We start from the raw sequence: 72,089 nt of genomic DNA, 5'->3' as shown, positions 1-72,089 counted from the left end.
ATGAAGTTCTGTTGTTGTGTTGTTGTTAATTAAATATGGATAATTTATTTTGATATATTGGTTTTGGTATGCTCTTAAGGGCTTAACCTTTAAATTTTTAGATGATGGATGAATCTACTCAAGCTTGGGGTAGTAATTTTGATGAATTTATCATGATATCTATTCTACTCATGTTAGATATTCCTTTTATGATTATCTTTTCTATCTAACATATGATTTAACTGCTTATGATGATATATTTCATTGTTTGGATGATGGTCTTTATGCTTATATAATTATATCTGTCCTATTCTCTTACCATCTGGATTATCATCTTTATATTATTGGATTACTTCTTGGTAAATCATTTGCCAATAACTAATAAAAAGCGGGAGAAGAAACATACCCACCAAAACAATGTTTGTTTTATGTAGAGATTGCTTTTTCCCATGTTACAGGTTATCCTTGGAAGACACTAAAGGGGAGCAGCATGATGTTATGTTACATGTCAAGTCTTGAGTTGTAAATTTCACTTTTGATAAATCTTTTATTGTTTTGGTATGTCATTGGTATGGATCATGACACGGTCGTAGGATTGTCACGTAATTGACAAAGAGGGAGATTGTTAGTGCACTTATTTGCATACATGTTTGTCAATCATGTAACTAGTTGTGTCAAGTAGTCGGATGAGTTCTTGACAAATGAAGACCGGCAGTGCAACTGGATCAGAAGCATCGAAGCCACATTAAAGACAAATAACTACTTCTATGATCTTGTCCTTGCAAATAGATGATCCCAACCCAAATAGGAAAACCTACTTAGGTCATTTATTCAAAGCCAATTCCGAGTTCATATTTTCTATCCTTTAGTCTTAGCTTTAGTAAGTCCCAAGTTAATGAATGATTAAATGGACAAACAAGAAAATCTATCCACTTTCGGTAGGAAAAAGGTGCCATCGAATAGCACCTTCAATATCACCGAAGATACCTTTGATGTTACTTATGGGGCTCAAAACAATCAAGCAAGATTACAGCGAAAATTTAGTATCATCGACTGGATATTTCAGTGACACCAACTGCCACCAACGAATAAACTTCGGTGCCACTGAAATGGACATTTTTCATTCAGCAATTTGAGGAATTAATTCGGTACTACCGAATGATATTTTGGTACCACCGAAGCAAGTTCGGTGATACTGAAGATAGCTTCGGTAAGCACCGTAAACTAGCCATTTTCTATCCATTGGAACTTTTTATCGATAAAATTGGCTTGTAGAAACTTACAAAATTAGTCAAAATATGCATCATAGAGTCTCTAGTGTATCACAAGCTTATCATAGCCTATTTAGACTCTATCCATATGAGTTTCAAGTTCTCTTCATTGTGATCTCTCACTTCTATAAGCATTTGAAGCTCCTATTAATGAAGAACATGAACTCATGCCTTCTCTAGAGTACAAAGACCAAACCAATAAGAAAACCCTTTGTCTTTTTAATACTCTAGAACATCCATAGGTTGAATCCCTTAGGAAATCCACCATTATCCTATATAGGAGATTCAACCAACTCCCATTACCTTAGTCACCTTTATAGGTACATGTTATATAAGGTTCTTGATCGTGAAGTTGAACCAACAAGAAAATCTAAGCTACGTGATCGGAGAAAAACCAGAAAGCTGATTCAAGCACGAGAGCACGAAGATCAAGCAACCTAAGAAGAGCTACAAAAGAGAACTCAATTCAACAAGTAAGTGTTATTATAAAGATTTTAAAGTTTAGTCTTTATCCCCGTGTAGGATTGAGGCGAAGAGTTTGCTATCAACAAACTCATGTAGGTGCCTTGTGTGGGACCTTGGCCGGTGGGCCTAAACGTAGGTCCCTTATGTGGGACCTTGGCCAGTGGGCCTAAACGGAGGTGCCTTGTGTGGGACCATGGCCGGTGGGCCTAAACGTGAGTTCTTAGTATAGGACTGTTGCTCTTGAGGAGAACATACATTTATGTCCTTAGTGTAGGACTGTAAAGGTTATTGGTGAACCTATTTTAAAACCATTAATAGTGAAATCCGTTGCACTTTAGGATTGATTGTGGATGCCAGCAGTGGAGTTAGTACATAGTCGAACCACTATACATGCTTGTATTTGGAATGATCATTTGCGCATTTATCATGATTATTTAAGTTTAAATACTTGATTGTTTATGCATGATTAGATGAATGCTTAATATTGATAGGAAGCACATTCCACACACAAGCTCATATCACTATGCTAGTTGTTTTATTTGTGTATCTTGAATAGCCTTTGTGATTGGATCCTCTATTGTCTTGGAAGCCTTTAGAGTTATATTGTCTTACTTGCTTTAAATTGAATGATTGTTTAATTTAGGCAATTAGGATTTTTAAATAGGAAAAATATTTGAAAAGTCCTATTCACCCCCCTCTAGAACATTGTCTCATATTCATTCATCAGTATCAGCGGTATAAACCGCAATTTCAAGGTTAGGGTCACTAAGACACCTCATTTACCCATTTTTTACTCATTGATACTCTGCATCCTCTTGTTTCTTCGGTCTTTAGCTTCCAAGGGCTCAACTGACTACAAGACACATGGACTCATGTGATTAACAAACAAGGTTCACAAATCAGTACATTAACAAAACGTGGGGCCCTTGTTGTATGAGGGTCATTTAGTCGTTTCCTTCTTCCTTGGTTTTTTCATGAGAGGGAAGGAGGATGTAAGAAGGTGGATGATGTTTTTTAGTTCCCTTCCTTCTTCCTTCATTCTTCATTTCTTAGTTTTTTTTATAGTTATTTTTTTATCTTTTTTATTGGGTATGAATGGTAGCAGATTGTGAAAGGGAGAAGGTTATGGAAGAATAATGCTCTAATGGATGAATTTTTATAATTGAAGGATGTTGTAATTGATGAATTTTGTAAGGGAGGAATGTTATAATGGATGAATGTGATGAATGTTGGAATAGATGAATGTTGTAATTGATGACTTTTATAATGGATGAATTCTTGTAATTGATGAATGTTGTAATTGATGAATGATGAGATAGAAGTATGTTATAATGGATGAATGTTGTATGGTAAATTTTTTATATTTATTGTGGATCATCCATATTCACTGTGAATCACCGATATTTTCACTACGAATTTAAATATTCAGTGTAGATCATTGATATTCACTGTAGACTGCTAATATTAATTGTGGACCACTAATATTCACTGTGGACTGTAGATATTAAGAGCAAACTGTTGATATTCACTGTAGATCGCTGATATTGCCACCATAATCGAAAATATTCATCGTGGAAATATCAGCGATCCACTCTAAATATTTGCGGTCCGCAGTGAATATCACTAGTCCACTATTAATATTAGTGGTCCATAGAGAATATCAAAGATATACATTGAATATTAGCGATTCATCGTGAAAATATCAGTGATCAACAATGAAAATATCAGTGATACACAGTGAAAAAATTGAAGAAGGAAATGACCCAATGGCCCTCATGTGAAAGGGCCCCCACGTTTTGAACCCACCACATTTAATGTGGGGCCCACCGGGTTATCTTAAAGAAAATCCAACCCGTCCATAAGTAAGGGGATTTAATTTCATCTCATCAACCCAAGATTGAGGTCAAATCTCATCACAAATGAACCACACTAAAGGGAAGAGTTAAATATGAACACACAAAGTTAGTTTAGTTGTGGGCCACGGACATGATAAAAAAACACTAAGAAGACTCTTCCATGGGTTTACGACAGTCCAATTAAAATGAACGAATTAATCAGCGATATAGTAGATCCAATTTCAATTTTAGGTGGGGCCTACATCCATTTTGAAAAGGACATTTCACTTCTCGAGATGAGAACCTATCATATTAGGGGCAACTATGGCAGATGGGCATTTTCATCATCCAAAAAATTAAAAAGTGGATTCATGGCTAGAATTCCTTATTCTCACCCATATAAAGTTCCTGCCACAACCAAGTAACCTTAATGGCCCACATAAACCAAAAACATGACAAAAAGGGATGTGGATTGCTGCTCACACAATATCGAGGTGGCTATTCGATAGTGTTGTGCGGACCCATAATTGTGTATGTGTTTTATCCATGCAATTTATCTATATTTTCATATCATCTTAGGGCACGAGCCCAAAAAATGAGATAGATCTAAATCACGAGTGGACCCCACTGCAAGAAAAAACATGTGATTGATCACCACTTCCTATTGTGTGGTCCACATGAGATTTGGATCAATCTCATTTTTTGGACCATTCTCTAAAATGCTACGAAAAAAATGGATGGACGGGATAAATAAATCACACACATCATGATAGGGCCCACAACACCGTCCAGTAGGTACTTGCTACCCTATTGGTATCATACTTTGCAATATGATTTATTGCAATGGACATGGTAGAATTGGGTTATTTGAAATGACCCAATGTGATAGTGCTTCTCATGAATGGAAATACCTCGCAAATCTCTCAGTTGAATATTGGAAAATTGACCGTACTGACCTCGAAGTTTGGGCAAATTACCTAGAAAGCTATGACATTCCATATATCCCAAGAGTGGCCTTTTGACAAGCTTCCAAAAATTACTTGGACCAAAATGCCCTTGTCCTTATTTCAGTAGTTGAACGGTTTTCTAGGGAATAAGAAGTTACGTCGCATTTAATGCCAAGAAAGTGATATGTACGGAACCCTTTTTTGTGCGTGGGCAAGGACCAAACTCGTGAGGCCCACATTGATGTATGTGTATAATCCATGCCGCCCATCCTTTTTTACCGTGTCATTTTAGGGCTAGGACCCAAATATCAGTCTGATCCAGAGCTCGTGTGGGTCACATAATAGAAAATAATGGTGACAATGGAACCCACTATTGAAACTTTATAAGCTCACTATGATGTTTGTTAAAAGGGGACATTGCCCAAGTCAGGACTTTTTGGGCCCACGATGAGCCGGCTGACAAGGTGGATGGAACGGATCTCCCTATTGTGGGCCTTAGGATATTATACCAATGGTTATCCTGTCATTTGGTAGTAAAGGAAGTGAACATAAAACAACCGTGACCCATATCACATGAGAACCACGACCCATATGGGCCCACATTGAAGTATGTGTATAATTCATGTCGCCCATCCTTTTGTCGTGTGATTTTAGTGCTACGACTCATATAACATAACAACCACGACCCATGTTAATAACTATGATCCATGACAACCACGACCCATTTAACATGACAACCACGACCCATATTACATGATAACCACGACCCATATTACATAAGAACCACGACTCATGACCACCATGACCATAATTAAAATACAATATGAATACAATTTTCTTCAACGGGCACCCAGGGAACTGAAAAACTCTGTTAAAAATGTTTTGTTTTAGCCTGACCAAAAACTATGTTGAGAATATCTTATTTTAGCCTGACCAAAAACTCTGTTGAGAAGGTCAGGCTTAAACAAGACATTCTCAATAGATTTTTTCAGCTCGCTGGGTGCCTGTTGAGGAGAACTGTTATTTATATTGTATTGTAATTATGGTCGTGGTTGTCATGTTATATGGGTCATGGTTGTTACGTTATATAGGTCATGGTTGTCATGGGTCGTGGTAAAGATGCAACAACCGCGACCCATATAACATGACAACCACGACCCATATAACATGACAACCACGATCCATGACAACTATAAGTCATAAGAGAAGTTAAAACTGCACTCTCACTTCTCTGTTCAGAATACCGTTCATATATTTTTACAAATCATTTTAGCGCTAACAACCACGACCTAATACAATATGAAGAACAGTTCTCTTCAACGGGGACACAGCGATCTAAAAAACTCTATTGAGAAGGTCCATATAACATGGGTCGTTGATCTTCAACAGGCACCCAACAGTCTTCAAAATTTCTCATGAAGACCGTTGATCTTCAAGAAGATCGTCAACATCTCTAAGGAAAGGGAAGGGATCACCCATAAAGGAAGAACGCGAGAAGGACTTCTGATTTGGATTGGCTTGTGAAAGTAATTTGAAAACCAAGTACCACTTTTATAGGATAGTCAACCAATGGTTAAGGCGCAGATTCCGAAGGGTCGCTTTGATTTCGAAGAGATTATGGAGAAGTAGTAACATTAATGCGATTTTCTGAAAAAGATGTGGCGCTGATTCCGAAAGGTCGCGTTGATTCTGAAGGGAATGATCGTGGATATGATGAATAATGGGTCATAGTCATCATGTTATATGGATTGTAGTTGTCATGGATCATGGTTGTCATGGATCATAGTTATCATGTTATATGGGTTGTGGTTGTCATGTTATATGGGTTGTGGTTGTCACGGATCGTGGTTGTCACGTTATAAGAGTCGGGGTTTTCTTGTAAATGGGTCATGGTTTACATGGGTCGCAGCTTCCATGTTGCAAGGGTCGTTGTTGTCATGAGGTATAGGTTGTGGTTGTCATGTTATATGGGTTGTGGATGTCATAGATCGTAGTTATCATGTTATATGGGTCGTGGTTGTCATGTTATATGGGTTGCGGTTGTCATAGATCGTAGTTATCATGTTATATGGGTCGTGGTTGTCATGTTATATGGGTCGTGGTTCTCGTGTTATATGGGTCGTGGTTGTCGTGATATATGGGCATGGTTCTCATCTTATATGGTGTGTGGTTCTCGTGTTATATGGGTCGTGGTTGTCATGTTATATGAGTCGTGGTTGTCATGTTATATGGGTCGTGGTTATCACGTTAAATGGGTCGTGGTTGTCATGTTATAGGGGTCAGAGTTTTCCTGTAAATGGGTCGTGGTTTGCATGGGTCGTAGTTTCCATGTTGCAAGGGTCATGGTTGTCATGAGGTATGGGTCATGGTTGTCATGTTATATGGGTCATGGTTGTCATAGATTGTAGTTATCATGTTATATAGGTCATGGTTGTCATGTTATATGGGTCGCGGTTGTCATGGAACGTAGTTATCATGTTATATGGGTCGTGGTTGTCATGTTATATGAGTCGTGGTTCTCGTGTTATATGGGTCGTGGTTGTCATGAGGTATGAATCATGGTTCTCATGTTAAATGGGTCATGGTTCTCGTGTTCTATGGGTTGTGGTTGTCATATTATATGGGTCGTGGTTGTCATGGATCATAGTTATCATGTTATATGGATTGTAGTTGTCATGGATTGCGGTTGTCATGTTATAGGGGTTGGGGTTTTCCTGTAAATGAGTCGTGGTTTGCATGGGTCGTAGTTTCTATGTTGCAAGGGTCGTGGTTGTCATGGATCGTAGTTATTATGTTATATGGGACGTGGTTGTCATGTTATATGAGTCGCGGTTCTCATGGATCGTAGTTATCATGTTATATGGGTCGTGGTTGTCATGTCATATGGGTTGTGGTTCTCGTGTTATATTGGTCATGGTTGTCATGAGGTATGGGTCGTGGTTGTCACAGATTGTATTTATCATATTATATGGGTCGTAGTTGTCATGTTATATGGGTCGCGGTTGTCATGGATCGTAGTTATCATGTTATATGGGTCGTGGTTGTCATGTTATATGGGTCGTGGTTCTCGTGTTATATGGGTCGTGGTTGTCATGAATCATGGTTGTCATGTTATAGGGGTCGTGGTTTTCTTGTAAATGGGTCGTGGTTTGCAGCGTCGTAATTTCTATATTGTAAGGGTCATGGTTGTCATGAGGTATATGTCATGGTTGTCATGTTATATGGGTCGTGATTGTCATGGATTGTAGTTATCATGTTATATGGGTCGTGGTTGTTATGTTATATGGGTCGCGGTTGTTGCATGTTCACCACGACCCATATAACATGATAACTATGACCCATGACAACCACCACCCATACCTCATGACAACTATGACCCTTACTGCATTATAACCACTTGATGCAACCTATGCTTCTATACAGATATTGTTTGCACGATATCTACATATGTCATGTACTGACTTTGATGGATGGTAAGGATCCCACAACCCTTACCGCATTACAACCACCTAATGCGACCTATGCTACTATACAAATATCGTGCAGAGCTAGCTTGACCTTTTTCGAATATGAGATGACTATTGATAGACTGCAGGAGCAAGAAATGCAGCCTATATGGGTCATGATTGTCATGAGGTATGAGTCGTGGTTGTCATGTTATATGGGTCGTGGTTGTCATGTTATATGGGTCGTAGTTGCAATGTTATATGGGTCATGGTTGTCATGTTACCTAGATCGTGGTTGTGGTTTTCAACGTGTTCACTTCATTTTCTACCAAACCATTGGTACCATAACTTAAGGCCTACAATGGGGTGATTCGCTTCATCCACCCTGTCGGCTAGCTCGCTGTGGGCCCAAAAAGTCCTGCCTTAGGCACTATCCACATCTATCCACCTTGTTGGACTTACTACTAAAATGACACGGCAATAAGGATGGGCAACATGAATTATGGACAGCGTAGATTGTGGATGGTATGAATTATGGATGGCGTGGATGCTTTACTCCTGAAATGACACGACATGGATTATGGACGGCATAAATGCTTTACCCCTGAAATGATATGTCAAAAAGGATGGGCGGCATGGATGAAACACATAAGCACTGAGCACCAGCCATTGCCTGGTGGCGGGGGTAGTAGCCAATCCGTCACATTCTCGAGGGTTGAAACAGAATGTAAATTCTTTTTCACTCCAGGACTGCACGACTTCTGAACCAAGGACATAGGCATTTTCGTCCAAAACAATATCTAAAGCTTGTCAGAAGGCCACTCTTGGAATATATGGAATGTCGTAGCTTTTTAAGTAATTTGCCCAAACTTCGAGGTTAGTACGGCAAAATTCCCTTGAATATTTCAACCCTTTAATTATACAAAGGCTACGGCGAGACACATCCTCGATTATTTGGAGACAATTCAAAAGCTCAAAGTCCAAAGCAGTTGCACTGCAATGCATCAGGATTTGTTTAAGCATATCTCATACTTTTACATGTAAATGCACACTCACATTGGGTTCCAAAAACCCTACACGCCCTTTAATCTCGAGTGGCCCGTAAGTGAGACACTTTTGGATGCACAGCAATCTAATCGAAATAGACATGAGTTTAGGATTGACACACGTAAAGAGCTACCAGGAAATGGATCTTTCAAGATTGCCCGTAACTTGGTTTTGCTAAATGTACACATCACTCTACCCCCACCTCAAAAACAATGGGATCAGGTTTCCTGCGAAAGCCTTTCCCAGCAAGTTCCTGCGCTGGAATGCTAGGTACGGCCAACCATGGCATTTGAGAGAAATCCACCCCATCCATCCGTTTTACAAGATCACTTTAGGACATGCCATAAAAAAATGGAGTGATCCAAAACTCGATTACACCACATGAGAGGAAAAAGTGGGGATTTAGTAACCACCATTGAAATATTCATGCAGTGTCAGGTTAAAATTTTTTGTGATTTCTCTTCATCTCAGTTGGAATGACCTTATAAACGGTTTGGATGGGATATAAACATCAAGGTGGATTCCACAAAGGTTTCAATGGTAGAAAATTGTTTCCCCATTTTTCCCTCTTGTATGACCCACTTGAGTTTTAAATGGGCCTCATTTTTGTAGAATGTCCCAAAATGATCTCTTAAAATGGATGGATAGGGTGAATTTCTCCCAAACATCACAGTGGGCCCCACCTAGCATCCTTACGCAGGAACTTCCAGTGAAAACCCACATCCAAAACAATAGGTCCTAAAAGATCGCTAGCTGACCACTACAACAAAAGGCGGTATAAGCGGCATTTGCGCTGCAGGTTTATCGGCGATATGTAAGACCCAGCGACGGATATCGTACCATATTTAAAAAAAACTCTCACATTTCCTACCCGTCTCTCTCTCTCTCTCTCTCTCTCTCTCTCTCTCTCTCTCTTTGCAACTCCACGACTCTCCTATTTCCTACCCGTCTCTCTCTCTCTCTCTCTCTCTCTCTCTGCAACTCCACGACTCTCTCCTTCGCTCTCTCCTCTTTCTCTCTCACGGCTGCTTTGGGATCTCTCCAGCTGCAGCAACCTGCTTTGGGATCTCACCGTAGTATCTAGATCTGCTACTTTCTTGTTTCCTAGGGTTTTGGATCTATTTTCTGCACTCTGCTGCAGTTCAGTCTTCCGCTGCTGGTGAATCTCAGATTCTCAGGTATGATCTATTTTAGAATACTTGATTAGAAATATGCTTTGTTGAATACAAATCCCTAATTAGGGATTTGCGTTGTCGAATCCATTTTTAGGGATTTGCATTTTCGAATCCATTTTTAGGGATTTGTATGGTCAAATCCCTAATTTAGAAGTGCTTATTACATCTGCAGATTCTCGAATCAGGGTTGTCGATGGTGTTGATCTGATTCACAAGAGGTTATAGAGATGAGCCAGTGTAGCAAGAGGTTATAGAGAATCCCTCCCTCCCTCTCAGCTAGTTGCAATATTTTCGTTTATCCTTGCTATAATAGAGGTATGCTATTGAATATTCCATTTTCGCATACAGCCCTAGGGCTTCATGTCTCTTCATCTCCTTCCCCATTCACTATGTTTTGATGAAGCCTCGATCTATGGTTGGGATTCCTAAAACCCAAATGCAAGGACTGATTTGAATGTGTGCAGATCTATTCTCTGAATTTTGCAACGATTTTGGGTAATATAGTTGGGTTTTTTTTTTAAATAACCATTTATTCTCTTTTTCTTTGAATTTTTAGTTTTTGTTTTCTTTTATTCTCTCTGTTTTTTTTTTAAATAAAAAATAAAAAATCTTATTTGGTTACGAAATTTGGGGCTTCTAATTCCCAATTGGAGGTTTGAATTGTTCTTTTCAGTTTTGCTGAATTTTTTGTGTGTTTTTCATGTCTCTTATCTGGTTTGAAATATGCATGTTAACCATTTGAAGAAATGCTTCAACCAAGACCCTTTTCAGTTATTTTGAATGTTTTAGCTAAGTTGTATATCAATCTTTTGCAGGATGCATGCCATTAGATACTATATTGGTAAATTTTACAAGTGTATGTATGTCTTCATTGGCTCGATCAGGAAATATCCTCTGTCCAATGTGACATATGGATGCGATATTTGGTCATTCGTCTACTGCACCCCAACATTATATACCATGGGCTAATCCAACCATCAGGTGGACCATTTTACATATGAAAGAAGAAATGGACAACTAAAAAATAAAAATTAAAAAAGGATTTATGCTCCCCATTCAACATCCATATGCAGCCCAATCAATGCTTGTTTTGCAGGAGACATATTAGGGGCAACCGAGTTGCGTGGCCCAGTAAATTTTTATTACAAAGATCTGAAAATTGCAACCAAAAATTTCAGCCAAGAAAATAAATTGGGAGGAGGAGGCTTTGGAAACGTACGTATATAAGGTAATATTTCCCAGTTGATGTTTTTTCTGGTGTTATTTACTGCTACTTGTAATATTTCATCTTCATCTGCAATCAGGACAATACTATGGCCCCTGATACAGTGGAATGGCATAATAGGATTCATGTAGCTGACCCCGATTAGTTGGGACAAGGCTTAGATGATGATGATGTTGATGATGATATTCAATCAGGGTATTTTTGGATGTTCCATCAAGTAGAATTTCTGTGTTTACTCTAATATAGTGACCAAATTGCAATTTCCTTAGCATTCACATCAAGAGTTTGGGTTTCAACATGCAATTACGTTTCTTTCAAGTTGGAGTTGAAAGAAACTAATTGCAATTTGAGCGCTACTTCCTCATTGTTAAATGATAGAAAAACATCATTAATTTTAATCATTTTCTTAACATTGAACTGAATGTAACAATTCAATTCCCTTGTACATACAAAACAACCTTCAACCTTTCAGATACTTCCAAGATAATATATTATTTTGTATATGTCAGGGTGTTCTGAGAAATGGGAAAATAGTGGCAGTGAAGAAACTTGCATTAAGCCAATCCACTACTGCCAAGGAAGATTTCGAGAGTGAAGCTAAGCTTATAAGCTTTGTTCATCACCGAAATGTCATCCGCCTACTGGGATGTTGTAGCAGAGGAACATAACTGCTTCTCATTTATGAATTCATGGTGAATAGCAGCCTTGATAAACTCTTATTCGGTATCGTCATCTTTCCACTGCTGCTACAAACATTAATTGATCAATTTGCAATTCCTAATGATTTTGGGTCATTTATTTCTATATTGCTGTGAATTAGTGGTAGCTTGGTCAACTCTGCTAATCTCTCTCTTAAATCGTAATAAAAACATCCTAGTTTCTTTAAAAATAAAAATCATTATTAGGTAATGGCAACCCATTAAATCAGAGAATGCCTAAATAGGTTGCAACATTAGGTTTTTAACCTCTGGAAACAGTGTTGAGACTTTGACTAGTCCCTTCTGTACAAGACTTTCACCAGTGCAATCTTTCACAAAAATCACAAAACATGTTGAAGGAGAATATCATCTAATTTCATTTCGTTGAAACATCAAAGCCACAAAAAAGGCTTCTTTATATTCTAAGAATTTCAATTCTTTTCTTCTCTCTTTCATTCTTCTATGATTCGATGTAGGCCACAAGTAGAACATGGCGAGTTGGGAAAGTTTCTTTTCTAGGCTACTTGAATTTTCAGAAGAATGTTGGAATGTATCAGGCCATTTTGCATTCTATCATATTTGCATTCCTTATCAATAGTCTACTACTCGATTTACATGCATAGCTCAAGTTGACCTACTTAGCTGTTTCTGCTAGGCATGCATATAATAGGGCATGACATTTTCGGATACTTTTACATCTGATTCTCCATTGACTGTGTAATATGCACATAGTTTTTTGTTTTTTCCAAAAGGAATGTAGACATGATCAAGACTACTTCCTCAATTTGAATTCTTGGACATGTTTATTTCTTCATGTTAAACTGAATGTTCCTCATCCAAATCACTTGTGCATCCATGTGCATTCTAAATGAAGATTTCTGGCACATAAATATAGTCTTATGCTGCATCTTAAATTTCAAGCTTTATGGAACCATTGCAAGTCGTACCAATAGCATACCAGGTATTCATTTTGATGAGATAATGAATATTTATCCTTATTCCTACTTTTTCCCCACCATCCGAATTGTATGTTACTTCATCTTTTGGAGTGTTGTAATCCTTTCACCCTCATGGTGTACTTTCTAGATACTTACCATTCACATGCTTTTATCAACCTTCTGAAATAATACATGCCTTCTATTTACCAAAACAAAGTATTATATTAGTCGTATTGTTTTTTGTATGCCACCTATTATTTCACAAATGTAAATGATAATTTGTACAAGAATAGCAAGCATGGCTGTGTTAATATGCTCTCCCTCCTGGGGTAGATATATATGGATGTGTTCAATGTGGTTAATCCATACTGAGTTACATGAGCCTCGAGGGGAAGGATATGTATAGTATACCTCGGTTTTGAGTTTGTTCAAGGCCCATGGTTCCATGATCCAGACATTCCTTTATGGGGACCACCATGGATTGGACAATGTCCTAAAATCTCCTCTCTCAATTTGTCACTGGAAAATAATAAATGTTTAAGAAGAGAAATGCTGCAATGGTCCACATTGAACTGAAAGGAAAGCCCAAGACTTGTGGCTAGGATCTTACAACAGATAGTTTCAGTGAGGACCAATGGACCAAGGGTCTAGATCACTGAATGATGGGCCCCACTTGTACTAACTAAAAAACCACACATACTAGTTTCTATGAGTATCGGACTCAGATATGTATGGGTGGAATGTGGTTCCAAAATTTATGAATAAAACATGTGAATATAAAGATAAGGGCAAGCAAAATGAAATTAAAATAAAAAGATAGTATAGCATCTGTGAGTGATCCAGGGTTCAATCCCTGTTAGTGTTACCTTTAAAAAAAAATAAAGATAAGGGCAAACAAAATGAAATTAAAAAAGAGTAATTTATGCATTCTTTTAATTTAATTTAGTGAATATCGAATTGAATCTAAATTAATCAATATTTAAAGAAATACCCACGATTCACTGCTGTCTATGACATTTTCTTTGACAAATTTGGTAGCTGTATATGTGAAGGAACAAGGATTACTTTTTGGATCCAGTGAAGAAGCAGATAGTAGACCCATGCAAGCAGCATCTTTGAAGGCATATTTATGAACTTGTTAGGTATGCCCACATTTCCTTACCTTTATGCAAATGATCTGGTAGACGTGTTGAATGGACCCTCATGGTTGCCAACAACATTCTAGAAGTTTTGGATACAAATACTTCATGGTGATCAACAACATAATGGCCTTGGTGCATTTGTGCATGCATGCTTGCGTGAGTACAGCTCACCTCCTGTTAAAGAGGCATTTGTAGGATGACCTATCTAGGAATGCTTTCTATCCTTTAGGTTGTCATAGACTCATAGTAATGATTATCAGTTGTGCTGTTGGCATATTTTATTAGTTTTGTATTTTATATCTCATCCAACTTTATGCTTTGTGCAGTTTTATTGTGCCAAAGATAAGGATGAATACAATCATTTGGCAACTATTTTTTTCAATACTCAGGTTTTCATGAATCTTGTCGCAACCCAGTCTTTCACTCTTTTTTATTAAATGATTTATATTTATTTTGTGATTTTCTTTTAAATGTTCTATGTTCTTGATTGCAGGATGATGCTATTTACAATTTATTTAGTGCAAAAACATTTCATGAGTATAGTGCTCAAAGCCTTCTCACCTATCTGGTATGCCATTTCTATATTCATTTATTTTTCTTGTAGACGAGTCAATTATTTGTTTTCTCTGATATAATTTAAAAGTGCTTGGGGAAAATTCAGCATTGTTCTCTTTTGGTATTGTAGATGTAATTTTCTTTTAAAAAAAGATTATTCTTTGCCTTGTTATCCTTGTCAGGCTGATGTCTTTTAGTTGTCTAACTCTAGAATAAAGATGCCTTTTATTATCTTAGTCGGACCTGAAATTCATCTTGATTTGAACTTCCATCGAGTTGAGTTTATATGAAGATTTACCAGACTGTAGAAGGCATGCTTTGTCTTTACATTAAATATTTATTTCCACATTCACCCTTCATTTTTCTCAGTGAAATGAAATGGCTGCTGCAATTCTCTATGTTCACCTCCATACAAGAGGGAATTTGGGTAAAATATTTGAGAGCAACCTTCTCTCATCCACATCTAATGATCATATTTGCCTGGTCTTAGATGCATGGAGTCTACACGGTGATGATTGTCTAAGAAGCTGATTGGATCTTACACATGTATCACTTGTTTCCATGTCTGAGGTGCATATAGTTTCAAAGTGCACTGGGGTAGGTGCTGTGAACATTTCTCAGTGAAATGAAATGGCTGTGAGAGTAGGCATCCAAATTCTATTCCAAAGGTGCCAACATGGATGTTTGTGAGAGATCTGATTGTCATCTGATGTGACCCATCGTATGTTGTGGTGAAAAAGGAAGAAGCCGGCATGCGTCACAATCCCTGTGGGCCCTTATAGTTCACTTCACCGTGGATTCAGTGCTTGACATCCACCCTGGTCAAAAACCTTGATTTGCTCTTTGCCAGTTTCACTTGGCGAAAGAAGCAAGCCAACTTATAGTAGTCACAACAAGGACAACAATTGTGCACGGCGATGAACTCATTGTCACCACAACAAGCCCCTATGAGCAAGCAGCATTTGGTTCTAAAACTGATTGGCGTGTGAGAGCAATCTCAACGACGAATCTATATCTTAGAGTCAATCATATTTATGTGAACACTGAGGACATTAAGGTAAATAATTATGGTTATTTTCCATTGTATGCACTTTTTAACTTTCAAGGTTCTGGAAACTAAACTTATGTGAGTAATTCCTGATTACAAGAGATAGGCTACATATACATCATGCCCAAGAACATTTTAAAGAAGTTTATTTGAATAGCAGATCTTTGGACTCAAAATATTGCAAGATATTTGTGTGGCATAAGGCCCCCAGATAACCCTCAAGTGAAGGAAATCTGTTGTATTAGTTATCAATTAATATTAATATTTTTTAGCCAACTCATCAAATTGAAGATTTGTATTGTAATAAATACTATATTTTTTTTATTGTCTAGTAATATAAAATTTGTTTAATATCCAGTTTTATTTGTATGGCATCATTTTTTATGTTTCCAATATTTTAAAAATACAGGATTTGATTGAATTATATATAATAAAAAAAAAAATTACTGGCATGCTAGGGCCTCTCAAATCTATAGAAAAGCTTTTAGCGGCGCTTGTGTAGAAATTTTACGGCGCTTTTCAGAAACCATTTATAGCGGCGCTCGGATTGACTTTTAGCAGCGCTTATTAGCGTCGGGAAAAACTACAATTAATGGGCCTCCGTAAAGCGCTGGTAAAACTCATCTAGCGCCGCCAATACTTTTCCCGACATACCCATTTATCGGTGCTTGGTTAGCGCGACTAATATAATTAGCGGCGCTTTTTGGGTCTTTTATCGGCGCTTTTGAGCGCCGGTAAAAGTCCCAGCTGTTGTAGTGGGCTCGATCCCGAGCCAGGTGATCTACATAGGTGGGCTCAGCTAAGATGTTCTGGACATGTGCTAGGGCTACATCTAGATATTTGCTTAGGCTTAGCAAATCTCTTTTATAATGATCAATAATTTAGTGGGCTCATTGCATTTGGATTAATTGATATTCACATCACCTATATGGACCATCCATTGGTCCAGTACTCTCTTCTTATATGCTGTGGATAAACACAGCAATAAGGGAAGCAGATAGCGCACCCAGTGACTTTTACTGAGTAAACTCTGTTAGCCTACTGTGGATGTATGCGTCTTATTTGCGCTCATTGTCCAAAATTGAAGGATATCCAAAGCTAAAAGTAACCCATACCCATACCACATGAAACAATGTGAATTGAACACCTACTGTTGAAAAGTTCTCAAGGAGCCATAGAAGTTTTAGATCAAGCTGATACTTGTGTTCTTCGTTCATCCATGTTTATATGGCCTCGTAAACAAGTTGGATGACAAATAGGAATCACTGTAAGCTGTAGGAAGGTTTCAATTGTGGACTTCATTATCCCCACTTTTTTCTGTGGTGCAGTTAACTTGAGCCGTGGATATGCTTCCATTTTAGGCCCACGGCCTGAAATGAATTGAAAAAATAGATGGACGGCATGGATAAGACACATACATCTACGGTGGCCCCTGTGTTTGGACTTATTTTCCAGAAACGATCTTGTCCATCCAATTTTGCATGACACTGACCCGAAGGTTTAGATAATCTTAATCAGTGTGATTTTTTTAAAGGCAACTTATGAATTGTAGGCTGCAGCTAGTGGATGGTCCACATTAGTCAAGCCAATTCTAACTGCTCCAAATGCAACTACGTGTATGGGGAAGTTTCCCGTACACTTACCCACTAGATCATTACTTACTGTAATTCGTTTTTGTGCATTTCTCGATCTCCTTTCCAGCGTGTGTGCACAACTTTCCAGCGTGTTCTACACATCTCGTAGTTACTCGGAAGTTTCTCTGACGACCTTAACCCGCTACGCAAATGACTCTCCTTCTATATATCAGTGCCCCTTACTTTCTTGCTAAAATATACTCCCAAATCACTCCAAATAACATTTCACAATTTCAGACCGTGTTTTAGCCTATATCACTTTCCAATCACCATGTCTACTTCTAGTCATTGTTCTTCTTTCTTCCATACTTCTGAATCTTCCCACAAGAGAAGATGGCGGATTGCTTATGCATCCATCTACTCATGCAGAGCTATTGCAGGCAGCATATTAGCAAAGAAGAAAAACCCTAACGAGCATCTCTCTGTAGTCTCACGCATCCAGTCTTTTACTGCTATCGATATGCAAGAAACCTGCGAAGATGGTATCAACCTCTCGGCCATCGATCAAGAGAGCCTGACCAAGATTGTAACGGAGAAGGATGTGGAAGCACTTTCTCGATTTGGAGGAGTCGATGGGATTTCGGTAGCTCTTAATACTGATAGAGAGAGAGGTATCAGCGGCGACACTGATGATCTCTATCGTCGACGTGTTTCATTTGGTTTAAACACATATAAGAAGAAGCCCACAAAAGGTTTCTTCTTCTTCGTGCTGGAAGCCATTAACGATCGGACACTGCTCGTCCTTTTAGGATGCGCACTGCTTTCACTTGCGTTTGGGATTAAAGAAGATGGACCGAAAGAAGGATGGTATGATGGGGGGAGCATATTCATCGCTATCCTTTTAGTTGTGTTCGTCACTGCTGTTAGTAACTTCCGTCAAGCGAAACAGTTCGAGAAGCTGTCTAGCAACAGAGGCGACATCAAGGTTGATGTGGTGAGAGATGGGCGGCGACAGGAAATCTCCATCCTTGATCTTGTAGCAGGTGATGTTGTTTTCTTGAAGATTGGTGATCAAATCCCTGCTGATGGTTTGTTCTTAAATGGCCATTCCTTGCAAGTGGATGAATCATCCATGACTGGTGAAAGCGACCATATTGATATCGACTGCGATAGGAATCCATTTCTATCATCTGGCACTATGGTGGTGGATGGTTTTGGGTGCATGATCATCACATCAGTCGGCCGAAACACGACATGGGGCCAAATGATGAGTTCGATAAGCTGCACTTCTGCAGAGAACACACCATTGCAAGCTCGGCTCAATGAATTGACTGCCTGCATAGGCAAGATCGGACTAACTATTGCATTTTTGGTTCTTTCTGTGTTGTTGGTGCGTTATTTCACCAGCAGCACCTTTGATGAGAACAGAAAGACGGGTTTTGATGGCAAGAAGAAGATAGACAAAGTGATTTACTCTCTCACGAATATTTTCGCAGCTGCCATTGCTATATTGGTGGTGGCAATTCCTGAAGGCTTACCATTGGCTGTTACTCTTACTCTAGCTTATTCAATGAAGAGAATGATAGCTGATCAGGCCATGGTTCGTAGCTTATCAGCATGCGAAACCATGGGCTCTGCCACCACCATCTGCACAGACAAAACTGGGACACTTACACAAAACCAGATGAAGGTCACACGGTTTTGGCTCGATGAAGAAATCATGGAGGAAAGTAAACCCATCATATCCTCTAAAGTTCTTGAATTGTTGCACCAAGGAATTGGTTTGAATACCACTGGCAGTGTTTATACACCCAAATCTCTCCTGGCACCTGAGTTTTCTGGTAGCCCCACAGAGCGAGCAATCCTTTCATGGGCTGTGTTGGAACTCAGAATGAATATGGTGGACTTGAAGCAAAATTTCAATGTTCTCCATATAGAAGCCTTCAATTCTGATAAGAAAATGAGTGGGGCTTCCTTGCAAAAGAACGGTGAGAAGTCAGTCCATGTGCATTGGAAAGGAGCTGCTGAGATGATACTAGCCATGTGTTCAAGTTACTATGATAGTAACGGGATTGTAAAATCCATGCAGGAGGAGAAAATAAAATTCACTCAAATCATTGAAGGTATGACAGCCAATAGTCTTCGATGCATTGCCTTTGCTCACAAACAAATTGTAGAAGATGATGCAGGTGTTGCAAAAAAGCTCCCAGAAGAAAGCTTGACATTGTTGGGGATTGTGGGTTTGCAAGACCCATGTCGTCCAGGGGTGCGATTGGCCGTGCAAGCTTGTATAGATGCTGGCGTTAACATCAAGATGATAACTGGAGACAACGTATCCACAGCAAGAGCTATAGCCATCGAATGCGGGATACTTAGTCCGGATCAAGAACTAAACGAAGAAGCAGTTATTTTAGGAGAAGAATTCCGGAACTACTCGATGGAAGAGAGGACAAGGAAGATCGATAAGATTTGTGTGATGGCAAGATCCTCTCCGCTCGACAAGCTTCTCATGGTGAAATGCCTGAAACAAAAAGGCCATGTAGTCGCTGTAACTGGGGATGGAGCTAACGATGCTCCAGCTTTAAAAGAAGCTGACATTGGCCTTTCTATGGGGATTCAAGGGACTGACGTTGCTAAAGAGAGCTCCGACATTGTTATCATCGATGATAATTTTGCTACCGTTACTACGGTCTTAAAATGGGGGAGATGCGTTTATAAAAACATTCAAAAATTCATCCAATTCCAACTCACTGTCAACGTTGCTGCTTTGGTAATAAATATCATTGCTGCAGTTTCTTCAGGTAAAGTTCCACTAACAACTGTACAATTACTGTGGGTGAATCTGATAATGGATACACTCGGCGCTCTGGCTCTTGCAACCGAACGACCCACTGCAGACTTGATGGAAAAACGGCCCATTGGTCGATCTGAACCACTTATAACAAACGTTATGTGGAGAAACCTCATCGTGCAGGCTCTTTATCAGATTATGATTTTACTGATCTTGCAGTTCGAGGGAGAGTCCATCTTCAAGGTGAATGAAAAGGTTAAGAGAACTTTAATTTTTAACACGTTTGTTCTTTGCCAGGTTTTCAATGAGTTTAATGCCAGGAATATGGAGAAGAAGAATGTGTTCAGAGGGATTCATAAGAATCATTTGTTTCTGGTGATTGTGACAATTACAATTGTTTTGCAAGTGGTGATGGTGGAGCTCCTAGGTAGGTTTGCTGATACGGAGAGGTTGAATCAAGATCAGTGGTGTGCTTGTGTTGGAATAGCAGCTCTTTCTTGGCCAATAGGTTGGATTGCGAAGTGCATTCCGTTTGAGAAACCCTTTCCCAACCTTTCAAGTATAAAATCTTCAAAGTCCCCAAAAATTTAATTTCCATCAATTATATTTCTCCTTTTCTTTTATATAGTTTGGGTATATATTAAGAGTTATTATTCTGGAATTTAATTGGTTCATGTCATCTCCGCTACATCAATACAGCAGTTTAATAAGAAACCAAATGTTTACGACTTCTTGATTAACAGGAAAGTTACATTAAGTACTTCGTCCGATGATGGAGAACGGATTGGCTACTCCCCCTGCCGTCAGCCCTGTGGCTATGGTCGGTGCTCTGTGGGCTCCACCATGATGTATGTGTTTCTTCCATTTTTACAGATCATCTTAGGGTTTTATAACAAAAAAAAAGTAAAAATGAGAGGAATAAAAATCTCAAGTGGACCACACCACAGGATAACAATGGTAATTGGATATCCACTATTAAAATCCTCCTAAGGCCCAATGTATTGTTTATTTGACATCCAATCAGTTGATTAGGTCGTACATACCCATATGAAGAAAAAACAAAGATAAGCTTGATCCAAAACTTCTATAGCCCCCAAATTGTTTTCCACGGTTGACGGTCATTCAACATTGTTTCTTGTAATGTGGTCCAATTGAGATTGGGATATACCTCATTTTTGGTCACATAACATAAAATGGTAAAAAATAAAATAAAATAATAATAATAAATAAAATAAAATAGATGGACAGCATGGATGAAACACATACATCATGGTGGGGCCCTTATAGCACCGACCACCTGCCATTGGTGGATGGCAGGGGGAGTGGCCAGTCCGCTTCCCCGATTATGCGTCTTTGCTGGATGCGGATTTCCTGCTCAAGCCTTTATAAGCAGGAAGTTCCTACATGTTTGTGAGAAATATCCGCCCAGTCCATCCGTTTTTTGAGCTCAATTTTTGGATTCATCGCAGAAAAATGAGCCGGATTCAATACTCAAGTGAGTTGAAAATTTAAGGATCAAAGGCCCACTGTTAAAATATTGGTGGGGCTACATAAGTTTTGAATCAGGATAATATTTGTATTTTCAGTTAATCCCAGTGGCAATGATGTTATGAACCGGGTGGATGGAATGTAAAAATTCATTAACAACCCCAGGGAGGTTTCAATCGTAGGAATTTCCCTTCTCAACTTTTCCGTGCGGCCCATTTGAGTCTTTTATCCTGCTTGATTTTGAGCTTCAAGTCCTAAATGAGCTCAAAAAATGGATGAACTGGTGGATATCTCACAAACATCCCGATGGGCCCCACCTAAGTTTCCAGCACAGAAACTTACTTGGAAAGGCTTTGGCAGGAAATCCGCCTGTCTTGGCTGCGACCAGGATGCATTGATGTCGGTGGTATCCTGACCGTGGGCCCACCGTCCATCCGTTGTTCCAGATTATTTTAACGCAAAAACTTCCCAGTGTCCCCCGTAATATTTATTTGCATCCACCTATTGTTAATAAGCACACAGACCCTGATGAAAGGAAAACATAAATATTAGTTTGATCAAGAACCTTCGTCACTGACTGCTGTTTCTTGTGATGTGTGGTCAACTGGAGATTCGTACCTGTTTCATATTTTGGGCCATTGCCTGAAATGAGCTGGCAAAAGGATATACTGGGTAGAGATATAATGTATGAGAACGGATTGGCTACTCCCTTGCCACCAGCCCGGTGGCTAGTGGTCGGTTCTCTGTGGCCCCACCATAATGTATGTGCTTCATCCATTTTTTCAGATCATTTTAGAGATTGATCCCAAAAATGAGAGGGATATAAATCTCAGGTGGGCCACACCATATGAAAACAATAGTAATTGGATATCCACTATTAAAATCCTCCTAAGGCTTACCGTACTGTTTATTTGACATCCAATATGTTTATTAATTAGGTCATACAGACCCGGATGAAGGGAAAACAATAAAGAACAGCTTGATCCAAAACTTTTATGGCTCCCAAAAAGTTTTTAATGGTCGACATTCATTCAACATTGTTTGCTATAATGTGGTCCACTTGAGATGGGATATACCTAATTTTGAGTCTCATGCCATAAAATGATCTAGAAAAATATGTGAACGGCATGGATGAAACAAATACATCATGGTGGGGCCTACATGGCACCGAACACCAGCCACTGGCTGGTGGCAGGGGGAGTAGCCAATCCGTTTCCATAATGTATACTTTGAGGTGGGCCCATGGTCAGGTCCCACCCACATCGCAGTATCCGAGGTTGCAACAAAGTGCCGTTGTATTTCAAGACCCAGGGTGTAGTAATGTAGCACACATCACTGTTTTTGCTAAAAACTCTCTGTGGGGCCCACCTTGATGGATGAATTTAATTACGTTGTGTATCCATTTTGCCGGCTCATATTAGGGCATGACCCCAAAAATGAGGCTGATCCAAATCTCAGGTAGACCACACCACACAAAACAGTGGTGATGGAAGGCCCACCGTTAAAAATGCATAAGGCTCACTGTATTGTCTATCTGCCATCCAACCTGTAGATAAGATGAAAGGGACATGTATGAAGAGAAAATACAAATATCAGCTTTATATAAAACTTTTGTAAACCCCATGAAGTCATTAATGGTGAGCGTCCAATCACTCTCGTTTCCTGTGTGGTCTACCTAAGATTTAGATCCTCCTCAATTTTGTACTCATGTACCAAAACCATTCATAAAAATGGATGGACAGCATGGATAAAATACTGCTGTCTGTGATGTGTGTTATCCTGCACAATCTGAGTCCCCTAACAGCTGCATGTATGAGCAAGTGAATTGGTGGCTCGGGTGGGCCCCACTGTAATGCTTATGTAAAATCCTGATCAATAGGAGTGCCTCCCCATGTTATGCCATGGGCCCAAAAATCAGTAACGTCTATGATTCAGGTTGACCACATGATATAAAAGAATGTACAGGTCCATGATAGCTTCTGAACTTTTTCTATTAGTGTGGCCCAAGTGATTAATAAATAGGTACCATTTTTGAGCCACTTTCCTAAATTTATTTGTGCAATCTACTGGTTGGAGTTGATTTCATATAAATACTATGGAAGGCCCCTTCAAAAGCAAGGGTAGATGGCTCTCCCAACTGTTTTCTTTGACATGGCCCACCAGAATCATAGGTCAGCTGATTTTTTGTCTATGGCCCTGATATGACTCAATAGACAATGGTTGTAGTGGATCTTACATAAACATCTTGGTGGGCCTGACAAAATCAATAGCCACATCCCATACATATAATTTTTTTTTCCAAAATAAAGTCCCTGGACAGTTGGAGAGGAATGCCGGACTGATTTTTTTTGGCACGACGCGCCATGATGCGTATGCAAAATCCGCCGTGACCATTAGAATTACTACACCAACATCCTAAAACTGGAACGGTTAGGATTTTGGTTCAAAAACGGCTTAGAGCTGTTTCTGATTTGAAACGGTAATCAACCGTACTCAAATTCCTTGTTGTTTTAATGGGTTATTTTCACTGTTTTGTTGGTGTGTCCCAATTGAGTGTCGGATCTTATTATTTTTTTATTTGGAAACAAATGGACGGAATGGATTCTATTAGAACCCTCTAAGTGGACCCCACATGGCCCGAGAGTCACATTACTGTAAATCTGCTGCAAACTACCGGTTCATTTTCAGCCTTTTCTTACGCGAAGAGCTCCCAAACGCTACTTCGCATCCATTTCCGTCTCCCTCTCCCTCTCTCCCTCTCCCTATCACTCTCCCGCCCTCTCTCTTGATCTACCTCTCCCTCAATCTCCCTCTCTCTCGATCTCCCTCTCCCGATCTCAGCCCTCTCTCTCGATCTCCCTCTCACTCTCCCTCCCTCTCTCGATCTCCCTCTCCCTGCAACATCCACCATCCCACGACAGTCCCCACACATGTGGTATCTGATATTATAGAAGCAGCAGCAGCAGCAGCTCCATATGGGGTGTGTGATCTGTCGTCCATGGTTGAATGGGGAAGACTGAAGGGAGGGAGTGAGTGCTGCAGCAGCAGCAGGGTGCAGACAGGTACATCAGCGTTTTTTTTTTTTTTTTTTTCCAAAATGTGCTATAGAGTGCTTATAATTGCGTAAAAGATAAATCTCTCTCTCTCTCTCTCTCTCTCTCTCACATTAGTCTTCAAGATCTCCACTTTCAGTATGTTTCGAAATTTCTTCCACATCTTCTCAATCAAAATTCTTTGTAGTTTGTTAATCAATGAAATAAACAAATCCTCTGCTTGCATGTTTGGATTGTTTATGCAGTGGAATTTCTATTAATTTCCTTGTTTCGGATCTTCTCAGTCTTTTGGTCTTGAATTTCTTCTTTGACTTTAAAATTACAGTATCCAGATCTCAATTGGACTATGCCATCTAAAATCATGGGAAATCATGCTTAAAACATCTGAAAGCACTTGGTGGGGCCCACCTGAGTTTTGAAATGGCCTAAAATTTGGTGTGACCCCTCATCCAAGTGGGACACATTCAATGGATGGGCTGGATGTCTAAAACATCTCACTGGCCCCTATATACAATCAGGAAGTTTTCAATGGGTGGGCATACACTCTCAACTGTTGTCTGTGGTGTGGCCCACCTAAGTCATGGATTGGCCTGATTTTTAGGCCCATGGCTCACCATGGAATGATGCATCTGATTAATGGGATGGTTGTCCATCACACATCACGGTGGGGCTCACAGAGCTCGACCTCATAGTACCATTTACCTATATACATACATATACATTTGTGCGTATGGATGTATTTGTACACACATATACATACATACACATGCATATGTATGTAGTGTATGTATGTGTACACACGCGTGTATGTATGATTTGGTGACAGTTGTATGATCAAGCCTTCGATCATCTTCTTCATGATGTAATCGCGAAATTGGCTTCTACTGACCGGAAAATTCAGTATTGACCCTGAACTTGTAGGTAGAAATTGGAATCTAAAGGTGTGTTTGGACACACCATTGAATTGGCTTTTTATGATTAGTTCTGTACAAAGGAAATATTTGAATTGTGGTTACATTCCTTACTTTCTATAATGATAAAGCGGCCTTGAAAGTCCAATATGAAAGGAGCATAATTGTGATGTTAGGAGCCTAATCTTGATATGAATTTGGGCCTGTTTGGTAGAAAATGAGTTCTTCTAATTTTAACTAATCTTAATTATGTATTGACCAAATGAAGTAGAGTTTTTTTTTTCAAAATTTTAAACTATGATCAAAATATCAGAGTCATTCTTGAAGTCACTGGCTTCATTTTCACTGAATACTACTGAGCTTATCCCATGGATTTGACCTTGACTTCTCTTGGGCAGAATTGCCCCATAGGAGAAATATGACTCCAGTTTTCTTCTGTGAAATTGTTCTCATAACAGAATCCATAAACAGCTCCCACCCCTTTTTTGCATGGGAATTAGCTTGATGATTTCTCACTGAAAAAATAAAAAAGGAGAATGTTGTAGAGAAAATATGATTTATTTTTTGGAAAAGAGAAAGGTATCGACAAGCTGAAACTTTAGTACAAAAATATCCTGGAATAAAGTCATTAGAATGTCTTTCCTAAACACACTTTATTTATCAGATACAAATGAAAAACAAGTGTTTCTTCATTTACATTACTAGATAATGCCAGCTAATCCCAGTGGCTGTTAACAATACTGATCATGGATCCAAGTGTCACAACCATCGAGACTAGCAACTGCTGCACAGACATGAGTAGTTAACATGGAAAACATGTTCTAGGACCTGGATAGGAACTTTAATTAACCTTCCTTGGAGGCATTCTCGAATCTCGACCCACACCATCAACTAATGACTTGATTTATTAGGTGAGGGTACAGAAAAAAGCAGTGATGATTTTTCGCCAAAAATATCCATCTACTTAGCAATCCAAATGGCACAGTCATCCCATTGAAGTACATACATCAACTAGTGACTTGATTTATTAGGTTACATCATATTAGTGTGAGGGTACAGAAAAAAAAGTGATGATTTTTTCGCCCCAACTAAAAAGAAAAATCCAGCTACCTAGCAATCCGAATGGAACAATCATCCCATTCATGTGCATGCATCTATGCAAAGAAAATGCCACCTTTCGTGTCATATATTCCATTCCTGCTTGTTTCATGCTTACCACCATGAGAGCATGTTGATGGCCAAAAACAAAAATCGGAAATGAAAAGCAAAAAAAAAACATGATCCAAACAACCGAACTGGTGGAACTTCAAACTGGAAGGTGCAATGCAAAAATAGTTAAGACTTGGCATTCAAGAGGGAATGAGTGAACCAGGGATGGCTTGGATTGTTCTATTTTAGTGTTTTTTTTTTTTTTTTAAACACCAGGCCATCCTATAAAGACCCACTAGTTGTAGGGTCTTGATCCAGTGTCTTGGCTTCTCTTGTAGCTTTGGCTGTTGTCCTGATTGTTTGTTTGTTTGTTTGTTTTTTTTTTTTTTTTTTTTTTGGATTTTATCTCTATATTTGTACATATGTTTCTGTAGAATAAGTTGTTTTATGCTCCAGTTCGACATGCATTTTTTTTTTCACTTGTTTTTCTTCTTCTTTTTTTTGTCCTTCCTGGTTTTGCATTAAGGGAGGATAGGATTTTCTTTTTTCTAGTTGTATGCATTGTTGGGTTTAATCACTAGTTTCATATATCAGAATGTCATTTGAGTTTTGCTTGTTGTATATGCTGCAATACTAAGATTTTCAAGATTTCTTCTGTAACTTTTCTTTTATTAGATTTTTCTTGGGGATGGTATACATGAGTTTTCATTGTTTGTTCAATGGGTTTTCTTCCTATTTGTCTATAAGTGCTTGACTGGGCTTCTTCTTCTTCAACATCTAAATTTGGTTCTTTGTGTGAAAACTTGTTCATAGAAAAATGATTGTTGAGTGTCATTTGAATCTGCCTGCTTGAGTTTTATCTAGCAAAAAGTTGTGTTTGGACAAACAATCGAATTGAATTTCCTTTGTAAGTCTAATGAAGCGAATGGTTTCAGTCAGAATTCATATGGAAATAGTTCATAGACAATCAATTGTCAGTTTCATTTGAGTCTCTCTATTTCAATCTCATGTAAAAGAAAAGGTGCGTTTGCATGCGAACAAAAGTGCAAGTATTAGTGTAATAAAGCGGAAATAACAATTTCCTTAGCATTCATATGGACAGTCAAGACTCCAAACTGCAATTGCGTTTCTTCCAAGTTGGTCATGGAACTTGTGTAACTGAATTTATTTATTTTTTTGTCATTTCCTCCTGATTAAACTGGCGCAATTCACTTCTCCCACACATCCAAATGCAGCCAAAACATATAAATAAAACTGAGTTTTCAATAGAGTTTGATCAGCCTGCTAATCCAGAGAAAGAAGAAAATAATAAATTCCTCCATTTGGTCAGAATCTTAACACTCCTAGTTGAAAGCTTCTTGAGGTCCATTTTGATATTTATTTTCTATACAACATATTCATTGTAATGTTTATTTTCCATCCAACTTATTCATAAGGTCACATAAACTCCGATGAAAGTAAATCACAAATATAAGTTTGATTCAAAGCTTCTGCATTCCCTAAAAATGTACCCTGTTTATTGCATGTATCACTTGTACCCTGTTTATTTTCAACTACCACACATGTTAACTTAGAAGTGTGCAAATGTTAAACATTAAGAGTTTTTTTTTTTTTTTTTCAAGTAGCACACATGTTAACCCTATTTATTCCCCAAAAAGTTCAAAATGATAAGAGCTTAATCACCAATGTGGTGCCTTTAGTTGGCCTTTTAGCCTAGGTATTTTTTTTTTTTTTTTTCCAGTTCTTTTGGTTTTCTGTTCCTGTTATGTTCTTTGATTTTATTCCCTTTGTTAAACAGTTCCTAATGCATGAATCCAAATCCAGGATTTCCTAGAAGAGGGATTTTCAGGTATCTGTATAGGAGAGATTTGCTTCTCTTGTGGTTCTCTTAGTTCAGGCTTGACTTGTGTTTATGGTGCAAGTTCAAGCATATATTCAGCTGAACTGCAGCAGGTGCAGCCCCAGAACTGCAGCAGGTGGAATCCTCTATTGTAGTGAAGGTTAGGAAAAACCTTATTTGAACCATATTGAGTTTTTAATTCTTCTTCTTAGAATTTGAATTTTTGATGGTTTCATGATCTGGGTTTTTGATCGTTTGGCCTGAAACATCAGATTGCATGATGGGTTTTGATTTTTAAGCTTTTTCTCCCATTTAGGTCCTTGATAAGATCATGGGTTTCTTGAATTGCAGATTTATTAAATGAGGACTTTATTTTTGTTCTCTTGTTTCTTTCTTTCTTTCTTTCTTTATTCTTTTTTTTTTTTTTTTCTTTTTTTTTGGGGGGGTTAGAATGACAGTTTAAGATAATTGTGTACAAAACTCGCTTGAGTTCTCCTTGAAAACTGCTTTATGGTCTAATGCTGAGAAAGGTCCTTGAAATGGTAATTTGAACTTAATTACTTCAGTATGTTACAAAACTTCTGATAAATGAGAGCTGAAATAATGATTCCTGTCACTCCCATTTCAATTCTATCATGAGAACATCTGTCAGCATCTTTGGTCTAATTCACATTTTTCCATTAAGAAAAATGACGAGTTGAATTGTGCTGAACTTTCTTTGATTAGAAAAATTGGCTAGAGTCCCAAAGCATGACATCTATGAGCAGTATAAGAAACGGATGATGCTTGGTTACCGGTACAGGCTAAACCCTCTGGTTAGTATCCTGTTCTTACTTCTTTCATCTTTCTCCATACTATTATGTATAATGATTAATGACAGACATTGTGTATGCATTTTTCACCACTCTGACCACAGTTATACATGTGTTAGACTGTTGAGTGAGGCCCACCCAAACAGATCCATGCCTGAAGCATTTGGTGCCCCACTAATCTCCAATGTCTGATTGTAAATGGTGGTCTGATTATTTAGTTTAAACTATAGTGTTTTTTTTTTCTTCTTCTTCTTCTTTCAACCTATTGATTTTCCATGAATGAAATTGTTTCACTTACAAGGTATGGTGTTGGGGGTTCATGCCTGTATCTCGATGGAACATGCTTTGTGCTTCAACATTGAGGTCTTAGGATGGAGACAAACAACTTACCTAGGGAAAATAAATAAATAAAGATTTGGTTTTTGCTTTTGTGTTTTACTTGTCTTCACCTTACAAAAGACATGATTCTTCTATTTTAGTTGCCTAATTCATCTCCTTTAGGAATATTAACTTTTTTGCCTATTATTTGCAGTTTAGTTAGTTTTAAGTTGCTAAGAATCACAAAACTAATTCAAATTTTGTTCAAGACAAGTTGCACTCAGGTATTTCACTTTTGAAGTTTGGTATTATGGAGAGTTTCCTCTAAGCGTGAATTATTATAATTAGTTTTTGTAAATAAATTGTGCAGGATGAGAGTGATGTGTAGTATAAAAAATAAACGAAAAGAAATGTTATCCTGCATTAATTACATCCATTTTTTTCATGTGTATGGGTGCATGTTTGGGTCTTGCAACCTCAACACTGACTGTGGAATTCATAGCAGTCCACTGGCTTTTAAATTTATCAAGGATTTTTGCCAAATTTAAGAAAATATCAGATGTATAAATTTGGATTGATGAGTATAATCTTTGCTACCATCTCTGTTGCTGCTGCCAAAATTTTCAGATCCTTCTTGAGTTGCTATTTCTTCACATCTTTAGCAACACTTCTTTTTCTTCTTGACTAATCATGTGCACATTGTAAATTTAGAGATTTGGTTCTCAAGACAACTTGTTGAAGAGGATTTCTTGCTTGGCGCTTGTTACTTACACGCGAGAAGATAATCAGATGTCAATGTCAAGATCATCCAACAATGTTATCCGCAGATGGAGTTCAACTTCTGCTCCAGATAATAGATGTAAGCTTGTAAGATCTTTGGATGATCCATAACCCACTGGCGTTTTTATGCAAGAAGACTAAAATAACACTAATTGAAATTTTAGAATTCTAACCAAGAAAATTTTAGCCTTTTTAAAACAATGCATGGGTTAAGCAGGCCACATTGTGTGTAGCTTGTGCTTTACCATATGTTTGCTCCTGGGAGAGGCTAAGTTTTGATTTTTCTGAACAGGCCATGTCAGTGAGGAACTCGAACACAGAATCGGACGGACGGAAACTTCATTAAACAGGTTGGGAATGGTCCTAGAATCTATTCAGAGCGACGTCATGCAAGTTAACAAAGAAGTTAAAGAAGCATAACTGGAGAGTAAGTATCTCTATTACATCAGAACAGGAACTAGAAAAGTTGTTCTACGACCATGAGCTTCACCTTACAAAAGACATGATTCTTCCTGATTCTGAGGTGCTTTCTTCTCATCTTTGCTAGTGGTCTTTTCCTGTAGTTTTAATCTAAAATTCTCATCTCTGCGCCTTTTGATCCATAGGCAGTCATGTTGACCTGTTATCCTGGCTTTTAATGTTCCTTTGAGCAACATTTTGTGTTATTATTGTAGGTGCGCTTTCTCCTTCCAACTCAGTTCCCTAAGCAACAACTGACTTGATGCTCCAAAGTTCTTAGGTAATGACAATGTTTAACTTTTTAATTTGTCTTACATCACATACACATGGATGTATGTCCGTCGACTTAAAGTTGAGTTACAACAACTAAGGGCAAATTACAAATTTTCCAGAAAGTTGAATGCTGCATACAAGTCATGCAGGTGCTTCTCCCATCTTGCTGATTGATCTTGCAATAGTCTTTCTAATCAGGACATGCTCTTCTATTTGTCAACTTCGATAACACCTGAGACACAAAGTCCATTGGCATATTCTCACTACCATCTGCTATATTTAGGATCATCTAAAGAATTTGGATTTGAATTTTTCTTGATTTATTTTCTAGTTTTGGGTTTTGTTGAATTACAGTTCTCTATGGGAAAATTGCAGGTCTGCAAGGTGTGGAAAGAGCTGCAGACTGAGGTGGATAAATTACCTGAGGCCTAATCTTAAGAGAGGCACATTCTCACAGCAAGAAGAGAACCTGATAATTGAACTTCATGCAGTTCAAGGCAACAAGTAATCTTTGTTTTAATCATTTCAAGATCAGCTACGCTTTCACTCTTTCAGGTACTTGAAATTCTGCAAAATGCTGAGGTGTTTTCAGGAAATTTCATCAGGTGATCGCAGATTGCAGCACAGCAGACCACAGGTACACACTGGAAGGTTTGAGCTCGAAGAGCAACACTAACATCAAGAACAATTCGATGGCAACCACCAAGGAATTCTTCCTGGAGAGGGAGGAGCCTTTGTTTTGCATGTAAGGAAACTTTTGGAGAATTGAATTCCATTGTGGGGGGCAAAAGCTAATCATTCCTGTAAGCTAAATCTCATCCTGTGCACCCTGTACTAATTTATATTCACCTTTCATGGTTGCTTAAATGCTCTAGAATTAAGTTTGACAATCGGGCTTCTACCCATGTTTGCACGTGTGGACACATTGGTAGTCATCGCACAAACTACCCATGCTCTAGGATTAGGAATGACTGGTGTCATTATCGTAGAGGGGAGAGACAGCACAATGGAAGTCATTGGTTCTATGTGATTGTTGCTATTTTTCATACATTGGTTTGTTAGTCACCTTGTATCTTCAAGATGTCAAAACACTATCAAGGTTGAAGATACATGTTTACAAGTATTCATTTGAATATACACACAAACTTATGTATGTGACCGACATATATCTTCAATCTTGAGAGAGAGGGGGGTGGGCAGAAAAACAAAACAAAAGCACAGCCAAAACAACAACAACAAAAAAAAGTACGAGGGAACAAGAAGAACAGAGCAAAAACCCAGAACCCGAAACTAATAGGCTTATCTTCTGTTGGAGATCTCAAAATCAGCAGAGTCGCTCTGGCTTTAATAAGATGTATTTATTCATCAATCTTGAAGATGTATTTATAAATCAATTATATTTGACTTTGTCATTTTGGTGTTCCCTGTTTCCAGATCAATCTTTTAACTATTCTTGTCCAGGCTGTCAATGTCAAATTTCATATTGTTCACATCAGATCTATTATTTCAACTAGGTATTTGTTTCACGGATATTTGAAACTTTGCTTTGATACCTATGTTTGCAGTTTCTCCAAAATTATGGCATTAATATCTGCACAGGGAACAGTGATGTGGACTGGGTTCCTCTGAAGTTTCTCGTACTTATTTTAAGCTTGGTCCAAGAGCTTCAGATTGGACAGGAAAAATCCACTTATTACACTGTTGATGTCAGAATGGAGACGGAAGCTAGCATGACTACTATAATGGATCACCTGAGTGCACCAACAAATTATAATGCGCGTACTTTTCTCATTATAATTATGTTCTGAATTTCAGCATCAGGACTGCAAACCCCTACCAGATCCTCAAAAGTGTACCAGGCGGATCTTGGATCAAGCTCTTCGAGAGATTGCTCCTCTCAACATGGATTGTGGAACTAGTAGAAACTCAGATGGTGAAACCTCTGTTGATAATGTTGACATAAGGATCTCAAGAAGTTACTACTGGTGCTGTCAGCACTCGAGGCCTTGATGTCGAATTGAGACATGCACATGAGGTAGCAGGCAACTGGGATGATTGCAGCACCAGTGAAACACATCAGTCTGGAACTTGTGGAAGAAGGTCCCCAAGAAGCAGAAGCCATGCAACTGGAGAAAGGAGCAAGTGCAAGAGATGGAGAGGGAGAGTTGAGAGGCTAGAAGTTACTCCTGATTTTTCTTATAATTTTCAAGTCTTATTATTACCATTTTTATGTTTTTTTTTTTTTTTTCTGCATTTTCTATTAAAAAATTGTATATGTCACTTTTATAATCTTTGAGGGACTTCCAATCAGTGGCTAGGATCACCCAACTGGTCCCATTTTCAAGCCTTGGTTTTTGTAATTGCCTTCTTAAAAAGGGATAGAGATTGAATATCAATAATGTGGATAGAGATTGAATATCAATAATGTGGATAGAGATTGTTTCTAAGTATTTAAAATTGTTTCTAAAATTCCGTCGTTGGCAACATTAAGAAAGTTTAAAACCGTTTTTAAAATTTCGTTCCTGAAAGATGACTGTAGGCACTAGAACGGTTTAAAACCGTTCCTAAAATTTCGTCTTTGGAATTTGAAACGATACCCAAAACGGTTTTGAACCTTTCCTGTTTTTCTGCGACGACTCATTTAAAACCGTTCCTAAATGACGATTTTGGTGTAGTGAGATGACTAATTCCAATTTAGGCTTGAATCATGTAGTCCACATTAATTAAAAAATATATATATTTGGGAAAGAGATGTCCACCCTGGAATTTTCTAGAAGTACGTCTTTATGACCTTATTTATAGGTTGGATAAATATATATATTTGGGAAAGAGATGTCCACCCTGGAATTTTCTAGAAGTACGTCTTTATGACCTTATTTATAGGTTGGATGGCAAATAGACATTACAGTGTGCCCTGAGAAATTTGTAATGTGAGGCCTTTAATCACCAATGTTTCCCATGGTGTGGTCTACCTGAGATTTGTCTCCCTCATTTTTGGGAAAGAGATGTCCACCCTTAATTTTATAAAATGGACATAGATTGGGATCCTTACTCTTGCTCTAGTGGTAGACTCTCGGGAGTTTCAACACCCAGTCAAGGGTTCGAGTATCCATAGGCGGTGAAATCCCACCACGGCGTGAGTGTTGCAGGTAATCCATCTCCTTGTAAAATCCACTCCAAAATGTCTAATAACCCATTCACTTTGTTTAGAAAATCCCTTACTTTTTTCATTAACTCTATCACTTTGATTAGAGGAACCCTGTCACTTTGTCTCATGTAATCCTATTATCACCTTCTCTAGTGTAATTCTATCATTTTTTCTGGCAACCCCGTTACTTTATTAAATCAAAGCATGTCACTTTATCCTGGAAAACCAATTATTTTGTCAGGCTACTCAGTCACTTCGTTTAGTGGAATCTATTCACTTTGTCTGGCAACTCCATCACTTTATCTAGTAGAATCTTATCCCTTTAACTAGTAGAACCATGTCACTTTGTCTAATGGAAACCCATCACTTTGTTCAACAACCCTGTCACTTTGTCAAGTGTAACCATGTCACTTTATCTAGCAACCTCATCACTTGGTCTAGTGGAACCCTGTCACTTTGTCCGACAAACCTGTCAACTTATCTAGTGGAACCTAATCACTATCTGGCAACGTTGTCACTATCTAGTGAAACCTCGCCACTATATTCACCAACCGTGTTAATTAATTCGTAGAAGCCAATCACTTTATTTGACAACCCATCACTTGGACTACTTCAACCCGTCACTTTGTTCAACGACTCCGTCACTAAGGCTGTACATCGAGCTGAGTCGAGTCGAGGCGGGCTAAGCTCGGCTCGACTCGTCCCTACTATACTCGAGTTCAAGCTCGGCCTTGAGCTCAACATTGAAGCTTAGCTTGTTTGCCCAAGTTGTCGAGTTGAGCTAGTGGTTCGAGTCGAGTCAAGTCAAGTTTACTTTAAGTCGAGCTCAAGCTTGTTCATATTATCACAACCCAACTCAATCCAGCACCCAACCCGACCCAAAGCCATCGCCTAACCTCGACCCAAACGAGTCCAAACCCCAATCTAACTCAACCTATTGCTGCTGCTGCCCAACCCATCGACCATCATCGCCCAACCCGACCCAATTAATCATATTATAAAAAAATCTACAATCATATCATATATTATTCACTATATTAATATAAATAAATAAAAAAACATTATTCAACAAAATCACCTACCTTTGTGCCTTGTGGTGGCCGAATGGGCGGAGTGGGCCGCTGGGTGCGGCCATGCGGGTTACTCGAAGTTGCCGAGTGGGTGCGGTCGTGTGGGTTGGCTCGAACACTTCAGGAGAATGAGAGAGATAGAGAGGGGTAGAGATGACGACCGGTGGCTGGTGGGTTGCTAGGTAGGGTTAAGGTAAGAGCAAGGGAAAGAAAGAGAGGGAGAGAGAGAATGGGTTGGGTAAGGGTAGGGTGTTTTAAGTTTTTTACTTTTAACTTTTTTTAAAAGTTAAATATTATATATATATATATATATATATATATATATATATATATATATATATATATATATATATATATATATCTTACTTGAGCCGAGTCGAGTTGAAATGCCCCATGGTCGAACTCGGCTCAAACTCAACTCGAGCTTCAAATATTTAGCTTGACTCAGCCCGAATCGGGCATTCAATCTGAGTCAATCTTAACTGAGTCGAGCGAGTTTTTCGAGTTAGCTCGACTCGTGAACAGCCTTATTCGTCACTTTATCTAGAAGAACCTCATCACTTTGTCTAGTAGAACCATGTCACTTTGTCCAGCAACCTCATCACTTAGTTTAGTGGAACCTCATCACTTTGTTCAACAATCTTATCACTTTGTTTAGTGGAACCACGTCACTTTGTTTAGCAATCCCGTCACTTTATGTAGTGGAACCCCACTACAAATATATATATATATATATATATATATACACACGGAAACGCTCACCTGCGAACCAGTTCGTACGTACTACATATAAACTTTTTTGAGAACCCATCATACGTGATGTGGATCCAAAATCTGAACCGTTCATGTGAAGTAGCACCTCGAAAAACCCCCCGGGACCAAGTTTTACTTTGATCTAAAACTTTGATGGGCCATGAAAAATGAAAACAGTTTCCTCCCTTGATTTGCATTTCTCTTTGCTATGGCCCACTAGAATTTTAGATCAGGGTGAAAATTTGTCACATGGGGTTTCATGGGATTCCGCATCACATGGACCGTTCAGATTAGACACCCATGACACGTGTGCAAAGGTGCGCACGTGCGTAGGTGCGCAGGGGAGCATGACTCTCTCTCTCTCTCTCTCTCTCTCTCTCTCTCTATATATATATATATATATATATATATATATATATATATTTATCAAAGTTGGCGGTCATGTGGTGGTTTCCTCGACGGCTTTTAGCTGTAGGCAAATCATAATAACCTATCAGTAGATAGACATTCAATCGCTACTATTTTCCTATGGTGTGGTCCACTTGAGATTTAGTTTCTAGCTCATTTTGCAAATAAAGTCCTAAAAGGATCTTGAGAAATGGATGGATGGTGTGGATAAAACACATACATCATGATGGGGCCCACAGAGCACCGACCACTAGCCACCTGGCATGTGGCATCTTCAATCGCCATATCACCTCCTATTTTTATTTCCTGACTTCACTTTACAATGTTCCTTTCTCCAATGACCAAAACCTTAGAAATATCCTATCGAGTTTGTCAACTCTGTCAGATTTAGAACCTTCCAAGGTAAGATCCAACATCTTTCCAGTACTCCTCTTTAAACGATAACTATTTTCCCTTCTTTCCATTTCATCATCCGTTCTTTCTTCGTAGATCAGTGTGAAAATCTCATAAATTAGAAAATGGGGTTTTTTCTTTCACTTGCAGTGATTTCTCATTACTGATCGATGCAAAATGCTCTGGTTCTAGTCAAGGAACTTGTATTTCCTTCAAAATCATTGGAAGATCCAAGGAGTTGGAAAATTTTAGGTTTTTATTGTCTTTTTCAGTGTTTTTTTTTATTATTATTTAAAAAAAAAAAAAACCAAGATGACTTATAGAGCAAAGAGGGCTAGATGGGTCACTACAAAATGACATGGATTGCCCTATTGCTTCTCTTTGGAGCAACTCATCCATGTTAGCTTATCTCTTTTATTCATCACCATTATCGCTATACCCTGTTATGACCAATCAAAGGGAGTTACGTGTGATCTGCATGGATACGCATGGTGTATTTAGAGATTTGTAGATATGTACGGAGGAGATTTCTTGATAAGTGTAGATAGGACGTATCAGGTGGTGTCATGTACTACCAAAGCAACTGATGGAGAAACGATCGTGCTTAAACAATTTTATGACATGTGGCAAGATAAGGAGCAAAGGAAGCAAGAACATGTGAAGCATCTAGAAGGCAGTAATGGAGAATGATTATGGTAACTGTCGGAACATGAGATTGGTCCAAAATGGCTGAATTAAAGCTATAAGTGAAAAAAGTAAATCAAGAACGAAAATCTTCTCACACCAACCCAAACAAACCAAAATTAGCTTTTAATTATCCTTTCAATTATCCAGTCAATTTACATTTCATAGTGCAATATTTTACTTACCTTGTGAGCAAGTTATATTTCATAGTACAATCTTTACTTTCTAAGCCTACCATTTTACATTTCATAGAGTAATCTGTAGCAGTAATCAAGTAGCTGATAATATTTAGCTGAAATTCGAGTTTATGCTAGCACATTGGACTCAATTTATCTATCGGGAAGGTTTTCTTCAACTATTCTCTATGACCGATAGTAAGGATCTGTTTTCCATTTAATTCTAATTCGTATTGAAAAGTCCTTTCGTACAGAAGGCAAAGGAGTAACCCATCATCAGAGGACAAACCCCACCATCTAAATATTGTCTAATTCAATTTTTACACATTGAGTGAGTGGCTGAATAGGCGATCGATCTCATCAGGTCTCGGTCATACACTACGTGTCTGCCTATCTTGGCTCTCGGGGTCATTGTTGTTCGGTTTGAATTGAAGTCGTAAATTCAATTATGGCACACCCGTGCACCCAGTGCAGAAAACAACAGCCAATAACTTTCTGGCACACCTAGTGGGACCTTGTATCTGACTTGCCGGTGTGGAATTGCTAATAATGAATAAGAGTACCTGTATCATTGGGGTTGAACCGTTTACACCAACTACACCACCTCTAGTGAGGATGTGTTATTTCACGCAACCCTTGAGGCGATGAATTTAAACAATAGCATGACTGCTACCGCTAAAGATCCAGGAGGACCATCCACATGCCGAACTGTTCTTCCTGACGAGGTAATTATTATGCTCTGGGATGGTCAGATGAGCATCCAACTGGTGCAAGAATACAGAGGAACCCAAGGGGAACAATTCCTCATTCAAGTGAGAGCACAAATCGATACATGGCCAGCCAAACCGGAGCCATACATCGATCAATAGCTCTGGTAATTGAACGAACACCATCGGCAACGCAATACAATACAAAGGGGAGTTCGATTGACAATGCAACTCCATTGCCATCAACTCCACCTTTGGAGTGTAATCCACCCCGATCCCTATACCGGAAATGAGAAATGCACCACCTCCTATGGAAGTTAGGGGACCGAAGCAAGAGATTAGGAAGTTTATACCTGAAAACAGGAATCAAGGGCCACTAGGAGGATTTCATCCCCAACGGTTCCCTAGATTCCAGGAAAATAAAAAACAATTTGGTCTGGATCACCCACCAACCCTAGAGCCTCAGCAGATCGACCATGACCAAATTGTATAAATGGTCTAGGAGGTTGTTGGCTAAGTGCTCGACCGCAACAATTTCCCAGTTTATCATAAGTTGTATCCTGAATGGATAGATCGACAGCATCCATTGTCGAGAAACTATTGACCGGATTTCACTTTATTTTCAGTCGAGCCCAGTCATACGACCATTGAGCATGTTGGCCTCTTCATAATGCAATGTGGAGAATTGGCCAACAATGACTATTATAAGATACAGTTGTTCGACCATTCACTGATCGCTGTAGCCTTCACTTAGTACTCAAATTTGTTGCCCGATTCAATACATAATTGTCAAGATATGGAAGACAAATTCCATCCTCAATTCTTTTCTAAGAATAGAGAGATTACCATAGCCAACCTAACATTGTTTCGACAATTGCCTGGGGAATCGTGCAAGAGTTATATTACGCAATTCAAGCGGGCGAAGAGCCATTGCAAAGTAGTAATGACAGAGACCAAGTTTGTACAACTAGCACAAGATGGGCTCGAATATAACCTTCGTAAGAAATTCATAGGTACAAAATTTATTGATTTATATGACCTAATTAAAAACATTTCTCATTACAAAGAACTCCTATAAAAAGGAGCCGGGAAGAAGAACTCATCATTAGGGACGTATTACAACGACCCCCTAATTACGAGATTGTAATTGCTGAAGTAGTGGCCAAGAAGCCATTGGTATGTTTTGCATTGGTCAAAGCGGAGTCAACCACATTAAAGGCTCATAAGGTTTACACATTTGATATTACCAGAGTTGAAGAAGTGTTTGACATTTTGCTAGCCGAAAAATTTATTAAGATTCCTATGAATCATAAGGTACCTTCAACCGAGGAATTGTAGAAGACTTAGTACTGCAAATGGCACGTAACTCGATCACATTTAACTAATAAGTGTATCGTGTTCAGGAACGTCATCAAGACCACATTGATCGAGGATTGTTGAAATTTTTAGAAAAGAGTGAGGAGGTGATGTTGATTGACTCTGAACCGTTCTCATCCAATATTGAAGTGAACATGATCATTGCCAATCTGAAGAATCAACCACGATTTAGGGTCGAACTCACCCCAGGTAAGCAGCGAAAGGCACCATATCGACTTGTACAAAGGCGCCAAGGGTCCCCTTGTTTTAGCGATGATCAATCGGGTATTGTTAAGAGAACCCATCAAGACCTTGAACTTTGCGATTGATGCGCTCGAGGAATCGTCTCTTGATGGGAAGCCCTCGCTAAGCAGGGTTGGAAATATCACCATGCGATCATGGAAATGGCCCCGACCACCGATAGTTTTCACAAATTTCCCCAAACTGTTGCTCACGTTTGGGGCCACCCGTGCCGAGGATGGTTAAAACCCCTACCACACATGGAGTTTGGCAATGCGTAACACACCCAAATTTTTCTACAGTACCGGAAACATTGACATGAACACAAAACGCCATTGATAGAGACAATGGGCCACTGCAAGAAGAGGATCGAGATGAAAGGTGGTACTTCCTCAACAAAAAAAAGACACGCCTAAGCCTTTCTGGAGGATTCAGGAAAAGTAAGTGATAGTGAACATGATCGAAGTAGTGATGTCTACTACAGTGCAAAGGAAGGTTTAGATGCTCATGACATTGATCGGTCGATGAATCCAAAAGAGGAAGATAGTTGTAGCAACTTGTCAGATTACTTCAATGAAGAATACTGCCCAATGGATGAATTGCTGGAAATGAACTATCATCAACCGCTAACGCACTGAAGATTGCCTTGCCTATAGCCCCATCAGTCGAACTTGTGGGTGATGAATGTGCTAGCCACATAGAGAATATGGAATCTGAAACACTACGGGGGAAATATTTGAGTGATGAAATTGTGTTTGGGACATTTCCACCAGTGACATTCCATTATAACATGGTTTTTACCTTGTCATCTAGTTTTCAAGCAAGGCCCACTCAATCGAACAACATGGCTAGTGATGTGGAGGAATATACCCCACCAGTGATCATACAACATACTTCTTTTCCATTCGAGGAAGGGGTTGGAAGTGAGTTTAAGGATGATGTAGTGCCACAGGTCAACACAGTCACGGTGGAGGCGGAGGCATGTCCGAGAGGGTGGTCAGCGATATGCCTACACACAATAGGACATAACACCTCAAGCCATTGTATATATCAGCTCATTTGGACAGATGCCCTGTTACCAAGATTTTGGTCGACAATGAGGTTGCAGTTAACCTACTGCCATGGAGAATGATGGCTAAGTTGAAGAAGACTACGACCAATTTGATTCCATCAAAAGTAATGGTTAGTAACGTCGTCGGTGATGTAACAAATACCCATGGTGTTTTGCTGGTCGATCTAACAGTAGGCACCAAAACTATTTTAGCACCATTCTTTATTGTTAACACCTCATCGAGCTACAATGCGCTGTTAGGGAGGGACTGCATCCACTCATTTTCAAGCTTCCCATCCTCTCTGCATCAGTTTGTAATTTTCTAAAATTGAAAGAAGGTTGAGCTAGTCCTGGCCAACAATTAGACCTTCCTAGCTACTTCAAATGTCACAGAAGCTTATTATTACCAGGAACATGTGGGATTGATCAGGTTCACTGGAAGAAATAAATTTGGCCACCTACTGGGATATCGGTAAAGAAGAACCCAGATAGTATCATGCAGGCCATCCCAGAGGTAACTCGAGTTAATGACATTTAGTCAAGGGGCGTCTTTCCTTGTCGACCAATTTCAAGTTGAACCATTAAAGAGATCTCATGATTGGAACCCCAAGGGATAAGGTCAACCAGGCTGACCTTGCGGCCATAATATAAGAAGGGTCGAAGAAAACCTGAAGGAAATGGATGGTGGTTGTTTCGTGAATCTGGGTGAAGTGGAGGAATTGGCTGAGGAAGACAGCATTGGAATTGAAGAAGCATTCGAGGAGTTAGAAGATTCTCGGCCTCAATTTCAGGATCCTTTGGTCGAGGTCAATTTAGGAACAAAGTAGGACCCGAAGCTGACATTTTTTAGTAACTTGTTAAAGCTGCTTGAGAAGGAGAGATTAGTGAAACTACTCTGTGAATTCGCTGACTATTTAGGTTAGGATTATCATGAAATTCCAGGGCTTGATCGATCTTTGGTCAACCATAAATTTTCCACAAATGAGGGTTATCGGTCGTACAAACAACCACCTAAGCGGATGACAACTGAGGTTACTCTCAAAATCAAAGAGGAAATACATACTTATGAAGGCCGGTTTTATTTGGCCGATTAAGTACTCTAAATGGATGTCGAATGTAGTCCCGTTAATGAAAAAGAATGGTAAGTTAATGCTCTGCATCGATTTTATGAACTTAAACTTGGTTACACCAAAGGACGAATACCCCATGTCGATGGAAGATCAGCTCATCGATTGGACTGTTGGGCATGGAATTGTGTCCTTTATGGATGGGCATTCAAGGTACAATCAGATCTACATTGCATTGGATGATATACCCAAAACAACGTTCAGGTTTCCCAAGCCATTGAGACCTTCTGTTGGGTGGTGATGCCCTTCGGGCTAAAAAAAATGTAGGAGCTACCTACTAAAGAGCCATGAATGCTATATTCCATAACATGATTAGTCGTTTCGTGGAAATTTATATTGATGATGTGGTAGTTAAATCAACCAATGTGGATGAGCATCTGGCCCACTTACATAAGTCCTTTGAGAGATTGAGGCTTCATAAATTGAAAATGAATCCCTTGAAGTGTGCTTTTGGATTCTCGGTCGGTAACTTCCTAGGGTTCCTCGTATACCAAAGAGGGATCAAATTTGACTAGAATAAGATTTGGGCCACAATAATTGCTCGGCCATTGAAAAATAAAATAGAGTTGTAAAAATTCTTAGGTCAAGTCAAAATTTTTTTAGGAGATTTATATCTGAAAGATGAGCTATAGATGTCCGGGGGGGGGGGGGGGGTAAATAGGACTAAAACAATTCCTGATAATCAATTAAAGAAAATATATTCTCAAATGCAAAAGATATTGAAACCTTGATTTCAACTAAGTCGTAGGACAACCTTCACCTAAAACTTTAGGCAGGACAACTTTATTTCACAACGTCCTTGAAACCAATCTTTCAAAATAATAAAAGCAGATAATAAGATTAACAATCACCACAATACACAGAGAATTATAATAGTTTGATGTTTGACACACACCTACTCCATTTTCAAAATTAGTATTCTTCGTAATTTTGGTTTTCCACTAGTTTCAAGGTTTTCACGAGATCATCTCAACTACTTCTTATAGTTCTTACGATTTTCATAGGCTTACCACAATAAACCTCAAGTGATTTTCATGGGCTAACTACTGCACAACTTGATGAGATTTTCGGGCAATCTGAACAAGCTCGAACTAAAAGTAATATATTCAAAACAAATACTTATCTTCTCGTAGAGGAAATGTTGATGTGAAGATACCGATAAAGCCTTAAAAGTAGATGTTTTTATCAATGCAACAATCTTCTTTCTTGGATGATGACGAATATATATATATATATATATATATATTCTTATTAAACAAATAGCTTGGAACGGATTGGAGTTTCTCTCTTTGCTTAAGGAAGAATTATCTCACTTTTTCATATTTAAAACAATGAGAAAAAGGGTCTCCATTTATAGCTAAAGGTTTTGGTCTTTCGATCAGCCTAAGATTTGCTTTGGCTAGCTGAATTTCTATGATCCTGTTATAATGACTATCAAATTTCGTGAGATTTAATTTTATCAAAAATTCAGCTGGCCCGAGTAAAAATTCGACTGGTAGAATATAAGGTTCGGTTGGCTGAATTCTTCTGAAATTTGAAATAATACATTGCTAGAAACTTGACCTAGATCACTATTAGGCTGACTCGATCAAAGTTCGGCGGGCCGAACCCAGGGTCAGGCTAGCCGAACTTGCAACTGCTTTTATATTTCTAGTTGTTGGAAACTTGACTTAGGCTAATGTTGGGCTGACCCAAGTTGAAATCTGCTAGCCAAACCCAGGGTCAGGCCAGCCTAACATCCTCAAATTTTCATGAATTTTTTTCATAATTTAAAGGTTTAAAAATCATGATCAAGTACTGTATCCTATGGTCTTTTTTAAGGTCATTTTTACTTGTAGGTTGGCATATACTTGATCTTTCACTTGGAATCATTTCGAATATTCAATTATTGAGATGTTAAGTCGCGCTCTTGAAATGTCATAGAGAACTAAAGTGTGCTGAAGATCCATACTATATTTTGTCTATGAAATTTGATAAGTACATGTGTTGTTAGAATATTAGCACTTACAATATCTCCATTTGTCAATTTCGTGACAAAACATTATATACACATCACATTATGAATAATTACAATAGACATTAGGATTCACCATTCATAATCGACTTTGGATCAAATCTTGAAGACCAAATATGTTATATGCTCCACCTGCTCTCCCTGAGAAATATACTCAAGAAAATCTTATTTTCCATACAAATATGAAATGTTTCAGATAAACATAAGATTTTTCACCATAAGATTTATCTCTACCCCTTTTTATCATTATCTCTACCCCTTTTTATCACAACTTGACAAAGGAAGAAACTGATTTCAAAGAAAGAAATATGATACAATAATAGAAAAATTATTTACATCAAAGAGCATCAAATAGTTAAGCAATAGCAAATCAGTACTTGAAAGTTAACATGCTATCAAGTCTTAAACTATCAAGCAGATCCAAGTTAGAAATATAAGATATTATAAACCATTATGATAAAAATCAATCTGATTTAGATGAAGATGGAGCAGGCATCTCAGCATCAATGGTTTTCAAGCTCCTGTTAAGTCAATGAAAGTACTTTTTCATGTACTTCATATTCAACTTTTGATTTTGTGCTAGAGCTTCCTGAGATATATGCAATGCATCCATCCTCTGCTCTAAGGAGAATAATCACTCATTAAAATTAGATGGATGATATTCTGAGTCATCTTCATCTTCTACAGTTTCTTCCTCCAACTCATTGAAAATGCCATTCATATTCACGTCATCTTCCTATCTTTCATCCTGAACTCTTCGTTGCTCAGGTAGAGGCATCAAGTTCATCATATGTAAATTGGAAGAATTAAAGGGAAGCTCAGATTCTGGTGCCTCAATCAATGAAATTTGGACACTGTAGAAAGACAATGTGAGTGACATCATAAGATGACATAATAGAAGAGAACCATGCCTAGGATGCATGTGATACTGAATGATAGAATAACATATGAGGGTAGGAAGACAAATCCTAGCTAAGGTAGTGATAGCATGAAGAATGTGAACCATGAATGGAGTAAGATCAATTTTGTTACCCACTCTTGGATAGACATTAGAAGTGAAAATCTAGTGAAAAATGTGGTATTTTCGAAATAATTTTTCAATAGGAAGTGTAAGCCCCGTATCCTAGACCGTACTGTTCCGTAGACTTCCGCGGTCTTCTCAATCGAATTCCGACAACCTTCAACCCTTAACCAGTATTTGCACGCGACCCTGCGTCACACGCCGTCAACCTGAGTCGACTCAAACTGAGACTTGTACCCTTGCAACCACGCCGTCACCGCAGTTCCGATGCCTCATCTCGTGCGCTGATCAGATACTCTGGCCAGGAGATGCGGGCCAGCGCTCGGTGCGAGGAAAACGTAGCGTGTGCAAATTCTGAGAGAATCTCTACGACTTGTCATATCAATAAATCAATCAATCAATCCCATCATGTCTCACTCCATCACCCATCTCTCTTTATAACCCTCTCTCTCCTTCATTTTCAAATCACAATCCAAGCAACCCAAAAACCTCCAAACGTCCAAGCTCTTCCATTCCAAGAGAGCCACAAGAGTGGCCCACCTTTCCTACCCTTTCATCTCTCATCTCAACCATTCAAACCTCATCTACTCCGTTGGAATCAAAGCTAAGGAGCTAAGGAAGCCTAGGGTGCAAGAAGAAGCCGGTGGATGATCTTGGATGTTTATCTTTTATCCTTTTTTTATTTAATGGTCCACATATGTGGGACCGACCTTGATGTTGGATTTGTATCAAAAGGGGCCTATTGTGGCGGGGCCCCTCCATCCTCTCCGTTCTCTCTCTCTATTGTTTTGTTTTCTTTTTTTGTGGGTATGATGGCTTGTGGCCCACTTGATGCAGGACCTTATCCACACCATCCATTGATGTGGACCCCCACTGTTTTCGTGGGTGGTACGTGCCATGGGTAAAACACAAATATCAGACTAATCCAAAATAGGTGGGCCATGTGGGACCCACCTTGATGAGGCATGCCACCCGTCCATCAGCGGAGGTGGCTAACAGTGAAGTGTTAACTGACAGTGAGTGTGCACTAATGTAGGTGTGCTAATAGTAGGTGTGCACTGATGTGGGTGGCTAACATGAGTGTGTACTGACACGGACTATGTACTGGCATGGGTGTGGAGTGACGGTGGGGACAATGGGACCCACCCACGTCATCCATCCATTTTGGCGCGCCACACTATACTGTATGTGTTTAATCTAAACCGTCCACCATTTTTGAACGGTGGGGCCCACGTTCATGTGGGGCCCTCCCTGACACACCCAGCCCATAGCTCAATTGGTAGATTGAATGGAGGTACCTCATTGCAACACTGAGGTCTTGGATTCCCTTGTAGGGAGTGGCTAACGATGTAATGTGATTGACAGTGGGGTCCATGGGACCCATCTACACCGTCCATCCACTCTGTTGGGCCACACCATGTTGCATGTGTTTAATCCAGACCATCCACCATTCTTGGACGGTGAGACCCACCCCACGTGTGGGGCAGCATCGTGATGTATGTACTGTCTAGGCCTTGGACGGCCTGGACGTTTGATATATAATATATATTTTATTATATTATATATATTATATATTATATTATATAATATATATATATATATATATTGTATTAGATATATGCTACTGTGATGGGCCCTACGTGGGACCACCTCTATTTGTTTCAGAAAGAAAAAGAAAAAGAAATTAAAATGCAGCCATGCTGCTAGTACAAGCAGCCATGTGCTGCTCTCTCTCTCTCTCTCTCTCTCTCTCTCTCTCTCTCTCTCTCTCTCCCCCCCCCCCTGTAACGTTAGTGGGATGTAGGCCCGAACGCGGATTGGCTAGTCCCCCCACCAGTAGCTCCTGGGCTGGCGCTCATAGCTGGCGCCTTACCATTGGTGTGTCAGAGTAGGCCCCATCAAGCTATCGAGGTAAGTGAAAGGACCATTACAAACGGCGTTAGGGCCCGTTTCACCCGAGTACCTGCTCGAGATGAGAAAGCATCCGAATTCTCTCCCGCCTCTCCCTCTCTCGAGTCCAACAAAAATCCATTTCTCTCCTGCTCTCTCTCTCTCCCTCTCTGAAATCCAACAGAAACCGCCATGTCTCTGTTGCATCTCACGGCGTGCTAACCCCGACGCATGAATCGGACCTCGAATCCAAAGCCTCTCTCCAAAGCCTCTCACCATAGGAGCCCTCCATTGTCCGAGAGAAACCCAAACACTCCACATCAGGTCTGTCTGATTCTCTCTCTCTCTCTCAATCTTATTTGCAACAGCATGGGGATTTGGAGATTTATCATTTTCAAATGTGGATTTGGTCATTTTTCAACTTTGTATGTCGATTTTTAGGATTTGGGGATTTTTCAACTTCGGAGGTAGATTTTAGAATTTGGGGATTTTCCAACCTGAATATGGAAATTAATTTGGGGAATTTAGCATCTTCTTCTTCTTCTTCTTTTCCTTTTTTCTTTTTTGCCCTTTTCTTTTCCATTTTTGTTTTCAAATTGATTGTTGGAGGACTGTTCAAAGTGGCACCTACCTGAAACCCTCTTTTTTACAGCCTTGTGCTCTTCCCTAGATGAAATGAAGTATTCGTTTGTCTGAAAAAAAAAAAAAAGGTTGCACCTACTTGATGAGTAGGCCAGATTTTGGGGCTTGGGAGCATAATGTTATCATGAAATTCGAGTAAGGAAGGGGTTCAAAACATGTGACATGTTGGTGGGAAAGAGAAGGCTGCATTTTTCTTTTTCTTTTTCTTTTTCCTCCCCTCCCTCTCTCTTCTCCCTCTATAGATAGATGAACAGGTATAAAAATGTTGAGGCTTGCCTGTTCCCACAATTTAATCATTTAGAATTCCCCACTGTATGTGGGTCACATGGCAAAACTTTTATCTCAGTCCATGAGACTCAATACAGAGGTCGGTTAGAAATGTCGAAATTTCATATGAACAGTTCTTTTGGATGGTTAGCAGCTTTGGTCGTTGAGATTCCTTCCCAAGTGGTCCATGTGTGGGGTGAGCTTTTGGAATCGTCTAGATCATCATATGGTGGGCCAGTAAGGAGAGCCTCAGCATTTCTGAAATAGGTAAGTTGTTACGTTTTTTGTTAGAAGATGAAAACACCAATTGGGCTTTAGATTAGGGATGGCACGAAATCTGAAGTTGATATGTTATAGCTTTAAAAGCTTACAGAGCTATTGTTTTCAAGGGTTGGGTTAAAATCAAATATAAATTATGTTTTTCTATAATGTGTAGGAAAGGGAAAGTGAAGAGTATGATTAAGGAAGAACATGAACCGGGGCATGATCCACAAATTTAAGCTTGGTGAATGCTTTTTTACTTTGAAGGTTGATTGGTAAAATAGATGGTAATTCATTGAAGAGTCAAGCATTTGATGAGCCACGTCGAAGGTTAGATTTTGACACCGAAATATATGTTCAAAAAGCAAGCCAACAAATAGATGTCCAAGAAGCAAGTCAACATGTATTGGTCAATGTAGATGAGAATTTAGATGAAGAGCCAGAACTAGGTATGGAGTTGTCTTCTAACGAGAGTGCATTTCAGTTTTACAATCGGTATGCTAAGAATACAGGGTTCAGTGCTTGAAGGGGATGGGTGAAGAAAGCAGATGATGATACCATCATACTTAAGAGAAGATTTTGTTGCTCTAAAGAAGGTAAAAAACGTGACAAAAAACAAGGTGAGCCTCCAAAATTTAGGCGTCCGATTACAAGAACTAATTGCCTAGCATCCATGATGATTAAGCTTTAGATGAATGGAAAATATAGTGTGACTAAGTTTGTTGCAGAGCATAACCACGAAGTTATCACACCAACAAAGGTACACATGTTAAGGTCACACAGAGGCATGACCGATGCTAAAAAAGACGAAGCGGATAATGCTGATGGCTCGGGAATAAAACCCAGGGGGCTGTAGAATATTTTAGTAGACGATCTGGAGGTCAAGAGAATCTGGGTTTCCAATCCATTAACTATAAAAATTACTTGCGGAAAAAACGAATGAAAGTGATGGAAAGGGGTGATGCAGGGGCCGTTTTACAATACTTTCAAAAAATGTAAGTGGATAATCCATCTTTGTTTTATGCAATACAAGTGGATGAAGATGATCAGATCATGAATATATTCTGGGTAAATGCGATTTCAATAATGGACTATAGTGTTTTTGGAGATGTGGTTTGTTTTGATACCACGTACAGAATAAATAGTTATGGATGACCATTTGCCCCATTTATTAAGGTGAATCATCATAAGCAAACTATAATATTTGGTGGGGCTTTGCTATACAATGAAGCGATTGAATCTTTCAAGTGCTTGTTCGAAACGTTTTTGAGTGCTATGTTTGGAAAAGAACCGATGACAATCCTTACTGACCAAGATGCTGCGATGGCAAATGCAATAGCTTCAGTGATGCCAGGAACATTTCATCGCCTATGTATTTGTCATATCTACCAGGATGCTGCCAAGCACCTTAGTCATGTATTTAAAGGTTCAACAAGTTTCGAACATGATTTGAATGGATGCATATATGATTATGAGTACGAGGAAGAGTTTCTAACTGCATGGAATAACATGATTTTGAAGTACAATTTAATGGATAACAAGTGGTTACAAAATCTATTTAAGGAAAAAGAAAAATGGGCTTTAGTTTATGGAAGAAATACATTTTGTGCAGACATAAAAAGCACACAACGAAGTGAAAGCATGAATAACTTGTTGAAAAATTATCTGAACTCTAAATACGATCTTCTGCATTTCTTCACCCATTATGAACGGGCAGTGGCTAGTCGACAATACAAGGAATCCATGGCTGATTTCAAAATGTAGCAAAGTACCCCAGTAATGTTTCTTGATGTGAAGATTTTAAATGAAATGGCAAAGGTGTACACTCCAGAGGTATTTGAAATGTTTTAAGAAGAGTATAAGAAACATTTGCATTATTCAATTTCTAAATGTGGCGAATTTGGCATGATTGCAGAGTATTGTGTATATAATGATAAAGATGAAAGACGTACTATTAGATTCGACTCTTTAGATGGTACAATGACGTGTAGTTGCAAGAAATTTGAGTTTGTGGGGATCCTATGTAGTCATGCATTGAAAGTTTTAGATTTTTATAATGTAAAAGAAGTTGATCCTCGGTATATTATGAAAAGATGGAGAAGAGATGCAAAAGAAGGTTTTGGTAGAGATCATACCAGGGTACCAACAAAAGGCGAGCATAATATTGTTTTAGGTAAGCGGTATAAATATTTGTGTAGCAAGCTTCATAGAATTGCAGCAATGGCTAAGGAACATGATGAGTTGTTCAAATTTGCTGATAAATACACAGAAAAATTCCACGATGAAATGATGGAACGTATGAAAGGGATGAAGGAACCTTCACTGAGGTCGTCTAAATCCGTTGATGAAACCGTAGAGATTGAACACGCAGACCATGAGCCGACTGAAAGTGAAGAGACTAGACGTGCACACTCTAGACGAAATGAAAACGTTGATACTAAAAGTGCATGCCATGAGCCAACTGAAAGCATAGATATAGAAACAACACACCCCGAGCCTATTGAAAAAGAAATTACTTTTGTTAATAGCCAGAGTTCACAAACTATAAGTGGGATTAAAGTAAAGCCTCAAGTTGGGGGCAACCATCGTGTGTATCAAAATCCACTGAATAAAGTACGGAAGAAAAAATCTCGTACTGAATTCGTTCAATCACAAGCAAATCAAGAGAGACGAGAAACTACTCAAGCACCAAACATAATGCACCCTACTTCATTTCAACCTTCAAATTATTCAATTCCTTCTCCTGAACTGAGTCATCTTAATCAGGTATCAGTGAGAACTTATTTACCAAATCTTGTCATGTCACATGTTTATGTTCTTTAAATTTTTGATTTTTTTCCCTCCATCAGGGTACACATATTGCTGTCATGAGTCCCTCAGAAGTACCGATAGGATCCCATGTAGGACCCGACCATCATATGGTGATTGGCTACACTCCTGCCTCTAGTGGGTCCATAAATGCACCACTGGTTCAATTTCGATACCAAGCACCTCATTTTGGCATGTTTCAACAAAATCTCTTCAACATTAGACCACAGGTAAAAGTGCGATTTAATTTTGTATATTTCTAATATTAGAGTAACATTTATAGGAGTCAACATTCATGTAAGTTGTGCTCATTAAAGTTTTCATTATTGTGTTTTTACTATGTTAGACTTCAATTGGTACCAGTCTGAGTCATTTTGGAATACCTAAGATCGGCCCTAGTGGATCAATTAGTGGCCCTTTGGTTGCTTGTGGCTACCAACCAAGTACAAACTTGTACAAGCAAATTCCCTCAAGCAACCTGCAATTGGCACATTTACGTGAAGATACATCTATAGGAAGTATTGCATTTCAACAGGTAAAACTGTTAATCTCTATCATTCATAGTATTGAATGAACTTTTTAATTTTCAATATAGTGAGACGTCTTATTCATTGAAATTTGAAATCCCTATATGCAGTTATCATCAGCACCATGTGATAAGAGTCAACTGTTACAGTGTGAAGAACACAACCTACATTTGAAAAAATAGATTTTCTTTCCTCAAACGTGAGTGTATGTTCTAACTCTTCTTACAAAAGCCAAAAGATTGCAACTTAATTGGTGGAATCTGTTTACTTTTTTTTCTCTTAACAGAACGAAAGAAAAAGAAGAAGAAATTTTGTGTTTTGTCTGCAAAAGTTTGCTATATTAAGGTAGGAAGGGACCGATGCACCATCTATATCCTTCATGGGACTTTTTGAGGTGGAAAGAATCTGATTTTCACAAGCATGTTTTCTCCACTTATGTGGAATTTTGAGATGGGAAATCAAAAGAGATGTTGATTTGGCTTCTTTGGTAGGAACTCCCATAATGGTATTCAAATGTTCAAGGCATCCATCAGGTGGACTACTGCAAAAAAAATAATCAAGGCTCTCCATTTAGAAGGTGAGCTATGATATAAATAGGTTGGCAAGTTAGAAAATTTTAGCTGATTTTAGTGAGCACCCATTTTTCCACCTACTATGCTTATGCTAGCCTTACTAATAGCAAAAAGCCACTTGAAGTTATTGAGTCGGAATTTTGTCAATAAATTTGGAGTCAAATTTGTTGTCAAAATTAGTAATATATGTGCTTGTAATAAGACCTTTGTTGTCAAATTTGTCATAGTTGTCAACAATGTGGGGTCAAAACTTCCATAAGACTTTTGTTGTCAAATTTGTCAACATTGGAAAGTCAAAATTTGTTCCTAAATTTCGTCAAAAATGTGAAGTTAAATTTGTACATTACAAAATGCCGATGCTTGTTTTTCAATACGACCTTCCAATATTTTCCATTTTAGCCATCCAATAATCATTCAAAAATCTTATTTATGGATAACGAACAAAGTGTAATATTTTGTTCATGATATATCTAATTGAGACATCATAGTTTGAATTACTTGTATTCATGTATGTAATGTTTTAGTAAATTCTAACTACTTATGTATCATCCATTATACTTTGCCAATTTATAACTGCTTTTCTACTCTATTTGCATAGAACGCTTTTCACCTTATGATTTTTTCTTGTTGATATTGTTGCAGGTAAATTCTACATGTCTGAAATGATGGTACAAGATGTGTATGAGAAGATTACATTGCTCTTCAGCACTTTTGGGTTTTTAAGCTGCATGTGGCTTCATAGCTGGAAGCAGTCGCAACCCTCATGGCTCTCCATGTAGGACATGATATGGTTTTCAACAACAGCCCCTGTATGTAGCAGCAGAAGCAACATGTTCTTTTCAAATCAATGTGGCCTTCTTTTGCTCCATGCAGTTGTCCTGCGGCTGATGTTGTGCAAGTTTTGGATAGGAGCTACCTTGGTCATTTTGTCTTGGGCTGTTGTGGGTTTGGTATGTCTTATTATGGTGTGCAGCTGGTTTATAGGGATGGTAGTTGGTGGGTGTCATTGAAGATTTAGATCAATTTTGGGGTGCCAGATTGGTGGCTTGTTTTGTGGGTCTGTTATAATTTTTTAATTTTTTTAGCCCTGTATAGTTTTTTGTTTTTTTTTGTTTTGTTTTGTTTTGTTTTGTTTTTTTTTTTTGTACAAGTGCTCTAAATGATAGGCATGACTGCTGCCCTTTTTGTTGGCGTCCGCTTGAATAGTTGTATAGAGCATTTCCACTCAATAATCTTAGGTGGTGTTCTTCACCTTTAGAAAAAGAAGAAGAAAGAATGGGTATATATCAATATGAGCAGGATTTGGATTTTGACTATGTGATTTAGATGTGGATTGAATATGTAATTGAATGATTAACAGGTTGAATGTGGATTGCATGTGTAATTGAATGTAAATGCGTTGTTGGCAAATAATCAAGTCCTTTTTGTTGCTTTAGCCTTGTCAATATGATGAACGCATTGAAATATGTAAGTTTCCCAGATATTTATTTGAAGGTAAGCAGGATTGTTACGCAGGCTATGGGTATGTTCTCCAAATAAAAGGGGCCAAACTGCTCACCATAATTTGCAAGAACATTGGAATGCATTCCTTATTCAAATATGCCCTACATCAACCTTGATAGTCACTATAAAATATAAAACACCTTTGATATGCTACACTCTCTTCCTTAAGCTTATATTATGGGACCATGTTTGGAATTTTCATTGATCTGGAGAATTTTTGTGTGTGTGCAATCCACAATAGGCCTAACATATTTGACATTTTGTATCTTTTGTCGGCCCTATTTATTAATGTACATATTCAAACAAGTGATTCCTGAGATCCTTGGCTTGTATAGATTTATGTCATATTAACAAAGTTCAACTAGTGTGCTCATCTACTTTTCCATGAAAGAAACAGAAGACTAGCAACCAAAGTCTAAAATTGCAAAAACCTTATCTTGAGATTTTAAACTGCTCTACAGCTCTATAGCTACGGTTTTAGTCCATAGTATGACCGTAGGTCTAGGTCTGAAAATTATAGCTACGGATTTAATCCGTAGCTAATTCCTCCCTTAAAAAAAATATTATAATCATTAATTCAATCAATTACCACCTGCATAATCATTCATTCATTCAATTACAATCCTTCATTCAATTCCAATCCTTCATTCAATCAGTTACAATTACAATTACAAAATTAGTTTCCTAGTAATTCATGAAAGCAGGTGGACTCCGCAATATTCCACAAAAGAAAGAAAAAACAGGCAGTCATTTGTTGAACTCTACCCTCACAGCAACAAAAAGGACCATTTGCTGTATTCTTGAAAATTACCAAAAGGAAGATGGCATTGAGATTCTAGCACCTTTACAACCCTTCATGGGTACTGCCTTCCTTCCCTTCCAGAACAGCCCAATGCCAAAGATGAAAGGAAAGAAGTCTAAAGCCAAGGCAGCTGCTTAAACATGAGAACCGAAACAACCAGAAGCATGATCGGCTATGTTACCAAAATATTACATTGAGCAATTTGTTGTCACATTTATCTGATATGATCAACTTTTAGAAGAAGGGGTTGAATTGGCACGACACCACCACCACCACCACTGCCACTACCACTACCACCACCTCCTTATGGCTGGTTGTAGAAATTTTTATTCAGTTATTGTGCAACTGTCTTCCTCAAAAATATTTAATAGTCATTGGCGTGCTTACAGCCACACTTCTTTTTGTGGAAGTTGAAAAAAAGGGTGGATGGTTGGTTTTTTAAAGGAGTCGAAAGCACCTCAGTGTATTTGAATTGTTGTTCGACGTTCCTGATGACAAAACTGCATTCCAAGTACTTAAAGATCCCTTGTAGAAGCTCTGGCTGGACCTCATTCATCCATGTCTATGGGAGATTGGAAAAAGTGTATCGTGATAATGACAACCAGGGGTAACAAAAAAGTTTGGCTAAGGCACCTTGCAATTCTCATAAGTAGCTTTGACAATCTCCTTATTCAGCATTCTTGAATTAACTTTCTCTAAGAACTTCAAGTACAACTCATGAAAATTTGGCTCAATGCTTGCTCTGTCAAATATAATGTCCCAGTAAAGTAAAAATCAGCTGATGAAACTGAAAGGTTATTAATAAGATTTTTCTCACCTTTTCAACACCATATAATGAGTAAACCATGGATAGTACTGCTCTTTCAAGACATCAGTAAATTCTTTTGCTTTCACATCCATATTTGAAGTTGAAATATTATTAATCATAAATAAAATCTTGTCCTGTATCTCTGATGCAGGTTCCTGCATGAAATAAACAACAAACTCAAAACTGAATTAATGCTCCAAACAGCGTTCCCACAAATAAATTTTCTAAAAAGACATGTTGGGCCACACAAGGACAAAATAAATGAGTAGTTACGAAAAATTTATTGACGGTCCAAATTCAATATCAAATGTTATCCATGTTGTGTGGCATTCAACTAATTTCATCATCTATGGTCTCATACACGTAGTCACGGATTAGATATTTTCTGAGGTAATACCTAATTGGGTGGTGAGATGATGTGGAAAGATTTGATCGGTGGACCTTACACTGTTGGGTATCTATAAGCATGCGACCCTATCAATCAAATCTTGCCATGTCATCTCACCACTGAAGTGAGATTCTCTTTTCGAATCTTTCTTGTGGAAAATGATTTGTAAAGCTCCCTTGTCTCGATTTTTCTGGCTGAGTAGGATTTATAATGTTGAGCCAAATAGTTTTTGTTCCCAAAACATAGAACTAAGTTCCAATAATTTTGTTCCCAAAAAGTTTGTTCCATAGCCGAGTTATAATGCATGTTATTGTTAGTGCAAAGATCATGTTTTTGTTACAAAAATTCAATACATGCATGTCCAAAAGACCAAAACAAGCATCAAATAAGAACAGATCCACCATGGTTTTTCACAACTCACTGCAATTCCTTTTTTTTAAAAAAAAAACACTCCAAAAAAAGGGTCAATTTCTGAAAATATCGATGAGAAATGCTAGGTTGACTGGCATGAGGAGAGATTGAAGAGGCAATTTGCAGTACACAAACCAATATCAACTTGTGCAACATCTAGACCACTCATAACAGAGGTATTTTACACTAGATTACAAACATCGAGCCCACAAATTGTGGTCCATCACCTGTGATTTGAAATAATGGCAGGGAAGTTTTAGATACTAAAAAACAGGATTTGGCTTCTAGGAGTTTACATGTGAAACCTTCTGGTTGAGATTCTCCTGAATAAAAACTTTAAGATTATCTAGCTGAGTAGATTTTTGGAGCATGTCAGAGTCCATCCACAGTGGAACATAGCAAACCAATGTTCTAGCCTATAAAATCATCAGAAAGGCCATACCATTACTGCTCTCTTGTGTAGAAAGATTGGCCTATAGAATTGCATTTTGACCAAATTTCCAACTAACTTTTAGTCCAACCCCAGCCACTTTCATCTCACTGGCTTTGGGCTCCTCTTGCTTATTTTTCACTTTTGATTATGTGTTCTCCATTAGAGTAGGTGGAGGCTTCTTTACAACCTTCAGCTATAATAGCTACAACTCTGATTGTTGGTTGATTCAGAATAGCCTAGGAGGAAGCAGGGCGAACATGCTGAGAAGAATCTAATTACAATTCCTGCAAAAAACCAATTGAATGTGCACCCCTAATTTCATCATCTATCAAACAAGAAGAAAAAAAAATCACACTGCATGAAAAGATACTTCCAAAAAGTGCTGGAATTTAAAAAATGAAATCCATCATGAAAATGATTGGATAAGGAAGTATACAAAACAAATCAAATTTCTTTTTGCCAACAGGAGCCTTGGACAGGGAGCGAAGATGAAAATTCTCCCATTGGAGTAGACAATTTCCTGCATCCTGGAGTTTACAGTTCAAGAAAATCATACTGGTGGTAGCATTATGCAAGCAGGCATGTACATTCTACATACTATGATGATGGATCTTTTATGCAAAAGGGGTAGGGAAGCTGCCTATGCCATGCTAGCTTTTAGAAACATCTGGACATACAAATCAACTGATGTGGACTACTAACTTCTCATTCCCACAGTGCAAAATCACACTTTTTTTTTGGTAGGATTGATTGGATGATCCTGCCAATATATTTCCATCATGTATATCAAACAAGAAAAAAAAAAAGAATCCAGCACTAAAGCAGCTTCCACTCATACATACGAGAATTTAAGTAAGGAACTAACAAACATAGTTAAGCATATAGCTGCATGGTGGAGAATTTTCATCCAGTCCACTCATCCATTAGATGTGTCACCATTTTTCACCTGGATCTTAAAAATCAGTCTAACCCAAAATTCACTGCAAGAAAGAAGAACATGATTGATTGATTGAATAAATAAAAACTAATATATATGCTCCAGTAATGACAAGCCAAGTACTAGGCTCTCTATTTCCTGCTGAACGGCTTGAAATAACAGACTCCACTCATTTCTACTCAGTTTCTACTATGAGTTGAAACAAGTGGGCTATCTGTTTTATGCAATTTTTTTGATGGAAATCGATCCGTCAAACCACTCTTTCATCACAAATGCCAAGGACAACTTTTTTCATGTCCACATGATCATCCTGAAATAAAATAAAAATAAATGTTGACAGAGTGTGCACCTTTAAAACAAGCTCTTCAAAACACTGTTGTACATTAATTCGAGTTTTTGCACTACATTCAAGGAAAAGACATCCATACTCCCAAGCAAAATCAATTCCCTCTTTCTTCATGACATCCCTTCCACTTTCCTGCAAAATTAAACATCAAGATGCATATCTTGTATTTAAACTGTGGAAATCTTATGATATATAATTCAAAAGAATAAGGTCGTGATTGGAAGTGCACTTAAACCACATTTACAGCATAGAAGTTCTGAGGCCACCCTGTGTTGAAAAGTCCTCTGAGAATGGAGGTATAGTTGTTGTAAACCTTTGTAGGAATTACCTTATCAACTTTGTTTCCAACAAGCATCTTGATGCAATCTTGATTAGTTTAGTAGAGATCGATTTCCTTAGCCCTTATATCCACAAGATTTGTAAATGTGTCTCGTCTTGCTACATCATAAACTGGAAACATTGCAAAAACTTTAAGATTATCCGACTGAGTAGATTTTTCAGCTTTCAAGACATGCTCAGTAGATCTTCTGCTCACGGAACTGCACCAATAAGAAAACTTTGAAAAGTTGGCTTTTCGTCACCAAAAGGGTGGGCTACTTTTCAAACATATTCAAGTCTAACAACGAATTTGGACTCGAAATAGATTGTAATCTATGTTCGGCAGAGCCCTCCATTATTCGTCGAATATGAATGTGAAGTCGAACCATGCATCCCCAGTGCTTGCAGACTCCTTGCTCCTTACCAAGTCTAGATTAGGCATCCCAAAGAAGATGCTAAATTCCCCAAATTAATTTCCACATTCAGGTTGGAAAATCCCCAAATTCTAAAATCTACCTCCGAAGTTGAAAAATCCTCAAATCCTAAAAATCGACATACGAAGCTGAAAAATGACCAAATCCACATTCGAAAATGATAAATCTCCAAATCCCCATGCTGTTGCAAATAAGATTGAGAGAGAGAGAGAGAATTAGATAGACCTGATGTGGAGTGTTTGGGTTTCTCTCGGACAATGGAGGGCTCCTATGGTGAGAGGCTTTGGATTCAAGGTCCGATTCATGCGTTGGGGTTAGCACGCTGTGAGATGCAACAGAGACATGGCTGTTTCTGTTGGATTTGAGAGAGGGAGAGAGAGAGCGGGAGAGGAATGGGTTTTTATTGGACTCGAGAGAGGGAGAGGCGGGAGAGAATTCGAATGCTTTCTCATCTCGAGCAGGTACTCGGGTGAAACGGGCCCTAACGCCGTTTGTAATGGTCATTTCACTTACCTCGATAGCCGTGATGGGGCCTACTTTGACGCACCAATGGTAAGGCGCCAGCTATGAGCACCAGCCCAGGAGCTACTGGTGGGGGACTAGCTAATCCGCATCCTGTAGGCCCTACATGATGTATGTGTTTTGGCAAATGCCGTCCATCTGTTTTGATGGTGGGGCCCACTGCCATCTGACGACAGCCAGTTCTGTGGGTCTCACTACTAAGGATGCCTCATATAGTATTCATACTATAATATTATATTATATTATTTGAGAAAGGTGGGCCCTACGTGGGACCCACCCCTGATCCCTTTATTTTAATACAGCCAAGCTGTACAGTTACAGCTATACATTATATATATATATATATATATATATTATATTCTTTATATAATGCATGAGGGTGGGCCCTAGGTGGGACCCACCTCTGCCTTCCAATGGGTAGCGGACTGCACGTGGAGGCCCGCATGGTGTATGTGTTTTGCACACTCCGTCCTTCCGACGATGGGGCCCACTCCCTATGTATAGGCTTTATCTACACCGTCCCCTATTTGAATGGTGGGGCCCACCATGATGCAAGTGTTGTATCCATGTCATCCAAACGTTTGTGAGATCATTTTACGGCATGGGAAGATAGTGTGAATCATATCTAAAGTTCAAGTGGACCCTGCCATTTAAATAGTAGATAGTGACATCCACCGTTCAAACTTCTAGGGCCGTGGTGGTTTCTAAATAAGCTGATATTCTTTTTACTTCATTTATCTCTATGTTAACTTATGAATAGGTCGGATCTCAAATATACATAAGGTTGGGCCCAAATGAGGCCCATCAGTGTGGCCCATTTGATATACATGAAGCCCGTTGGTGCGACCCACGTAATGCGGCATATGGAATGTGGTCCGCTCAACATAGGAGGCCCATTGAGATATATTTGAGGCCCAGGTGCGAAGCCCACCTGATGTGTATTCGAGACCTGATGCGATGTATGTGAGGCCCATGAACGAGGCCCAATGCAATGTATGAGCATGGCCGTTGCATTATTTATGAGTTCTTCATGAGGGTCACTCCCTGGGAGCAATGATGGTTGGACGTCCACATTGATGGGAAATGATGGTTAGACGTCCTCATTATGACCTTCCCTTAGGCCTTATTAGGCCCCTTCCGATTTGTCGAGGCCGATTGTGTAAGTCGATTCTGATTATCGATGCCGATTATCGAGGCCGACACCGGTTATCGATACCGATTATGTGTATGTGACAACATAACATCATGATATATGCCCATACGCATCATCTGCATGCTTGTGATGAGATGAGTGATTGATCAAAGCACATGACACTAGGCAGATTGTTATAGGACTCCCTGGTGGAGGGAGATGCTCATATGAGTGTGTGGTATGTGCATGACTGCTGTATGACTGAATTGCGTGATTCATGCATCTCGCATTGTGTGACATGTATACCGTACGCCCTAGCGACATCAAGGCCATAGCCGCCACAAGCATATCGTGGTTAGCAGGATTGGATACCAAAAATCTTATTCTATATGGGGTGCTATAGATATCCATGGGTGAAAGTCCCTAAACCCTTATGGTACCAAGAGGTTGCTCCAACGTCTAGACCGAGTGGGTGCATGAGTGTCGAGTGCCGATTACCAGACGGTCGCGCTTTTCACTGTTTCGTGTTCGGTTGGAAGGGGGTGCGGCCTTACCTGCCCGAGAGGAGGGGGCAAAGCTAAGCTGAGTTTGACCAGCTCGAGGAATGGGTCCGCTATCAACGAGCCGAGCTCGATATTGGCAGGCGGATAGTGAGGTCTCTTCCACTCGCCTTATTGCGCGCGATGGGGCGACAATCTGGTTTGAAGTATACTAAACCTCGGTGATATTCTAGAGTTGAGCTGTATTGATATGTGGACTTAGATGAGGATTCACATGCTTAAGTTACATTTCACACCGCATGGCCTTATTATGGTCGTCATCATTCATGCCTAGCACCGCATGGCCTTGGTACGGCTAATAGCATTCATGGATTCATCAACATATTCCACATTACTCTGATACTGTATAATTGTATTACTACCTTACGCACGCACATACACCACCCTCTAAGCTTTCTATAAGCTTATGCACGACCGTTGCGTGCAGATGACGTTGGACCGCAACGACACTGAGGCAGGAGCACATAGCAGATCATCTTGGAGGTTTTTATCTATTATCATTGTATTTCCCTTTATACTCATTGTACTTGTAAAGTTTTTGATCATAGTAGAAATGTGATGGAGTTTTTGGTTGTTGTTTGTGGGTTATGCCTTTGGTTATGCTTATTACGAATCAAACTGATGTTGAAAATCCTCCTCGTAGCATCCCAGGATCGGAGTCTGGCGAATGAGCGCTGGGAGCCGAGAATAGGGTATTACGGAGGCTGTCGGCGCTAGATTCGGCGATTGAAAATTTTGTGAGCCCGGTTTCCGAGTTTGGGGCGTGATAGGAAGTGCATTACCCAATCTCCAGTCCGCATCAAAACCACACAAAATGCGGGCGACAAACTCTTTCTTAGAATTAGACATTTTATCCATTAGAGTAGCAATTGAAATTCTATCTTCCACCAATTCGATTTCCATCAACGATGCAATGGTGGAGGGTGTAACAAAAATTGTTTCCTCTAGAATTTAATTTTAAAAAATATTTCATTTTCAAGAGATGATTCTAAAATAGATGGACACATTCCTTGCACAATAGATCGGTAAGTAGTCCCTACCCATTAGAGAATTTTTTCACATCCTACCTCAGATAGGAGATCAAATAATCCATATTTAACAACATGATTTAAGTTAATTGATCTCTTAATAATGTTTCCTCTTATTTTAAAAGCCTAAAGATTTTTGGGGTCATCTTCTAGTGGACGAATGGACCGAACATCATGGGAAAATTGGATCGGGATGAGGAGTCAGCTTGTACTTTGCCTACAACTTGTTTAGATTGATGTTCCGTAAGATTAAAGCAAGAAGAAATCAAGGAAATCAAGTAAATCAGATCCTATTTGAAAGAACCTGACAAATGGGTTTCAAGATTCAAGAAAATAGGTTAAATCAAGATGCAAATGCAAAGAGTAACTTAAATAGACTCAAATACACTTACAATGAAGAAATGGAAGATGGGCTAGTGTAAGTGCCTATACTTAAGCACAATTATAATTGTCAAATTTTGTAGTCCTGAAAGGAGCAAAAACACTCATGAAGATACTCTTCAACAACTCATGAAGAACTCGTAAAGACTCGATTAACATCTTAAGGAAGACTCAACATCTTAAGCTTTAAAAGCTTTACATGGTTTGAAGATTGGAATACTTTGTATGTGTCAACCATCAGCTGGTATAACCTTAGATTGACCCTAGGTTAGGTGTCACGCCCCAAACTCGAAAACCGGGCTCACAAAATTCCCGATCGCCAAATCTGGTGCCGATAGCCTCCTTAATACCTCATTCTCGGCTCCTGACACCCATATACCAGGTTCTGATCCTAGGATCCTACAAGGAGGATCTCTAAGCATGAATTTATTCCATAATAAGCATAACCGTAAGCATAACCCACGAATAATAAGTAAGACACCATCACAAAATCCACTATGATAAAAACTTTAAGGTACAATGCGTATAAGGGAAATACAATGATAATAATAACGAAAACTCCTGAAGCTCTGCAGCACGCTCCCACTCCTGCTTAACTATGGTTTGGTGTCACGTGCACGCATCAATCATGCATAAGCTTATAGAAAGCTTAGAGGGTGGTGAGAGTGTGTGCGCAATGTAAGTGTGCTCAGAATGCAATATCAGAGTAATGCAGAATATACTGGTAAGTCCATGAATACTATCAGCCGTACCAAGGCTATGTGATGCAAGACATGAATGCTATCGGCCATATCAAGGCCATGCGATGCAAGGCATGAATGCTATCAGCCATATTAAGGCCATGCGATGTCAGATGCAACTCAAGCATACCAATCCTCATCCGAATCCACATATCAATGTAACTCATCATTAGATGATTAAATATCACTACAGTTCTTACTCTTGATAATCATCGGGGTTTAGTACACTCCAAATGACATTGCCCCTTTCCCAGGTGTACAGTCTAAGTGAGAGTAAAAAACCTCACTATCCGCCTGGCTAATAGCCTGCAAATACTTATCCGGCACGTCGATAGCGGACCCATTTATGAGCTGGTCATACTCAGCCTAGCAATTGCCCCCTACCCTCAGGCGGGTAAGGCCACACCCCCTTCCAATCGACCATGACACAATGGGAGATGTGGCCTCCTGGTATTTGGCCCTCGTGCGCTCATGTATCCACTCGGTCTCGATGTTGAAGTCATCCTCTAGGACCATCGAATTTAGAAATTTTCACCCAAGGACATCTATGGCGCCATGATGCTAGTAACAATATTTTTGTTATCCAATCTAGCTCTCCATGATGTGCTTGTGGAGGCCTCGGCCCTGATGTCGCTAGGGCATATAATAACCATATCACATAATCCAAGATGCTTGAGTCATACAATCAAGTCATGCATCAATCCTGTGCGTACCGTGCGCTCATGAGGGACAACACCACCTATTAGGGAATTCCATAAACAACTTGCCAAAAGGCATATGCAATGGTTAACCTCATCTCATCATAAACATGTAGATGATGCGTATGGGCATGTATCATGATGGTATGCTGTCACATACTCATAATCGGTATCGATAATTGGCCTATATGCAAGACAGGGTCCATATATGAACGACCGATCTAACCATAATATAAAGATCGGCCTTCGGCCGTGGATATATCAATTTCGGTAGCATGGAGCCATTCGTCTGCGACAAGGATGGACCATGCAACATCTATGAGGTCCAATAATTTGGATTAACCCACTAAAAGAATGATAAGAATATTCCTAATAAGGCTTAAGGGAAGGTCATAATGTGGACATTTAACCATCATTGCCCATCAATGTGGACATTTAACCAACATTGCTCCCAAGGAGTGGCCTACATAGAGCCACACGTATAGTGGGCCCACGGCCTCACACAAGGGCCTAATATACATCACAATGAGCCTCACTCAAGGGCCACATATACATTACAATGGGCCTCACTCAAAGGCCACATATACATCACATCGGGCCTCACCATATGGGTCTCATATACATCACGTCGGACCTCACACATAGGCCACATATATACCATATCAGGCCTCACTCATGAGCCACAATTACATCACATTGGGCCTCAACAGATGGGCTGCAAGTACATCACATTGGGCCTCACGGATGAGCCATAAATACATCACATTGGGCCTCACAGATGGGCCATAAATACATCAAGTGGGCCGCATCAATGGGCCGCACCATCTACACCATTCATCTATTTTAAAGATCATTTTAAAACATTTCTCAAAAAAAAAGAATCATATCAACAGATCATCTGGACCACACTCCAAATAGCGGCAGAGATGATGGTTGGAAGATCATCTGGACCATACCACAAATAACAGTAGAGATAATGATTTCCGTTGTTAAAATTTCCTAGGGCCACCATGATGTTTATTTTCCATACAATCTGTTCATACAATCACAAAGACCTAAATCAAGAAGAAAAATAAATATCATATTGATCCAAAACTTCTGTAATCCCTAAAGGATTTTAATGGTAGGCGTTCAATTCTCCAGTGTTTTCTGCAGTGTGGTCCACCTGATAGATCTGCCTCATTTTTAGTATCAGGCCTTAAGACGAGCTCGCTAATTGGATGGATAGTTTGGATGTAACACATACATCAGCGGTGGGTCCCACCATCCAGCCATTTGGATGGTGTGGAATGGACCCATATATATCACGGTGGAGGCCCACAGAACTTGTTGACGAGGTGCACCAGCAAGTTGCTGGTGCGTGGGATGCTGGCTGACGGCTAGGATGAAAATAGGTGGACGGCATGGAGATCACATACATCAAACGGGACCCATAGAGCTTGCTGACATCAACTTACCAGCTGGATAGCTGTGGGACCCACAACACTTGTTGACGTCAACTCAGCTATATAGTTAGTGTGAGGTACCCCAGCCAATCCGTCCAACAAGTGGGTCCCACATGCGGCCCACCACGTACATATATATATATATGAAAAAGGTCTAGCGTCCAGAAGGTTGGACATCCGTCCAACGGACGGTCTAGATATAACACCACATCATGGTGGGATCCAGTGATGAACGGCTGGATGAAACATAAATATGATGTGGGTCCCACCGTCCCATCTGATGGATGGTGAGGACACCACATGTGCTAGGTGGACCTCACCGTCCAAATAGTGGACGGTGCAGATATAACAAATACCTCATGGTCAGACTCATTGACTGGCTGACATCCAAGGCAGTAGTTGCTGCCTGCTGCGTGGGACCCACCGTCCTGCTTGGACAATGTGGATCCATCACACTATCAAGGTAGGTTCACACATGTGGGACCCACCAGTTTGGAGAAGATGATATTTATGTTTTTACTTCATCCAGGCCTGTCCAAATGGACAGGCAATGAGGAGGGGCCCAACACATGGATGGTCTAGATCAAGTGGGCCATATACATCATCATCACACTAAAAAGGAAGAGAGAGAGAGAGAGAGAAAGATGGTGTAGTGAGGGACCTCACCATTATGGGCCCCTCTATGATTACAACACATACATCAAAATGGGTCCCATCATAAGTGGACCCTCAAATAAAATCAACGACGGAATTTCTAGGATCACCCACCTATATCACTCCTTGGTCCCTTGGTTTCCTTAGCTCCTATGCTCAACCTTTGATGGTGGATGATGAAGTTTAGATGGTAGAGATGAGAATTTTTGGGGTAGGGAAGTGGGCTACACCTAGCTTCTCCTTGGGAGGCTTGGACAATTGGTCTCTTGGTTGCTTGGGAGTGAAGAGAGAGAGAGAGAGAGAGAGAGAGAGAGAGAGAGAGAAGTGATGGGCTGAAAAGGTGATGAAGTGATGGGTGATGGGTGTAAGGAAGGGATGGGTGGAGAGAGAGTTGACTTTGGGAATAGGAGAGAGATCAGTAGGGTATGGGTTGCTTATACGTGTGATAGGATGTGTACTTGACTTTTAATTGATTGATTGATGTGATGGGTTGTAGAGATTCTCTCGGAATTCATAACGCGCGGCATTTGTTCGGAATATACTCGGGTCCACAACTCCTAGCCTGGGTATCGCATCAGCGCGTGAGACGCCGTCGCTAGGATACAAGTTTCGAGTCGAACCGATTTGGGTTGATAGGGTGCGACTCAAGGTCATGCGAAAATGTTGTTTACGCGTCGTGGGTTGCCGAAATTCGACCAGAGGACCGTAGGAGTCTAAGGAACGGTATAGTATAGGATACGAGTCTACAGTTCTCCCCTCCTAATAAAAAATTTTTTCTCAAAATTTACACAATCATCGCAACTAAAGATAACTCATAAGGAAGAGGAAACATAACATCATCATATAAAATCGGAGACAGCATACAAGATAAAATATATAATCAGTCATCAAAGAGATACGGATAGCGCTCTCGAATCTAGGCCTCACGCTCCCAAGATGGCTTATTAACAGAATGATGACCCCACTGCACCTTCACCAAGGGAATGACCTTGGTCCAAAGGACCTGCTCCTTCCAATTAAGGATATGAACTGGCTGCTTGATGTAAGAAGCGTCCTCACGAACCTTCAGCGGCTGCCAATCAATCACTGGAATGGTGTCTGACCCACACTTCTTCAACATAAAGACATGAAAAATATTGTGGACGCCAGAAAACTGAGATGGCAAGGCAAGCTGATAAGCTACGGTACCAACGCACCTAGTGATCTCGAAAGGTCCAATAAATCTCGGGCAAGCTTGCCCTTCGCTCCAAATTGAACTACGCCCTTCATAGGCGAGACCTTGTGGTACACTCTTTCCCCAACAACGAACTCTAAGGGACGATGCCGGCGATCATCAAAACTCTTCTGCTGGCTCTGAGCTATGCGCATCCTCTGTCTGATGATATCGATAGCCTCTGACGTCTACTGAATAAGCTCGGGACCTAGGAGATGCCACTCTCTAACCTTGGTCCAACAACTCAGTGATCTGCACGGTCTGCCATATAGTACCTCAAAAGGAGTGATGCCGATGTTCGCATGATAGCTGTTGTTGTATGCAAACTCAATCAACCGCAGATGCTCATTCCAGCTACCACCGAAGTCAATTACGTAGGCCTGAAGCATATCCTCAAGGATCTGGTTAACCATCTCGGTCTACGGATGATATGCGGTGCTAAGCTGCAAAACAAACCCCACCACTCTTTGAAATCTCCTCCAAAACTGATATGTGAACCTCAAGTCTCGGTCACAAATGATCAAAACTAGAATGTCGTGCAGTCTCACAATTGCCTCGATGAATAATCTCACAAGCCAGTCTAAAGACTAGGTCCTACGAATCACAAGAAAATGTGCCAACTTCGTTAGACGATCCATGACAAGTCAGATGGCTTCATAATGAAATCTGTCGACATGTGCACCCACTTCCACATCAAGACACTCAACGACTGCAATGGACCAGGGGGTCTCTGATGATCGGCCTTGACATGCTAGCATGTGTCATACTTGGCTACAAAATTGGCAATCTGGTGCGTCATCCCCACCCAAAAATACTGTTGCCTCATATCTCAATACATCTTCGTCAAGCCAGGGAGGATAGAAAACCACGATCGATGTGCCTCAGTCATAAGATCTCTGCGCAACTCTGAAATATCCGGGACACATAATCGGCCTTTGAAGTGAAGTCCACCATCAGAACAAATCTGCCAATTTGACTGACTCTTAGATAATGCCTCTGTAGAATAACTCTGCAATGACTCGTCTGTCTGTTAAGCCTTGATAACCCTTGCGATAAGAGAGGGTTGAATCGACAGGATCGATAGCTGAACAGTAGAAGACTGCAGACCAAACTTGAAGTCATACTCTGCTATATCCTCGAGCATCCTCTTCTCCTAAATCATCATGTGTGCCACCAGGCCTTGTGGTTGACGACTGAGGGCATTCGCCACCACATTTGCCTTACCTGAGTAGTACTGAAGATCAGAATCATAATCCTTCAGGAGCTCCATCCAACGTCTTTGCCTCATGTTTAGGTTGTATTGAGAGAATAGGTACTTCAAGCTCTTGTGGTCAGATAAGATCTCGAACCTAACCCCATAGAGATAATGCCTCCACACCTTCAGTGTGAAGATGACTGCTGCCAGCTCTAAATCATGCATGGGGTAGTTCAGCTCATGGACCTTAAGCTGGCGAGATATGAAGGCCACCAGTTTCCCATGTTGCATTAGGACAACACCCAAGCTAATACGCGAAGCTTCGGAAGTACAACAAATCTATCACTCCCATAGGGAAGAGTGAGGACAAGAGCGGACGTGAGGCGGTCCTTCAGCTCTATAAATGCTTGCTTATAGATGTCACTCCAAATAAACTCTACGTCCTTCCGAGTCAACCTAGTTAACGGGGCTGCAATACGGGAGAAGTCCTCAATAAAATGCCGGTAGTAGCCTGCTAAACCAAGTAAACTACGGATCTCGGATGCATTTGTAGGCTGTCCCCACTGACGCACTGCATCAACTTTCGAGAGGTCCACTGTGACATCCTCCCTCGTCACCACGTGATCGAGGAACTTTACCTCATCTTGCCAGAACTCGCACTTCTCTAGCTTCGCATACAGCTAGTGGGCACGGAGGGTCTGCAACGTAATTTTCAAATGTTGCACATGCTCCTTATAGGTCCTCGAATATATCAGAATGTCATCAATGAATACCACAAAAAACTGATCGAAATAAGAGTGGAAGACCTCGTTCATCAGCTACATGAAGACTACGATCGCATTGGTCAGTCCGAAGGACATGACATGAAACTCAAAATGACCATAGAGTGTCTTGAATGTCGTCTTCGGGATGTCCTCCTCTCAGACCAAATTTGATGATAACCGGACCGTAGGTCAATCTTTGAAAAAAATTGTGCACCTTGTAGCTGATCAAATAAATCGTCTATCCTCGGGAGAGGATACTTGTTCTTGATCGTGACCCGATTGAGCTCGTGGTAATCCACGCAGAGCCTCAACGAGCCATCCTTCTTCTTGACGAAGAGTACCGGCGTTCCTCAAGGCGCACTGCTTGGATGAATGAAGCCTAACTCTCACAACTCATCCAACTGCTGCTGGAGCTCTCGCAACTCCATCGGTGTCATACGGTACAAGGCCTTTGAGATAGGCGTAATACTAGGCACAAGATCAATCTGAAACTCAATATGCTGACACGGAGGCAACCGCAGAATCTCTTGGAACACGTTATGGAAATGGCAAACAACTGGCAACAGATCAACGCTCACCGCCACGGGCCCCTCTACTGCACACGACATACGAGACAACGACTCTCCTTTTGTCTTGGCAATGAATTGGAACTAAGGCAAGTCGGGCTTACAAAATGTGACTGTCCTCGAGGAGCAGTCCAAGACTGCGTGATACTCGACAAGCCAATCCATGCCCTGGATGACATCAAACTCAGACATCGGCAATACGAACAGATTAGCAGACAAAAAGATATCACCAACCAGAATGGGGCAAGACGAGCAGAAGCGACTTAACACTGTAGTCTTCTTAAAGGGCGTCGATACAGTCAACCCCTCATGAGCAGACTCTTTCGACAATCCATTCGAACAGTAAAATCCCTCGGACATAAAAGAATGCGAAGTACCGGAATCAAACAAAAATCATGCAATCCATATAGAGACGGGAAGAATACCCTTAACGACTCCTCTAAATGATTGTGAGTCCTACTGAGCCACATAGAACCCAGCCTGAGCTGGCTAGGGAGGTTCCTGTCCCCTCTGAGGGTGCTACTGTTGCTGCTGTTACTGATGGGGTGTCTTATACTGTTGTCTCTGCTACTGATGGGGCCTTGACGGCTGAGGTGACTGTGGTCACTAATACTGGGGTCGTTGCTGCTGCGGTCGCTACTGTGGTGGAAACTGATGTGGTCCTCTCGGCTGCTGATACTACTGATGGAGGGGGCACTCATACATGTGGTGCCCTATCCCACCACATCCAAAATAAGTCCCTGTAAATGGCCTATGGGGTGGTGTTGGAGGTGTCGCTGGTGCTCTAGTGGCTGGGCGGACTATGTGCCTCTGCTGTTGATGACGATGCTGCCACTGGGAGCTACCGGAGGGGGCCTGCCTCATCTGATCTCTCCTCTAATCTCGGTCACTCTACGCGCCGGCCCACTCAGCCTCATAAATCTGAGCCCTCTTTACTACCGCCTGAAAAGTCGGGAGCTCATGCCCAATAACACGGCCTTGGAGACCGTAATGTAAGTCGTTCTCGAAACGGCGGGCCTTTTGCTCCTCATCATCAACTAAATACGGCGCGAAGCTTGATAGCGCCATGAAATGAGCTGCGTACTATGCTACAGACATGTCTCCTTGCACAAAGGTCTCAAACTTTAATGCTCGCTATCGACGAATGTGGTTGGGGAAGTACTGCTGGTCGAATCAGTCTACAAAATTCTCCCATGTTCAGACGAAATTAGGCCCTGCAACACGGGTAATGGAGGTCCACTAGTGCTCGGCCTCACCCTGGAGAAGAAATACAGCTAAACGGACCTGCTGCTGGGTCGTACATCTCATCGTATAAAAATATTCTCCACCTCGGAGCGCCATCTCTCGGCTGCTGTCAGGTCTGGCTTGCCCTGAAAACGCGAGGGATCGAGCTGTCAGAACTCTTGAAGAAGGGTGCTCCTTCTCTACTTGGGCTGGCAAAATAACAGGGTGCCTGCCGTGCCCCTGAAGGGCGGCCGTCACAGCCACAACATCTACTGTAATTAGGAGGCACTCACGGGTATGGTCGAATCCACACCGATCTCAGGTGGAGGAGCGGCATCCTCAGGATGAGGAGTAGGGATCTCTAGTAGTGGAATGTGAGTCGTAGGTGGTAGAGTGGGAGTCGCAGGTGGTAGAGCGGGAGTCGATCGAGTTGCTCTTCTAGGTGACATGTTTTATAGGAAAGAACAAGGACACCTATCAACCTTGAGAACTTTCGAAGGCACACACGTTAGGGAACTAAATTGGAAGGTTATGTACTTGGGACCTAATTGTCCTGAACTCATAGTAGATACATGATATTGTCCTGAGTTATTCCTAAGTTATACTCTGATACTAACTTCTATCACGCCCCAAACTCGAAAATCGGGCTCACGAAATTCTCGATCGCCGAATCCGGCACTGACAGCCTCCTTAGTACCCCATTCTGGACTCTCGGCACCCATATACCAGGTTTTGATCCTAGGATCCTACAAGGAGGATCTTTCAGCATGAATTTATTCTGTAATAAGCATAACTATAATCATAACCCACGAACAATAACTAAGACACCATCACAAAATTCACTATGATAAAAAACTTTAAGGTACAATGCGTATAAGGAAAATACAATGATAATAATAATGAAAACTCTTAAAGTTCTGTAGCACGCTCCTACTCCTACTCAACTACGGTCTGGCATCACCTGCATGCATCAATCGTGCATAAGGTTATAGAAAGCTTAGAGGGTGGTGAGAGTGTGTACACAATGTAAGTGTGCTCAAAATGCAATATCAGAGTAATGCAGAATATACTGGTAAGTCCATTATTACTATTAGCTGTACCAAGGCTATGCGATGCAAGACATGAATGCTATCGGCCATATTAAAGCCATGCAATGCAAGGTATGAATGCTATCGGCCATATCAAGGCCATGCGATGTCAGATGTAACTCAAGCATACCAATCCTCATCCGAGTCCATATATCAATGTAACTT

At 39.8% G+C, this 72,089-nt stretch overlaps 3 protein-coding genes and 1 long non-coding RNA gene across 5 annotated transcripts; all 4 read left to right on the top strand.

Moving 5' to 3' along the window:
• The first annotated feature begins 17,626 nt into the window (after positions 1–17,626).
• LOC131250084 (calcium-transporting ATPase 12, plasma membrane-type-like) lies at positions 17,627–20,815 on the top strand. The gene has a single exon (XM_058250739.1). It carries the CDS (start codon positions 17,677–17,679, stop codon positions 20,725–20,727), a length of 3,051 nt encoding a protein of 1,016 aa, XP_058106722.1. The 5' UTR covers positions 17,627–17,676; the 3' UTR covers positions 20,728–20,815.
• Positions 20,816–28,557: 7,742 nt separating this feature from the next.
• Positions 28,558–32,693, top strand: LOC131248911 (putative recombination initiation defects 3). Of its 2 annotated transcripts, XR_009172546.1 has the most exons (5): positions 29,059–29,392; positions 30,419–30,566; positions 30,780–31,010; positions 31,162–31,723; positions 31,825–32,693. XR_009172546.1 is itself a non-coding variant. In XM_058249422.1 (4 exons), the coding sequence occupies exons 1-4, from the start codon at positions 28,650–28,652 to the stop codon at positions 30,905–30,907; spliced, it is 453 nt and encodes a 150-aa protein (XP_058105405.1). In that variant the 5' UTR covers positions 28,558–28,649; the 3' UTR covers positions 30,908–31,154. The 2 variants fall into 2 exon arrangements, 1 of the variants encoding a protein (XP_058105405.1); XM_058249422.1 differs by lacking the exons at positions 31,162–31,723; positions 31,825–32,693 and adding an exon at positions 28,558–28,737 and having other exon boundaries at positions 29,304–29,392; positions 30,780–31,154.
• A 17,714-nt stretch (positions 32,694–50,407) lies between these two features.
• LOC131249669 (protein FAR-RED IMPAIRED RESPONSE 1-like) lies at positions 50,408–51,250 on the top strand. Its single transcript, XM_058250449.1, has one exon. The coding sequence runs from the start codon at positions 50,408–50,410 to the stop codon at positions 51,248–51,250; it is 843 nt and encodes a 280-aa protein (XP_058106432.1).
• A 27-nt stretch (positions 51,251–51,277) lies between these two features.
• LOC131250083 (uncharacterized) lies at positions 51,278–53,853 on the top strand. The gene is made up of 4 exons (XR_009173046.1): positions 51,278–51,465; positions 51,582–51,770; positions 51,873–51,961; positions 52,977–53,853. It is a non-coding gene; the product is annotated as an uncharacterized LOC131250083 (long non-coding RNA).
• Positions 53,854–72,089: the final 18,236 nt, after the last annotated feature.

The sequence above is a fragment of the Magnolia sinica genome, chromosome 6, assembly GCF_029962835.1.
Source record: "Magnolia sinica isolate HGM2019 chromosome 6, MsV1, whole genome shotgun sequence".
In the NCBI taxonomy this organism is placed as follows: Eukaryota; Viridiplantae; Streptophyta; class Magnoliopsida; order Magnoliales; family Magnoliaceae; genus Magnolia; species Magnolia sinica.
Note: the sequence above shows the minus strand (reverse complement) of the source record. Positions and strands in the feature narration are given on the sequence as shown.

Excerpts from the sequence above, each read along its gene's own strand:
- LOC131250084 (XM_058250739.1), top strand. The coding sequence starts at position 17,677 with ATGTCTACTTCTAGTCATTGTTCTTCTTTCTTCCATACTTCTGAATCT.
- LOC131248911 (XM_058249422.1), top strand. The coding sequence starts at position 28,650 with ATGGTGCAAGTTCAAGCATATATTCAGCTGAACTGCAGCAGGTGCAGC. Across the intron at positions 28,738-29,303 it reads AATCCTCTATTGTAGTGAAG|AAAAATTGGCTAGAGTCCCA; the intron begins GTTAGGAAAAAC and ends TTCTTTGATTAG. Across the intron at positions 30,567-30,779 it reads TTCTGCTCCAGATAATAGAT|GCCATGTCAGTGAGGAACTC; the intron begins GTAAGCTTGTAA and ends TTTTCTGAACAG.
- LOC131249669 (XM_058250449.1), top strand. The coding sequence starts at position 50,408 with ATGACGTGTAGTTGCAAGAAATTTGAGTTTGTGGGGATCCTATGTAGT.